General features: G+C 45.7%; 4 protein-coding genes and 2 pseudogenes across 4 annotated transcripts; 4 read left to right on the top strand and 2 right to left on the bottom strand.

Moving 5' to 3' along the window:
- Window positions 1-6,086: 6,086 nt before the first annotated feature.
- On the bottom strand, window positions 6,087-11,609 carry LOC121456087 (schlafen family member 12-like). Its single transcript, XM_041663905.1, has 2 exons — window positions 11,345-11,609; window positions 6,087-7,795 (listed from the first exon to the last, which is right to left on the bottom strand). Exons 1-2 carry the CDS (start codon window positions 11,392-11,394, stop codon window positions 6,715-6,717), a joined length of 1,131 nt encoding a protein of 376 aa, XP_041519839.1. The 5' UTR covers window positions 11,395-11,609; the 3' UTR covers window positions 6,087-6,714.
- Window positions 11,610-25,480: 13,871 nt separating this feature from the next.
- LOC121456943 lies at window positions 25,481-30,034 on the top strand (annotated as a pseudogene).
- LOC121456944 lies at window positions 28,416-29,451 on the bottom strand (annotated as a pseudogene).
- Window positions 30,035-36,561: 6,527 nt separating the features above from the next.
- On the top strand, window positions 36,562-42,613 carry LOC121456842 (schlafen family member 12-like). Its single transcript, XM_041665327.1, has 3 exons — window positions 36,562-36,599; window positions 38,409-39,463; window positions 41,516-42,613. The coding sequence occupies exons 2-3, from the start codon at window positions 38,449-38,451 to the stop codon at window positions 42,073-42,075; spliced, it is 1,575 nt and encodes a 524-aa protein (XP_041521261.1). The 5' UTR covers window positions 36,562-36,599; window positions 38,409-38,448; the 3' UTR covers window positions 42,076-42,613.
- Window positions 42,614-49,162: 6,549 nt separating this feature from the next.
- LOC121457067 (schlafen family member 12-like) lies at window positions 49,163-54,750 on the top strand. Its single transcript, XM_041665707.1, has 2 exons — window positions 49,163-49,340; window positions 53,357-54,750. The coding sequence occupies exons 1-2, from the start codon at window positions 49,291-49,293 to the stop codon at window positions 54,435-54,437; spliced, it is 1,131 nt and encodes a 376-aa protein (XP_041521641.1). The 5' UTR covers window positions 49,163-49,290; the 3' UTR covers window positions 54,438-54,750.
- A 6,626-nt stretch (window positions 54,751-61,376) lies between these two features.
- LOC121456211 (schlafen family member 12-like) lies at window positions 61,377-67,189 on the top strand. The gene is made up of 2 exons (XM_041664100.1): window positions 61,377-61,500; window positions 66,061-67,189. Exon 2 carries the CDS (start codon window positions 66,086-66,088, stop codon window positions 67,187-67,189), a length of 1,104 nt encoding a protein of 367 aa, XP_041520034.1. The 5' UTR covers window positions 61,377-61,500; window positions 66,061-66,085.
- Window positions 67,190-70,754: the final 3,565 nt, after the last annotated feature.

The raw sequence follows: 70,754 nt of genomic DNA, 5'->3' as shown, positions 1-70,754 counted from the left end.
CCTTTGGGAGAACAGGCAACACTCTTAACCACCGAGCCATCTCTCCAGCCCCTTACTCTATTACTTTTTAATATTTATTTTATTATCTTTACTCCTTTAACCTATGACTGTACTCTGTCTCTTTAAAGACTTTGTTTTATGTTTTTTATAAGCCATTTCCTTTCTTTTATAACTCTATACCCTTTTTCTTCTCCCTTGCAAGCCTACGTACATTTTTTAAACATTGTGCCACATTTAGAAGTCTTGTATGTCTGAATCTGTGCTACTGTGCATCTGAAATCTTTTTCTGTGCAGGAATAATTCTTTTTTGTTTTTTTTTTTCTATATGGCCACAGCTAGGGCCAACACAACCCTGCCTGCTTGCTCCACCAAGTCCAACATGTCTGAAGCATGATCACTGCCTCTGTGAGCCGCTTACACTGCTCCAGTTCTAAGTATGCAGTGGGTCTATATTGAGCCATTAAGGAGTTTGTAACACACTGCTCACAAATCCCACTTAAATACTTGGCATCCGGAAAGAGCCAGAGTTCAAGCTGGCAGCACAGCCCAGGAATCTGCTGTTTTGAAACCTCATAGGGTTTTTTGGTTTTGTTTTGTTTTCTACTACCACTGAGTCAGGAAGACTTCTCTTAAAGGAGGTGCAGCCTGCCGCCAGCAAGCAGAGCCCATCTGAAAGGAAAATGTGGCTAAACTTTGTTTTTTAGTGTCTATAATTTCTTTTCAAGGCCTCTCAGGTTTTATGTGGATTTAGCTAGCACATATTGGAGCCCAAATTTGTAGTTGGAGGTTGCTTGTTCTTTCCTGACTGCCTAGACTCAAAATAACCACTCGGAAACTGTATTATTTAAATCACTGATTGGCCTATTAACTTATGCATATTTATAGCTCACTCTTAACTCTTAAATTAACCTGACTGCTATTTACCCCTCTGCAATCACACTATGCCACTCACAAACCAATCAGGATATTTGGTCCCAGTGAATAATACGTGGTGGGCATGTTCCTCTGGCCTAACACCCTGCACCCATGTGACTGTGCTGAATCCAACCAGGGGTTTGTGTCCTTGTACCTCTGGTTCCCAAGGTAACCTACCATGCCACTGAGGAGTTGTTAAGCCTTAGTGAGCTACCCAATCTGCTCTTACACAAAAGAGAGAGCCAGTCACAGCTCTTACCATCCTGGCCATCCTGATGAGAACCAGCTTAGCAGGATTGGGAACAGGGCAGCTTCCCTAGTCACCCAACAGCATTATTATGCAGATCTCTGCATATCAATAGATGAGGACATTCAGAGAATAGAAATATCCATCTCCCACCTGCAAGAATCTCTGTCTTCACTAGCAGAGATGGTACTACAGAACAGAAGGGACTAGATTTACTATTCCTAAAAGAAAAGGGGCTATGTGCAGCTTTGGGAGAAGAATGCTGCTTCGATACAGACTACTCAGGAATTGTAAAAGATTCCATGGCAAAAGTCCATGAAGGACTAGCCAAAAAGAGAGAGAGAGAAAGAGAGAGAGAGAGAGAGAGAGAGAGAGAGAGAGAGAGAACATGAAGCCAACCAAAGTTATTTTGAGGCCAGGTATTCCAAATCCTCTTGGTTCACCACCCTCATCTCATCCCTGATAGGACCTCTGTTACTCTTCCTTTGGACCCTATATTATTAATAGAATACTCAAATATATAGAACAAAAATTGGGATGTATACAACTTATGGTGCAACGGGGTATACTCCAATCAGGCCTTATATAAGTGAGATGTATGATGACATCAGTAGGGCCAACGAAGAGCTATAGCAAACAGGCTCATTATTGAGCATCTTTAGGACCAAAAGGAGTGGGGAATGTGGGACCCTTGCCCCTATTCTCAAAGGGACGAGAAGACATTTCCTAGCAGAATGTTTTAAAATTAGAAACCCAGAGTAGCCTCAAGTTCCCAGAAAGATAGTGACCTTTCCTCCCCCCCTCCCACCCAAGAAATTCCAAAGCACAAGGACATCCAGCCACCTGGTGATAAAGATGGCAGGGTAGCCTTGCTGTGGAAACAAAGAACAAGCTGACATAGCAGGATGGGAAAGAGCAAAGACCTTGCACCTGGGCCAAAGCAGCCCTGAAAGGCTTGCTTGTAGCTTTACCTTTAAAAACTAACCCCGCAGAGGAACTCTCAATCTCTCTCTACCTCGCTGTGATGGGTATTGGAGACAGAAATTCCAGGCTAGCTTGTACTTGCAATAAAAAGAAGCCTTGCTTTTTGCAGTCTGATCTTCTCTGGTTCCTGGAGGTTTCTCTGAGGGTCGTTATCTGAGCACAACAGTTGTTGATACGGTACTGACACAGCAAGCCTTTGTGTGCTTGCAGTGGGGTTAGCAACACACTTACTTTCAGATTTTCTACTCCAAGGCAGCTGAGAGGGTTTATATATCTAGAATTATTATTTTTCCTTCAAATGATATAAGGGAGGTAATATTATTTTTTTTACTTTTATCTAGAAAGGTGTTTTTAACCAAAAAAAAAATTCAGACAATTTTTGTAGCATGATTTTCTATGATGTGGAAATCTTAAACAGACCCTAACACAACCCAACAATGTGCAACATGCTGACGGGAATTCTAGAGTCTGTTTTGAAGGAAAGCCACACATATACACATACACATTCTTTCACACACAAATACAAACATTTAATTTAAGAATCTTAATAATTTCTGTGTTTTTTTTTTAGTTGTAGAGGTTACTAAACTTGGGGCTAGCACATGCTAACATGCTTTTTGCATCTGATATATACCTTGAACCTAGATTGACATAGCAAAGTGTCTGTCAGTGTTTAGTTAGAAGAATACTCCTAGTGTTGTATCCTGTGTTAGGGCTCATGTATTGCAGGAGGGAGATACCACAGACTGAGTGATTTAACAGAAATTCATTTCCCACAGTTCCTGTGGTTTTGGAGTCCAAGACCAAGACTGAGGCAGAGCAGGGTTCACTGGGGGGGGGGGGGGGGGGGCGCTCTACTCAGCTGCCAGTCAATCTGTGTTTCCATGGCCACAGGGACATAAGGAATAGGAAGAAAGCACCCTGCCATGTCACCTCCTAAGGACATGGTCCTTGTGCTATCTCACCCTGAGGACTTTGTTTAACCTTGCTCACCTCCTTAGTGGCACCACGTCCACTTTAGGGTGGGTGAAGACGACACACTCAGATTATAACACTGTCCCTGAGACTATAACCAAAGGAAGGGAATTCCAGTTCAAGAGGAACTTAACTTGAAATTGATATGCTGATGACTAACCTCCAGTGTCAACCTGAGCACACTTAGATGTTTCTAGGAAACTTGTCTCTGCTCTGTTGGTGGGAAACTCTCTACAAAGGTTTAGCTAGGAGGGAAGACACCTGACATGAGGTCTGTATCCCATGGCCTGGTGTCCTGGGCTGAATAAACCCGGGAAGACACCAGGAAACCAGCATTCACTCCTCTCTGCTGCCTCAGTTTGCACACAGTGGACCTGTTACCTCACACTCCATCCCTCATAGCTAGAGGCCCTCCAGCCACCCCTCCATCCCTGCTGCCATGATGGACTCTGCCCTCGGGATGCTGTCATGGCAACCAGCAATGTAAACAGTGCACACTTCAGAGGGAAGCAGCAGAACTAAGCTGTAGACACGTCATGGATGCTGATTGGCTTTGGTGGGGCTGGAGTGATTCATGGGTTCACAGGAATAAACCTAGGTCATCTAAGTTACACCCTCAGCAAACACTTCTATACAATGTTTAATTATTTAAGACGAAGTGTTGGATGTATCTTAGCCTGACTTGGGCACCTTATATAGCTTCTTATCAAGCTCTTAATTCTACTGCCTTGTCCTCATAGTGTTATACCCACATGCTACCCAACCATGCTGAACTAGATTTAAGAATATTTTTATGTGTCTGAGTGTTTTCCTTGCTTGCATGGCTGTTTGCTGCTTGTGTGGATGGTGCCTGCAGAGATCAGAAGAGGACAGCATATCCCAAGTAACTGAAATTACAGATAGTTATGAAACCCCACAAGAGGCTTGGACCTGACCTAGAATTTCAGTAAAAACAAAGTACTCTTAACCACTGAACCATCTCCCTAGCCCCACAAGACTCACTGATTTCGAGACTTACCTCCCCATTTCTGTGCCTCTTGGAGTTTGTATACACTGTTAGTCTCTGACTTTGTTCTCTATGAAAGCCTACATAGTAATTTTAAGATTGCCTTGTTATTTCTTTCTTTGGAAAATATTAGATTTTATTATCGCAAAGCTAAGCCTCATGGCACACAACTGTAATCTCAACACTTGTAAAGTTGAGGCAAAATGATCTCGAGTTCCATCTCATCCTCTGTGACCTACTGATTTAAGACCAGCCTGGACCACACAAACAAAACACCATGGCTTTTTTTCTTCCACCACAGTGAAGGCATAGTCTGAGTCATTCTAATTCAAACTTTGAGGATAAGTTTTGTTTTTCCCACCTCTTTTGTGCTGTGCTCCCAAAGCCTTGGGGCAGGTTGCTCTGAGCCTGCTCAGTGTCTGCAGGGTTTGCCTGAGCACCGGCCTCTCAGCTGTCACAGTGTCACTTATCCTCAGGACGTGAGCAGGTGTGCGTCTCTGCAGTGCCCACCGCCCACTGTAAGGGCACACAATGTCCTTATGAGGCTGACAGGAGCGGCCATCCGTGAAGACCAATATTTACAAGGCCGTGTGAGAGGCAAGGCACATCTGTTTCACAACTGGCATAGGTGCTTTGCCATTGGTCCCTGGGACTTCTGCAGCCATGGCCTTTGCCTTGACTTTCAGTATCAGACATAAGTTCCCTGCAGAGGTGCGTGTGTGTGTGTGTGTGTGTGTGTGTGTTTGTGTGTGGCAGGGGGTGATATGACCTTAAATCCAATTGGAAAATGATTGAACCCATTCTACTCATGCTATTATCACACCATAGAGCACACGATCATTTCTACGGTAACTGGAAATATATAGGTGGCATCGATTTTTAATTCCATATATGATTCTACATTTAATGTTGCTTCAACTATTCTGAGTGATAGGGGGATTGACCCCATGAAGTGTTCTCACTAAGAAGACCCACAGACACAATAGAGATAAAATATGCCTTCCTTAGGCCAGTGGTGGCGGTTCACACCTTCAATCCCTGCACTCAAGTGGCAGAGGCAGGCAGATTTCTGAGTCTGAGGCCAGCCTGGACTATAAGTGAGTTCCAGGACAAACAGGACTACACAGAGAAACCCTGTCTTAACGAACAAACAAGAAACCTGCTCTTGCCAGTCTGTCCCATACCCCCACACATGTGGACTCACCAACCCTATATTACCACCTTCCTCACCCCCAACACTGAGAGCACAGCCAGTGGCTACAGGAAGAATTTCTCACAGACTTTACACTAAGCAGGTGTCTTAGTTAGGGTTGCTATTTCTGCACTGACACCATGACCATAAAGCAGGAGTTGGAGGGAACAGTTTATTTAGCTTACACTTCCACAGTGTCATCGGCCTTGAAGGAAGCCTGAACAAGAACTCAAACAGAGCAGGAACCTGGAGGCAGGAGCCTATGCAGAGGTTGGGCTGTCCCACATCAATCACTAGTTTAGAAAATGTCCTATACAGCTCTCCTGGGCAGTAGAGTCTAAAAGCTAGCCCTGCCCCTTACTAGCTGTGGCACTCAGGTGAGCTGGCCCTACCACTCACAGGGGCAATGTGAAGAGCAGATCCAGGTGGCACAGGTGCAGAAGAGTGGGCAGATAGACCAACAAGGCCAAGACCCAGGGTTTTGAATTGGCTCACTCCAGCATCTAACCTATTCATGAACAGCTAGAACATGGGAAGGGGCTGGTCCTGTAGAAGCATAGCTGCAGGATCTCCATGACATCGACAACAACAGTATATCTGAACGGGGTCCAGGGGAAGGTCCAGTACTGATACGATAGCAAAACCAGAATCCTGGACCAGACAAATAACTCATTGCAAAAAAAAATTTTTTTTTTCAAGTAAAGATGTTTGAGAAAAAGGGTACACTGTGTGATACACTGTGACACACCACACCTTCCATGGTGAGCTTGTTGTTTTAAATCTTTATTTAGTTTTTGCTTTTCTTCTGCAAGTGAGGTTGAAACACCAGATGGTGGTTATGGAGGGAAAAAAGAGGTGAGTGGAATTGGGGTGCAATTCTCAAAGAATCAACAAAAAGTTAAACAAAAGATGAAAGAATGAAAGAAAAGAAGAAAGGAAGAAAAGAAAGAAGGAAGGAAGGAAAGGAGTTAGAAAAAGAGGAAGGAAGAAAGGGAAGGAGGGAGGGAGGGAGGGAGGGAGGGAGGAAGAAAGAAAGGGAGGGAGGGAGAGAGGAAACAAGGGAGGGAAGGAGGGAGGGAGGGAGGGAGGGAGAAAAATGTCTGCACTGCAGGCTTGGCTGAAGCCTGATCTTATGAAGAAGGCATTTCCTTTGGTCTACTGAACTCCATCCACAGCTAGCAGGGAATAGTTGGTTGGCAGCAGAACTCTGCTGAGAAATCCTCTCCAGTTATATAGCTTCAGGGATTTGCAGGCTTGGCCCTCTTGTAGCCATGAAGTCCTTCAGCTGTGACAGGCCTAAAGGATATCATTGTCACAGGCTCTAGGTGTTCCTTGAGAGCCTCAGCTAACACATAACCAGTGGGCATGCGTGAAGTCACCAGTGGTGCCAGAGGCTTACTTGCCATCCATCAGGCTCTTGACCCATTGCTCAGTGGTAAACTTCTTCACACAGCTGTCTTCCACGCGCCAGGACTCGGGCTCTGCAGCGAACACAGCACAGCAGAATCTCTCCACTCTGAGCGCACACACATATGAGCACACGGCTCCCTGTCTGAGGACTGGGATGAATTTGCATGTGTACTTTACCTTCTCCTGCTCCTCACAGAAGTGAGTGACAGGCAGCTGTCGAATGGACTTCTCTATTTCACTCTCTAGATGAACAAGATCGCTCTTCTCTGCTTCAAAACCAATTATTTGCTGTTTTTTTCCATCCAAACCAATGAACAAATATCCCCCGTCAGTGTTTGCAAACGCAGATACAGTTCGAGGGATGAGTTCTTGGATGCATTTTCGCAGCTGTTTCACAGAAAGCAATGTAACTTCAGCATGGGTGGATCTGGTGAAGGGGAAGTCTTCCTGGTGCTGAAATTGTGTCTTATTAAAAACCGCAGCAGCCAGGTCCTCCAGGTCGCTCTCTTCTTCTACTCCAGGGCAGGCACTGCTTGCAGGCAGCTCTGGTCTGACACAGGATCTCCCTCCCACTTCCTCCAGGTCTTGGAGGAACTCGAGAGCAGCAGCGGCATTCATTTCACTTGAAGATGAAAAGCTTCTAAAATACAAATTGGTTCTCAGGGTGCAGATCGGCAGACCGAAGACATCAAGACTCCATGGTTTCACAAAGATATTCAAGTAGCCTCCACGCGTCATGAAGTCCAGATGCCTTCCCACAAACGGCAGACATTTACAAAGAGAGGCTTCCAAATCCAGTCCCAATCCATCCCTGGGAAGGCTAAAATTTTCATTTTCAATTTTAGCCTTAATCACCCCACCTCCAGAGTTCAGGAGGGCACACACAGCTCGAGAGATGTTTTCATTCTCCCGTTTTCTGAGGGGTTGGTTCTTCAACTTCTTTCTATTCTTCTCCCCAAGTGTGATTGCTTCCACATTTAGAACCAGGTTAGCATAGTCTGTTTCCAGATCCTCGGTGATGGCCATGTCCCCAGCAGCGTTTTCATTTTCAACCTGAATTTCCTTCCTGTAAAACAGACAGAGCCTTTAGAATGAGACCTAACAGGAGAAAGCAAATTCTATACTGTGAAGCCAACAGCACAATCCCTGGGTACGTATTTTCCAAGATCAGGTCACTTACAGGAGGAGAAATGGTTATTTTTCACAGCTTTTGCATTCATTGGCCAAGCTTATTTGCCTACTAAGGTTTCAGATGTGATGTTCCAAGTATAGTTAAGTCCTTTGAATTTTCAATTCTAGTTTAATTTTCACTATCTCTTTTCCAGTCATTAATACTGTCTTCAGTCTCCTCCAAGCAAGCCCTCAGTGGAATCTGTGTGGTTTTTGTCTTTTATGTAACAAAGGCTTTAGTTACACTTTTTTTAGACTTTTTTTTATGGCTGCTGGTATTTTGACTGCATGCTTGTCTTATGTGCCATGTGCATGGAGACCAGAATAGAGTATCAGATCACTTGGAACTGGAGTTACAGGTGGTTGTAAGCCCAATGTCGGTGCTGGGTATTGAATTCTGGTGTTCTGGAAGAGCAGCCAGTGCTCCTAACCACACAGCCATCTCTGTAACCCGGCTTTCAAATCATTTATGATTAGTATCCATTCTGTCCATTTTGCAATTAGGCTATTTCTTTACCTTTGGCCAAGTGCATAATCTCCCTGGATATTAAACCTTTATCAGACTGTGTGTTACAAACCTTTTCTCCCTCTATGGATTGCCTGTTTGTTCATTGCTCCTTTTCCTGTGCAGTGACATTCCAGTTTGATGGAATCACAGGTCTACTTTGGGAATTTTTTTATTGTGCTTTAGGAAACATCTGCATTGATTTTCTCTCTGTTCCTGTGACAATTATCCGGACAAAAAAGCAACTTTGGGATAGAACAGGTTCACTTGCAAATAATTCCACATCACCACCCACCACTGAGGGAAGCAGAGCAGGAACTTGAAGGAGACCTGCTTGCTGTTCCACACAACATTACCTTGACCAAAGAACCCACTTCACAGTCTAGGAAATATACCAGGAACCATGGGGGATGGAGTTGGCTGGCTAGCTTTCTTATGCTGTTGTAGTCTCCCTGGCTAGGGAATGGGGCTGCCCAAAGTGGTCTGGACCCTCCTACATCAATTATCAACACAATCTTACACACATGCCCACAGCCAATCAGATAGTGGCGATCCCTTTATTAATAAACTCTTCCCAGATAATTCTAGGTTCTGTCCAGTTGACAGTAGAGCCAATCAAGGCAACATCCAAATGACCTTTGCCAAAACCAATGTCATAGAACTTTTCTTCTGTGTCTTCTTCTAGTAGTTTTCCTATTTCTTACCTTTCTTTTCTGATCTTACATTGGTATGTTTAATTCATTTTGTATTCGGCTTTGTAACATGGTGTGAGAAAAGTTCTAATCTCATTCGCTACAACTCGACATCACCTCAAGTCTCTGAACGACTTTGTCTACACTCTAGGGTCTTGCCTCTCTCAGAAGGCAATTCTGCCCATTAACTTCCTGCTTTTGCATTAGCCATAATTTCCTGTTTTTCACAAACCTTGTGAGCTTTGACTGAAAATGGGTCAGTTAGGAAAGCAGCTAGCGCTGCTAATCTTCCAGGGCACCTCCATATGTGTCTACTGATTAGCTGGGCAGGCCCTCATCCTCTGTCTCAGTATGAAGTCACATTAAGGTCTCCGTGGCTGGGCAGGTGACTCTGTAGGTAAAGTGCTTGTTTTACAAGCTTGAGGACCTGAGTTTGGATTGCCAGCACCCACATGGAAAGCTGAGAGAGACTGCATGTGCCTAGAATCCCAGTGTTGGCAGACAAAGAGGGGACCCCTGGGTCTAATTAACCAGGCAGTTCCTTCTCAAATTATAACACTGACTCCGGAGGAAATTCTCTCAGAAGGGAACTTGGGGTTCAGGGTGTCTAGTCAGCTACCTTTGGAAGCAAAGAGAATGACATTCAGATACCTTACTCTGTCACAATTGCAGGTTGGTAATAAAATCACAGAAAGATGGGACAGGTGTGACTTAGCTGGCCAAATGTGAGCACATTTTCCCTAACACCTTGTAAAAGTTCTTCATCTCCACCCAAAAGGCTGCAAGGAGCCTAGCATGGTGCTGACCCTGTGAGGTTGATGTGGGCACTGCGAGCTTGAGACATGGAAAAAATGAACAGTGAATCACAGGCCAGCCTGGGCTACACACCCAGACCCCGTGGGCCTCCCTCCCCTCTAAAATACTAAAGCAAAACAACAACCATCATAAACAGGAACTAAAGCAGCCTGTACTGCTGAGAAGGGAACAATTTCATTTCTGAGAAGGGAACAGTTTCGTTTTCTGAAAAGGGAGAAGTTTCGTTTCTGCCCAGTCGGTAGTTGGGACTCCACCCTGTTCTTTGCACTGCTGAGCAGTCAGTTCCTCATTCCTTCCCAGCCCCTCCTGTTCAGCTTCACCTTTTCAGGCCCAGTCCTAAGCCAGCACCCATGATTCACTCTCCATATGGAAAGGAGACAGAGTCTCATCTCACTCCCAAATCCCAAAGCACAATACTCATGTCCCCAGGAGTTTTGAACCTCAAGGGGGATACAATACAATCATATTTAAAGGTGCTGTGGGCTAGCCTGGGACACAGACCATCTCATTCCTAAACCTGTGACTATGGTAAATTTTCAATGGTTCAAAATTCACTTTTTTCTACATGTATCTGGGACTCAATCCTTCAGAAAGAAACAGGACAGATGAACCACAAATCCAGGCATGTAAATTCATTAACCTCCCACGAGCTTTAGCTGTGGTTTACAAATCAGATTCTCCAACCCTAAATCCACTCCCAAATTGTGTTGTGCCCTGGAGGAAATTCCCTGAGACTTTGACATGGGATTTAAGGCGTCTTTGTTAACTGTCTCCAGCAGGGAAGAACATGGCATTCTGATGTCAGCACTGCAGACTGGCAGGAAAACCCCCTAGGACAGGAGCAGGAGCTGCCTCTGGAGAACAGTGAGACCTGGGGCCCTCTTTGGGCTCCTCTAAGGTGCTCTGCTTTGGTTTAGGAGCGCAGTGTCAGCTTCTCTGGACTCTAGTGTACTTCTTTCTTCATCTAGACTGCAGTTCCTGCCTGCCTGCTGGACATAGTTACCCAACTTCCCACTGGGTCAGATCTCCAAGAGAACAGGGAAGGCTGCAGAGGCGCTGGAGACCAGCAGGAGCCTGATCCACCCACACCCTCTGCTGCCTGCCTCACTAGTTCTGGCTCAGACAAGGCAGAGCCTGAGCTTAAACCCTCCCTCCACCCTAAGCAGACAAAGGCATTTGACTCACCCACAGCTTGCCCAAGTCCTCCACAGCCTGTACTTAGTCAAAATGAGCTACGAAGACTCCAAAAGCCAATGGTCCAAGTAGGAACAGAAACAAACAAGGGTCCCCTGATAGAAAATAATTGTATTGACGACCCCCTATATGATCCCAGAGCCACTAGACTGTACCGGGACTGGAAGGGAGAAACCGAAAGGGCAAAACCCCTTTAGGGTTTGGGGCTTGAGCAGGCTCTAACGAAGTGATCACTTACCCCTGAGTTCTGCGGTTGCCTAGCTGAGTTGTTTGAAGTCTGGGGCTCATATCTTCTCCCAGTCAGCCCCCTGGGGTGATGAGGCAGTCTACAGTCACCTGAGGAATACCCTCCCCACTGCGAGGTCTTCCAGGGTGGGCTATGTCACTTGTCCAGTCCTAGCTACAGCTCCGGTTGTGTCCCCTCCTCCAATCCTAACCTAGTCCTTTGTTCTTTGCTCCCCTGATCTTTGCGGAGCTTGCTGCCTCCTCAGCACTGGTGACTGGTGTCTGATTGGAAACTTACAACTGCGAGTACTTATCCGCTGTAGTTCCACCCTCTTCGTCTGGGGCGACGCTGGCTAAAAGCCAGCTGGCAGGCGCCCAAGACGTTTTTTCTATTGGTCAGAACGTAACAGGCGGAGTAAACCGACTATTTCGTAATCAACTGCACCTGGATTCCCCAGATCATCAGGGCTGTCCCTTTGTTCAAAAGGGCAAGTGTCCCTGTTAATACCCCTGAAGCCACTTCAGCCCAGGGCTTAAGACTTTCAATACACTGCTCCACCAGAAATGCAAATGGGTGAGACCCGTCTTCTTTCCCTGGGATCCTAGAGCCCTCTGGGGAGATGAGTTTTTTGGGATTCCCAGGACTACCCTAAAGTGATCACCCCTCCTGTCACTTGGTATAATAAAACTTCCCAAAGTTGTTGCATGGAAAACTGGCCCAAGGAAATTGATTCTGGTTTTGAGCGCATATGAACTGTGCAGAATATTCGGGATCCTGGACATTTTCATAACGTGCATTGCCCATGCTCTGTCCACTGTCATCCTCGCTCACCTGCTTTTCCCTAAGAAACAGCAATCTTAGAAAGACTGGGGCCCTGGAAATGTTCAGTTCATGGGGGGGCGCGGGGGACTGGGTCTCTGCTTGAATTGCTTTGTCTGGGGAGCGCCATCCAAACCCCATTCCTGACTCTACTGCCAGTTAGAAGCTGTGCAGTCCAGAATCCCACTGTCCCTCCACCCTAGTGGTCCAGAACCAGGGATCATCCATGTGGACTAAGCTTCATCTCCTGTCATCACCAGGCCAGATCTGAGGAAACCGCTTCACAGACTTAAGAATCTTTTCTTTAATCTTTAATTTAAGAAATAACAGGATGCTGGGGGTTTCCCAGGCTGGCAGGAAGCAATGAAGAAGAAACCATATACTAAGTGTGAGGAAGGAGTGGGCAGAGACTGAAACCCCCTCTGTGCTGGGGGTGTCAGGAGGTGGGGGAGGAAGTAGCTAAGGAGAACTAGTTAGTGAATTCAGTCCAGTGAGCCACCCTCCTCCTCCACACCAAGTCAGAGCCCCGAGAGCACACATCCACCCTCCCGCTTCCTAGGGAAGTCCTACAGCATGAGTGTGGGGCAAGTCAAAGGTCAGGTGCTTTAGGGGGGCACTGAGAGGAAGGGAAGAGGGGGTAAAAACTGGCAGCCCAGGCAGAAGCAGCATCTAGAGGAGGCAGCTGGTAAAAGGGATGCCAGTGCCTGTGGTCCCTGCGCCTGCAGACTCTCCAATGAAGCCTTCTCCTTCTCTCCTTTCCTCTACTCTCTCCTCCTTCCTTCTAGCTTCTCCTCCAGGAGCCCAGGTTCAGTTCCAAAGTCAGCAAAAAGAAATTCAACTCCAAAGTTCAGGGTGTGAAAGACTTCAGATTAGGACGGCAGCAAACTGAAGAATACAGAATGTCCTGATGAAGACCATGTCTGGGTTCGTGGTCCTACCATAGCCAGGGTCTGTGTTAATGTCACAGGCCCATGATGCCTCCAAAGGCCACACAGCTGTCCAGATTCTAGGGTGAGAGAGCTAGCCCTGCCCCTCACCAGCTACAGCACACAGGAGACTGGGCCCTGCAGCCTGCCTGGATGGCACACTAGAGCCAACCCTGTTGTGGGGGCGGGGTCCAGGCTAGTTGGCACTGAGGGCATGAGAGTAGGAGAGCTGACTCTGCCCCCACCTCATATGTCCCTACAGCAACCAGGATACTGAAGCCTGCTTCTCTCCTGGGAGAAACAATAGGGCTGTTGCTGATGGTGTGAGTGTGGGTGACCCGGGTCCGAGGACCTGGGAAAAGGTGAGCTGGCTCCACCCCTGCTGCAGGCTGAGTGAGCCTGCCAAGACACTAGAGACCATACTGGAAAGCTGGCAGGCTGGCCCACCCAGCTACCACCCAGGCCCATATCCAGGGATATGAGTTGACCCAGCCCAACATCTGTTGGACCTGGAATCACACAATGGTGGCAGGACCAATCTCCAAATTCTATTAAACCACATGCAAGCTTCATCCCAGAAAAAGAAAAAAAAAAATCACCATGGGACATAGAAAGCTATAGCTGTGACCACAGCCAGAGATCAGGCTTCTGGAACTGTGGCAATGGGGGCTGGTTTTGGCCTCCTCTTAAGGTAAAATCAAGCACCAGGTGTGGATCAAAGAACTTTTACAGCCTTGAGGTCAGGCTTAAAGTCACATTACCTATTAAGTTTTACAACTTTTGGTTAAAGGACATTAGAATGTTAGCTTGGGATGGTTGCGAAAGCCTATGGCTGTCACAGCTGCTTTTCACTGTCCCTGAAAGAATGCAAGGCAGAGAGTAGAGTCGCATAGGGGAGTGTTAAAAATTAAGGGAACACAGCAGAGGGTCCCATAGAGGCATGAGGTAGAAGCTAAACTTTGTCCTCAGTACCTGCCTAGCTGGGAAGCTGGGAGGCAGGAGACAATTGTTAAAGTTTACCTCTGTGCACAGTGGCTGCCAGGATGTCTGCCCTTAAAAGAGGAAGTGTTTGCTAAAGGTTAACAGTGGCTGCCATCTTTATTGTTTTTATTATATAGGAATTATTTTATTATAGGAAATTATTTTATTATATAGGAATTATATTATTATAGGAAAACCTTCCAAAATGTGTTTGGGCTTCCAACTTTATATGTCTATATTCCTGGACCCTTTGTTTCTATATTCTATTACTGGACTCTTCACATCCCCCTCATCTAGGAAGTGTTGGAGCATGTGAAGGAATGAGCCTACAGATCAACACAGCAGGATCTCCATGACACAGGGTAGTAACAGGATATCCAAGAGGAGGCCCAGTGAGAGTCCTTTACCATTGGGGTAGCACAAGCCAGAGGCCTTGAGCCAGATTCATAGTAATGAACTCTTAAATGTAAAGACGAATGGAGTAATGGGTAAACTGTGGGACCCAATGGGCCATACTACAGCTTCCATTACAAGAGTCTCAGTCTCTCTCTCTCTCTCTCTCTCTCTCTCTCTCTCTCTCTCTCTCTCTCTCTCTCTCTCATTGGTTATTTTGTGTTAAGTTGGAGCATAACCCCAACCCCTGGCATCCATCCCAGCCCCCTGGCCTGGACTCCAAATGCCAGCATTCCAGGTCCTGACTTCTCCCCGGGGGAGGGTCAGGACCACTCCCACAGGGTATTTAAGCTCCCAGCGGTCCCAGGCTTGCCTGTGCTTCTCACTTTTCTGTCACCTCTGCCGTGCTCTTGGCCTTCCGAGAGCGCTGCACTTAATAAAACATGGGCGTTTTAAGTTGGTTTAATCTGTTTTAATTGGATTTTTGTGTGCGGGCGGAGCACAAAAATCTTGGGATTTTTTTTCCGTAACAGTTCGGTTTATGTTTTACATTTGGTTTGGTTTGGGCGGAAGTTGCAACAGCAGAGGGAGGATGCAATAGAATGAAGAGATAAGTGGGATCAGATTGCGTGACGAAAAATCCACGAAGAAATAATAAAAGAAAAAAAAAGATTGCTGTCTTTAAGGTATCAGCGCAGACACAGAAAGTGTCGCAGCTGCTTTGCTAAAAGGAATCTGTGCACAGAAGAAAACATTTCCTCCCTTTCTCTTCTCCCTTCCGCCTTTCCCCCTTCTCCTCCCTCCCCCTCTCTGCCGGCACCTGGGGACCTTGACCCAGTGTGTAAGAAGTGAGGGGGCAGGGCAGAGACAGCTACAGCAGAGGTGAGGGGCAGAGGAGAGCAGAGACAGCTATAGCAGAGGTCCAGAGAGAAGAGACTGAGGGTGCAGTAGGAGAGCAGAGGCTGGAGAGGGAGGGAGGGAGGGAGGGAGGGAGGGGCCGGGGAGGGGCCCTCAGGACCCGGATGTAGGTCTCTCTCCACCACCAACTTCAGGAAGAGAGTCATATCACAGAGCTTTGGGTTCTGTCTCATTTGCCTCACTCCTGGATTCACTGAAGCGATGCCCCATACATCCTGCTGTCTTCTAGTGTTTTCCATCACTGCCATGCTCCTGAGCCGCTCAGTCCTCAGTAGGAGATGGTGCCTGAGGTGTTGAACCTTGCTTGATCCAGCAAACCCAAACTTGTGTCCGGGTGCACAGGTCCACAGGTGCACCTGCTGACTCATTTCACAACGCTGCACATTTTCAGCTTTTTAAGTTTTTAAAAAACATTTAAGGCTAGGTTTATATCTCCTGGATTGCTAATCATTTCTTGGAGTTTCCGCAATTATGTTGCAAATACATGTAGATTTACCCAAAGCAAACTGATCTCTTGATGAGTTTTTCCAGTGAACATAATGTAACACGATACATTATCACTTTCTACTGTCTATAATAAAGTTCCATATGGAAAGAGGGTTGTGGGTTAGCACTTTACTTCACGAAGGCCTTAAAAGCCTGTCTCGAAAAACAAAAACAAACAAACAAACAAACAAAAAAGCCATAGGAAAGGAAAAGGACTCAGCCACAGAACAACACAACACAGGAAGGGAGGGAGGGAGGGAGGGAGGGAGGGAGGGAGGGAGGGAGGGAGGGAATGGAAGGACAGAAGGAAAGAAAAAAGGGAAAGAGGAAAATAAAGAATTAAAGCAGGTTTCCACTATGCTGAATATCTTGGCCAACCTCATTGGAGAGAAGTCTACAGTTAAACAAGTCTTTTATATGAATTTTGCTTCTTTTAACTTTAAAGTTTGATTTTAAATGTAGCTTGGTTTTGGAGGAATGGAGAACCACTCAAGTGATATAGCAAGAACTCACGTGAGCATTTTGTCAGACTATTAAACCACATGGTGGCCTCCTTTTCTTTCCCAACAGCTGGCAGGAAAGGTTACTAAGTACAGGAGGGGATGCAGGAAGGATGTGGTGAAGATCACACACATCCCAGGACCAGGACATTGCACAGCCCTCATGGTTATTTTCTGTTTTCCTTCCTCTTGCTTGCAGGGACGCCTGGTATGTTTTTCTTCTCCCACTGGTCAGTTCCTTCCACCTAAATAGGTCCCCTTCTGGTATCAGTTTGAAGAGTTTCTCTTTGCAGTTTAGAGCAAGATCATTAGTACTGATTGAACTCAGTTAGTAATCCCCAGTGAACTCAAACAAGAATTTGTGACCTCTTGTCTTCTCCCCACTCAGAAGATGCCACATAGCAAGGATGTGAGCTCCTCACAATAACCTGTGTGTGATCTTCAGTGCTCTGACACGGTGGCAAGTCTCTGAGATTGTAAATGTTGGGTCCACACAGGTGCGCAAAGATGGAGACAGACCACCAAAGTCTAATAATCCAGAAGCAAACTTGATTCCAGGAAAAAGAATAAAAATTAAAATAAAAACCTCCATGGGGCACAAAAAGTTTATCAGCCAGCTGAGACCATGCCAGAGATGGATTTTGTAAGGCTGTGCCAAAGGCTGTTCTGAATCTACCTTCTTATAGTAGGGGCATCAAGCACTAGGTCTGAACAAAGGAATTTTTACAATCTCAAGGTAAAACTCAGATACAGATTGCCTTACTTTACAGTCTTCACTTTTCAGTTAAACTAGTGTTTGTACTTAGTCTATTATCTTCCTTGGTACTTCCAGGTAGTGTTTCCTGAAGCCCTGTGATCTCCCCCTTTGATGCTGCCAGTTTCACATAGCAGGGATAATGTGCAATGCAGAGGTCATGTGTATCTGTCAGGAGCCATTTTCCCAAAGAGTATAGCAGGGACCATTGTCCTGGGGATGTTTGTGGAGAGCCCCACACTCCAACTGTATTGAGAACTGTTTGTTGGCAGAGCCCACCCCACACCCAACTATCTTGAGAACTATCTGTTAGCAGAACCTGCCCCACATTCCAACTATCTAGAGAACTGTTTGTGGTTGGAATCACAAAAGGAACGATTCTGCTTGCATAGAGAACTAGGTGTGTCGACTCATGATCTCCTGACTGATGATGACTCATGACCTCGTGACCAATGACTCGTGACCTTGTGACCGACTCGTGACCTCGTGACCTCCTCGTGACCAAGTGTCCACTAGTGACCATTGCTGCCCCGGCAAGATCCCATGCCCCTGTCCCCTGCCCCCATCCCAAGCCAAATTCCTCATCCAAGGGCTATATAAGCTGCTGCCATTACGCTAATAAACGGAGGCTTTGACAACAGATCTTGCTTGGCCTCATTCCTCTTTTCTGCCCATGTCTTTTCAGATAGTGCCTCTTCAGGACCCTGGAATAACTGACCTGCCAGGCGGGTTACAACCCTAGTCTAACTGACCTGCTGGGCGTGAAAGACCCCCACAGTATAGACAAACAGCTAAGCAGCAGCAATGCCAGGCTTAAACTTTGGAGCAACGCAAGTAACATTAGAGCAGGGAAGTTCGACTTGAGAACAAGGGCGGAGAAGCCAGGCAAGATATCTGCGGTCAGCCGGTCAGCCATCTGGCCCCAAGCGATAAGGAACCCGCAGCTGGCCTGCTCTAATGAGAACCTCCCGTTTGCTTAGGGAAACAGGATGCCTATAGTCAGCACATGTGCCCAACTTAGAATATCAGTAATTCACAGAAGAGACAACTCCCCCTATGAAAGATCCCAGCTTGGCTGCTGTAACGTCATTTCACAAAGCTTTTGATGAATGACTGTAAGTGCAGAGTAAGGTCAGGGTCCCTGGCTGCAAAACAGGATATTTATATCCATAGATTCAGGCAGGACATCAATTAACAGGATATCTGTTCCCATACATCTGTGCTGGGAGAGGAAAAACCACCTGTGCCCCTTGCCCCATTCCAACTGACCACTAACGATGCATTTGCTTCTGTAATCTGCTTCTGCTGCCCTCTTTCCTATAAAAAGACCTTCCCCCAGTCTGCAGGCGCGCTTGTCTCCCGAGAGACTAAGTCGCCCCAGGTACCTGTGTACTGAATAAAGCCTCTTGCTATTTGCATCCGAAGAGTGACTCGCTGTTCCTTGGGAGGGTCTCCTCAGCCTGAAAGACTGCCCACCACTGGGGTCTTTCATTTGGAGGTCCCACCGAGATTTGGAGACCCCTGCCCAGGGACCACCTACTCACCACCGGGAGGTAAGCTGGCCAGCACAATTGTTTTCTGTCTGTCTTCTGTCTTTTATGTTTGCGCCTGCGTTTGTACTGGTTAGCTAATCAGATTTGTATTTGGCGGACCCGGGGAGGAGCTGACGAGCTCGTACTCCCCACCGCAGCCCTGGGAGACGTCCCAGTGGCGTTTGGGGGCCCGATTCGTGGCCCATTTGCAGTTTGTGAGTCGCGTGGAACTGGGACTGTTGGGGGCTGCCCCACTGTCTGAGGGATTCGTGACTCTTTTGGGAGACGAGGAGCCCGGGTCCTCAAAGTCTCCGTTTGAATTCTTGCTTTCGGTTTTATGCCAAAGCCGCGCTGCGAGTTTCTGTGTCTGTCTAAGTTGTATTTTGTTTGTCTGTCTAATTGTTACTGTCACCGCGGTTGAGAGAATGGGCCAATCTGTAACCACCCCTCTAAGTCTGACTTTACAGCACTGGCGAGACGTCCAAGACATTGCAAATTACCAGTCAGTGGACGTTCGGAAGAGATGCTGGGTAACTTTCTGTTCCTCGGAATGGCCCACGTTCAATGTGGGCTGGCCAAGGGATGGTACTTTTGACATCAATGTTATCTTACAGGTAAAGGCTAAAGTGATGGATCCTGGCCCTCACGGGCATCCAGACCAGGTCGCGTATATCGTGATCTGGGAGGCGATGGCTTATGACCCACCGCCCTGGGTCAAGCTTTTCGTCACCCTGAAACCCCCTCTGCACCTACTTTACCCCCTCCACTCCTTCCCACCCCAACGGGACCTCCGCCCCACTCCTCCCTGTACCCAACCCTCACCAAGTCCCCGGTGCCCAAGCCCCCTCCTCCAAAAGTCTTGCCCCCAGATGATGACCTACTGATGGACCTCCTCACGGAGGGCCCTCCCCCATATCAGGAGCCAGCTCCACGGACTCCGAATGAGGCTGATTCAACTGAAAGAAAAGAAGAACAAGCAGCGCCGGCCTCTGCTGGTCCTTCTCCGATGGCCACACGCCTGAGGGGACGAAGAGACCAGCTGCATGCAGCGGATACAACCTCCTCACAGGCATTCCCTCTTCGCACGGGAATGAACGGCCAACTGCAGTACTGGCCATTCTCCTCCTCAGACCTCTACAACTGGAAAAATAATAACCCTCCTTTTTCTGAGGACCCCTCTAGGTTGACTGCTCTGATTGAATCTATTTTGATTACCCATCAGCCTACATGGGACGACTGCCAACAGCTGCTGCAGGCCCTGCTGACTTCGGAGGAACGGCAGAGGGTCCTCCTGGAAGCCCGGAAGGAAGTCCGGGGACCTGATGGCCGCTCCACCCAATTGCCTAATGAAATAGATTCTGCCTTTCCCCTTGAATGCCCCTCTTGGGATTTCACCACGGTGGAAGGTAGGAATCACCTAGCCCTCTATCGCCAGTTGCTCATAGCGGGTCTCCACAGGGCGGCTCGACGCCCAACGAATTTGGCTCAGGTAAAGCAGGTTATACAGGGGTCAGAGGAAACTCCCTCTGCGTTCCTTGAGAGGCTCAAAGAGGCTTACCGCAGATATACTCCCTATGACCCTGACGACCCCGGACAGGAGACCAATATCTCCATGTCTTTTATTTGGCAGTCAGCTCCAGATATCAGACGCAAGCTGGAGCGTCTAGAGAACCTCAGGGAAAGCTCACTCAGGGATCTGCTAAAGGAGGCAGAAAAGATTTTCAATAAGAGGGAGACTCAGGAGGAGAGGGAGGACCGCCTAAGAAAAGAAGCTGAGGAGAGGGAAAAGGAAAGGGAAAAAGAGAGGGACCGCAAGAGACATAAGGAAATGAGTAAAATTTTTGGCCACCGTAGTGTCAGGGCAAAGACAGGATAGACAGGGGGGGAGACAGAAGAGGGCTACCCCTCGACAAGGACCAATGTGCCTACTGGAAAGAAAAGGGGTCTTGACCCAAAGGCTGGGGCCCTGGCGGCGGCCAATAGCCTATCCTTGCGGAAATGCCTGGGACCAGACCGGACCTGACGGATCAACCCCTCCGGGATGCGGATGTCACCTGGTACACTGACGGCAGCAGCTTTCTGCGGGAAGGTGAGCGAAAGGCGGGTGCAGCGGTAACCATGGAGACCGAGGTGATCTGGGCACAGCCTCTGCCTGCGGGGACTTCTGCGCAGCGAGCAGAGCTTGTCGCCTTGACACAAGCTTTGAGGATGGCAGAAGGTAAGAAGCTCAATGTCTATACTGACAGCCGATACGCTTTTGCCACTGCTCATGTTCATGGGGAAATATACAGAAGAAGAGGGCTACTGACTTCAGAAGGAAAGGAAATTAAAAATAAAACAGAGATCTTAGCCTTGTTAAAAGCTTTATTTCTGCCTCGGAAACTGAGCATTATACATTGCCCAGGACACCAGAAAGGAGACAGCCCTGAGGCTCGAGGAAACCGGCTGGCTGATGAAGCCGCCAAACAGGTGGCCCTGCAGGCTCCGCTAGCCATACTGCCCATGCACCAAGATAAGAGAGACCCCCTCAAATATGATGAGGAGGATCTAAAGCTCCTGGCAGACATGGGAGCGGAGCAGGACCAGAAAACGGGCGAACGGACATGGAAGGGAAAAACAGTGATGCCGATGGCATACACTTATAAGATGCTTGATTACTTACATAAATTGACCCATCTAAGCCCCCGAAAGATGAAAACTTTGTTAGACCGGCAGGAAACTTTTTGCTATTTACTAGGGCGAGACAGCATCCTCCAAAAAGTTATGGACAAATGTAGAGCATGTGCACAGGTAAATGCAGGAAAAACCAAGGTGGGACAGGGGGTGCGAATCCGCGGACATCGACCAGGAGTACAATGGGAAGTTGACTTTACTGAAATAAAACCAGGCATGTATGGATACCAGTACTTATTGGTATTTGTGGACACCTTTTCCTTCCCGACCAAGCATGAGACCGCAAAAATTGTGACCAAAAAGCTGCTGGAAGAAATCTTCCCCAGGTATGGCATGCCCCAAATGTTGGGCACTGATAATGGGCCCGCCTTTGTCTCCCAGGTAAGTCAGTTGGTGGCCAAACTATTGGGGATTGTTTGGAAATTACATTGTGCATACAGACCCCAGAGCTCAGGACAGGTAGAAAGAATAAACAGAACTATTAAGGAGACTTTAACCAAATTAACGCTTGCAACTGGCTCTAGAGACTGGGTACTCCTACTACCCTTGGCTCTATATAGGGCCAGAAACACTCCAGGACCCCATGGACTCACTCCTTTCGAAATACTATATGGGGCGCCCCCGCCCTTCATTAATTTCTTTAACTCCAACATTTCAAACTTTGCTAATAGCCCTTCTCTGGAAGTTCATTTGCAGGCACTCCAGATCGTGCAACAAGAGGTCTGGAAACCCCTGGCTGCGGCTTATCGGGAGCAATTGGATAAACCAGTGGTGCCCCACAACTACCAGATTGATGACACGGTGTGGGTTCGCAGACACCAGACTAAGAACTTGGAACCCCGCTGAAAGGGACTATTGTCAAGCGGGGATGGGACAGGCCCCCAGGGGACTATAGAGCAAAATGTGGAGAGACAGCAGGCACCTCGGGGTGGGGCAACTTCCGATGTTCCAATGCGACCTGTCTACCCCTTCAGATATCATTCACTGAGGCGGGGAAACAGGCTGCTGGCTGGCAGTCCGGATATCAATGGGGCCTGAGATGGTACCTATTGGGCGTGCAGCACGGGACTAACCCCCTGTGTGTCCTCCTCTGTCTTAAACATGTCCTCTGATTACTGTGTGCTACTTGAATTGTGGCCAAAAGTAACTTACCATGAACCAGAGTATATATACACTCAGTTTGAAGGAAGATTTAGATTCAGGAGAGAACCAGTGTCTCTCACCCTAGCCCTCCTACTTGGGGGATTGACCGTCGGAGGCATCACGGCGGGGGTGGGGACCGGGGCAACGGCCCTTGCCGCCACCCATCAGTTTGAGCAGCTACAGGCGGCCATGCACACTGATATGAAAGCCTTAGAGGAATCGGTCAGTGCACTAGAGAAGTCCTTGACCTCACTATCTGAGGTAGTCCTACAAAACAGACGGGGACTAGACATATTGTTCCTGCAGGAAGGAGGGCTTTGTGCAGCCCTAAAGGAAGAATGCTGCTTCTATGTAGACCACACTGGATTAGTCAGAGACAACATGGCAAAGCTAAGGGAGAGACTCAAGCAGAGACAGCAGCTCTTTGAATCTGGGCAAGGCTGGTTTGAGGGAATGTTCAACCGATCGCCATGGTTCACTACCCTGATTTCCTCCATCATGGGACCCTTAATCATACTATTACTGATCTTATACCACAGCTAAATGAATAAAGGGTTTTATTCAGTTGATAGAAAAAGGGGGGGGGGTGAAAGACCCCCACAGTATAGACAAACAGCTAAGCAGCAGCAATGCCAGGCTTAAACTTTGGAGCAACGCAAGTAACATTAGAGCAGGGAAGTTCGACTTGAGAACAAGGGCGGAGAAGCCAGGCAAGATATCTGCGGTCAGCCGGTCAGCCATCTGGCCCCAAGCGATAAGGAACCCGCAGCTGGCCTGCTCTAATGAGAACCTCCCGTTTGCTTAGGGAAACAGGATGCCTATAGTCAGCACATGTGCCCAACTTAGAATATCAGTAATTCACAGAAGAGACAACTCCCCCTATGAAAGATCCCAGCTTGGCTGCTGTAACGTCATTTCACAAAGCTTTTGATGAACGACTGTAAGTGCAGAGTAAGGTCAGGGTCCCTGGCTGCAAAACAGGATATTTATATCCATAGATTCGGGCAGGACATCAATTAACAGGATATCTGTTCCCATACATCTGTGCTGGGAGAGGAAAAACCACCTGTGCCCCTTGCCCCATTCCAACTGACCACTAACGATGCATTTGCTTCTGTAATCTGCTTCTGCTGCCCTCTTTCCTATAAAAAGACCTTCCCCCAGTCTGCAGGCGCGCTTGTCTCCCGAGAGACTAAGTCGCCCCAGGTACCTGTGTACTGAATAAAGCCTCTTGCTATTTGCATCCGAAGAGTGACTCGCTGTTCCTTGGGAGGGTCTCCTCAGCCTGAAAGACTGCCCACCACTGGGGTCTTTCAGGGCGGTTACATGTATCTATCTCCTAAAAGTTAACTCAGCTCATATCCCTTGTTAATCAAAGATGGATGGGGGTTTTGGGGTGGGGGGTGTTAGGCTCTCAGTTTGCAGAGAGATGCTTCGGCCTTGTATATAGAGCTATGGGATGTAAAGCACAGTAATCCACTGTTAACAGTTAAAATCCTTAAGCTGCTTAGAGAGCTGCTGACAGTCTGCTCTCAGTCTCCTAGGCTTTATATTTCTTATTTATACATTCTTATTTCTGGAATCTCAACTGCTTCTGTCTCCTACCTGGGGCACAAGCCCCTCTCCCCCTGGCCAGTTCACCCTGAGCACCTCTACTTGTATTGCAGGTGAGGGGCCTTCTGGAATTCTGCTTATGCCAGTTAAAGGCAGAACTAAAGGCAGGAAAACTATGGAGCACAGCAGGGAGGGTGGTGGGGTGAGATCTCAGACACAGCAGACCTCAGCAACAGAGTCAGCCTGTCGAAGGCTTTTATTAGGGGAGAGGAATCACAATACAGAGCAAGACAGACAGACAGGAAAGACCCTGAGCAGAGGAGAGGGGGCCTCAGGAAGCTGAGGTTCTGTCTCTCCTTGATGTCTGGGGGCTCTTAAGGTCTTCCACCCCCATTTTATGACTGTCCAGATTGAACGAAGACAGTGCAGCTGACAGATCCATAAGTCTGGGAAAAACACATTCTGGTCTGGCTTTGGTCTTGTTGGACTGGTCCATAGGTGGTGGTGGGGTCCTACTGGCAGGAGGAAAAGCCCATCAGACCTTTTTTGAAGCTGCCAGGCTTTTGTCTTAGGTCAGGAGGATGAGGAAGAAGTCACCATCTTGTAATTTCACAAACTTAATGATCTAGTCATGACCTCTCTACTTGCACCTTCTCCATGTGTAGGAAAAGCCCTTCCATCCTCTCTTCCCTCTTGAGTTCCTTTTTGCTCTCTGACCATTTCTTCCAGGGTCCTTGCCTGTGCTGTTTGCTCTTTCATTTTTTCCTCCCCATTTCTCATTTATCTCTTTCCCTTTAGCTGCTTTCCCTTTAGCCATACTGATTAGACAGTACACAGCCCTGTAGTCTGAGGGGAAAGGGAGGTGGGTGCTGGTGTGTCAGGTTTTGCAATAGGAAAGCCTTGGGTGAGGCCAGGGCAGCACCAGCCAACCAGAGACTGAAGACACCAGGGTCTGCTTCCATTGTCTCCCCAGCTCAGCTTGCTTCACCAGCCTCCTGTCTCCTGATTGGAAGTGCTCTTCCAACAAACGCACGATCAATACATGAATATTCTATCAGTGTGCTTACTGCTATTTGTTTGCTTTCATTGTAAGTATAGAGCATTGCAGGCAACTCAAAAGTTAATTTTATCATTTGTGTTAGACTTAGGCATCTAACAACAATAATTAACCCCTGATTTCTTTTAGGAAAACAGATTTAAGAAGATTTTATACATTATGTACCAGTTATTTAGAGGTGTTCCTTATAATCAACTGAAAATGGATGTTTTTTGTTTGTTTGTTTGATAGATTGATTTTTTTAAAGAAACAATATTGCAGGACTGGAGATATAAATTTAAAATCAACTCAAATTTACATTATACCCTTTTTTAACAGGTCCAGGAGCAGCCTGCTCCTCTGGCGGCCTGGGTAGGCTATAAGGCCATGGCGGTGTCACTCGAGGTCCTCAGTAGGATTATCCTGCTACCATATGTCTTGGTTTGCTGTTCTTGCTGGAAGGGCAGAAGATCTTTTAAACTGAGTTGATCAAGGGGCTGCAACAGCTCTCAGAAAGGAAAATACCAGCTGTTATGCCCAAATTCACGAAGTCCCCACAAAAGCCAACAAGGAAACCGAGTACCATATGTAAAAGCAAAGAGCCTTTATTTTAATCCAGTTTGCAAGCTCAGTCTCTCTGCATGTCCAGTGTATTGGAATAACTAGAGCACCCTGAGCTCAATTAGAACAGCGTTTTTATAGTAGTAAAGGTGGGGGTGAGGGGTTTCTGAGGTTTTAAGACACCTGACTGGCTGACATTTGTCTAGGGTGTCCTGGTGAAAGAACACTGGCAGGTGATCCATCTACATGCTTGGAATGCCAGGCATTTCCTTTGAATGATCTGTTCTTGGGTAAGAGACAGGTAACTCAGCTTGTGGTTCCTCTTGCAGCCAGGCATTGCTTCAGGGTAAACTACTGAGACTCGGGCCTCTTATTAAATTTATCGAGGGCCGGCTACTCTGGCAGGTGATAATGGTTGGAAATAAAGAACTTCCTTTGGGTGACCTGTCCATACATAGCTTATCATGGCTGGCCCCCACACCAGTAACATCTTTTATAGCAAAAATACTGACTATCCGGAACTTTGCCAGCAAAACACAGATTCAACATACCAGACTGGACCTAAAGCTGACGATATTTCCCCAGCTGCTGGGAAGATCCAGCATCCAAAAGCCACCGTCACAGCTGTCACAGCAAATGTGAAAGAAGGATCCAGGCCATCCGGAGAGGCCTCCCATCCCACTGAACATGCATCTGTCCCTAGGCCTTCATCACAGTTTGTTCGAAGGAAAATGTCAGAGCCTGATGAGGAGCTGCTGTTTGATTTTCTTAACAGTTCCCAGAAGGAGCCGACTGGGAGAGTGGAGATTAAGAAAGAGAAGGGCAAAGTGCCCGTCTTTCTAAGCTCTCAGTCCTCAAGCATCGGTTCTGTGGACACAAGTGTAACCACCACCAAGGCCACTGAAGAGAATCCTGGGAGCCAAAGTCCTGAAGGGAACAGTTCTGATTCTGTGCCTGCAGGCCACCAGGGATCCTCGAAGGAAAGCACGGAACACAGCCCGGCACCTACCGATGGGAACAGATTGCATGAATTGTCTCATCTCCACCTGGAGAATCAGTTGCTCAGGAATGAAGTCCAGCCTTTAAACCAGGAAATGGCCTCAGTACTTCATTGGTCCAAAGAAACTCAAGAAGAATTAAATAAGATAAGGGCAAGAGTTGAAAAATGTAATGTTGACCATTCAAAAAGTGATCAAATATCTCGGGAACTAGGAGCCCAAGTTGATGACCTTACTGAAGCAGTGGCTGCAAAGGACTCCAGCTGGCTGTGCTCAAGGTGCTGCTGCAGAAGGCTGGCAGGTGCTGAGTTCCCGCAGGGTAGCACTGGAAACCTTGCAGAGTGAAAAGCCACCAATAATGGAGGATCACAATGAAGGCAGTAGCCTACAGAACCACGCTCTGCAAACTCTTCAGGAGAGGCTGCATGAAGCCGATGCCACTCTGAAGAAAGCAGGAGAGCTACAACCAGATGCAGAGTGAATTCACTGCATGCCTTAATAAAATGGAAGCAGAACGTCAGAATTTGGCAGAAGCCGTTACTCTGGCAGGAAGAAAGTACTCTGAGGAGAAGAAGAAGGTTGATGAGCTCCAGCAGCAAGTCAGGCTACATAGGTCGGGCTTGGAGTCTTCTAGGCAGGAATTAGTTGACTACAAGCAGAAAGCTACACAAATACTGCAGACTAAAGAAAAATTGATAACCAGTTTAAAGGAAGGCTCCAGTTTTGAAGGCCTGGATAGCAGTACTGCTGGCAGCATGGAGCTAGAACTTGGACGTGAGAAGGAGATGCAAAAGGAGGAGACCCAGAAGCGGATGGGCCAGATACATCAGTTGAGATCTGAGTTGCAGGATATAGAGGCTCAGCAAGTGAAGATCTACAAGACCAGATAGCTAGGCAGAAAGCCTCTAAACAAGAGTTGGAGACCGAGCTGGACCGGATGAAACAGGGATTCCATTAGGTGGAAGAAGATCTGCATAGAACAAAGAACACCATACAACGCAGAATTAAAGATCGAGAGGAAGAAATTCAAAAACTAAGAAACCAGCTTACCATTCATTTACAATGTAATAAAGGTTACAGGTAAAAAGCTACACTTGGAGCAGAAAAGGCCCTATTACACAGATGTACAAATCTGTACAAAGCTCATACAATGGTTCCTACCTTGTCTCCTGTTAGCCAGGTCTAGCCTGGAGCTCTGAATTACCAGACAGCACTACTGGGTGGTGGTGGGGGTATATGGGGGTAGGGGGAGCCTCCAAACCGACAGCTTGGCAATGTCCTCCTGATACGAACCTGGTCCTTGCAAAGTAGAGTCTTTTCCTGTTCAACGTGAGCCACCCTAACTGGTCATATTTTTAAGAAACTGCCTCGTGGCACACACAAAAGTTGATGCCACAAGAGGGCAGCACAAGATTCTATAGCTCTGGATTCCTCCTGAATGTGTGTGACTTCACATGAAAACAGCCCGAGGCAATGGAGGCAGAGAGAGAGAGAGAGAGAGAGAGAGAGAGAGAGAGAGAGGGAGGGAGGGAGGGAGGGAGGGAGGGAGGGAGGGAGGGAGGGAGAGAGAGACAACGAACGAACCAGGGCAGTCTGCTTAGGGCCTGGGGAGCCTTTTTCTCCACACTTAGGGGTTCTAACTCAGGTCTCTAACTGGTACTTTAGCCCCACCCCTAGTCTCAATATTACATATTAGAGGCCCAGGAGACTTTCTGAAAGACGATACTGCACACACAGAAAGTTTCCTCCCGAGTTCATTAGCCCCTTTGCCAGCCTCCACCCATCCCACCCACTCCATAGCCAAAAATATCAAATCAATAAGGAAGCTGTGGGCTTCTTGCCTGGCCAAGCCTCCTTTGCGTATTTCTTCTTCCTGGGTTCATTGACAGCTTCAGGGCTATAGACTGCAGGGTTTGGTGTGGGGTTTATGGTCATTGCCGACGGCACAACAGGAGTCAAGTCCATATCAGGAGCAAGGTTCGGGCATGGCATGGGCAAGCCACCGCTGAGTGCTGTCCCATGGATGCCATGCGGTTGGGAGCCTGTTTCACTATGTGTGGGGGGCACATCCCCCCCCCCCCATAGTCCTCCGCTGAAGGCAAAGTTCTGTATGCGCCTGCTTCCTGTCTCCTTCAGGAAGACAGAGCCAGAGCCCTCCATGCGTTTCTTCTTGACTGGAACCACTGCAGTCTGCACCATGTTCTGGAAGCCTCCGACAGAGGGATCCACATCTTCTGAGTTGATAATTTCATCGTCCTCACTGAAAGTCACCTGTGAGTTCTTCCTCTTCCTCTTTGGTCTCTGAATGTCCAGATTTCCCTCCTCAGTAGTGAGAGCTGAAATCCGTTTGCTGTGGGCAGTGTTGAACTCTGTCAGGTTATCAAGCTCAGTCTCCTTTTCTGGGAATTCCCGCAAGCCCTTGAGTTCATCATCCCCTCCACCCATCTTCTCGTCTCCCTTAACAGCTGATGGAAATGTCTGAGGCTTCTCTCGCAGAGTGTATGCCTTGTGGATGTGTCGAATGAGACCGCGGAATCAATGGGAATCTCTTGAGGCTTGTGAGGTTCCACCCGAATGTGACCCAAGAAAGTGCCACGAGTGCTATTGAGATCTACCAAGAAAATTCTCGTCATGTGCCCCGTGGACTCCAGAGTGAGACTGGTGATCGATGGTGAAGTCAGACAAATCAGGATTTCTCCCAAATAAGTAATACTTCTCATCAATAATCAGTTTCTCAATTAGCTTGTCTCCTTTCACTACATCCAGATGCAAGCCAGGCGGGGGCTTGCCTGCCAAGTCGGGCCATCGGACAGAGACCCGAGCCGGAGTTCGCTGCTGCCTCCATCTTGCATCTCCCTCTCCCGTTTGGCGGCCCGAAGCACGCCCGGAAATTGGGGGGCCGAGAGGGAAGAGGCGGCCTCCCAGCAGCCTGTGCGCGCACGCAGACACGCACGCACAAAGCAAGAACCTTACCAACAAAACTTTAAGCAACCGCAGTCCGTCAGAGCTAGAAAGATGACTCCATCAGCTGACAGAGACACTCATCCAGAAGCCGACCATAGACGCCTCAGCACTGAAGAGAGCTCCTTAGCCTTCCAGCTAGAGCGCCTGGAGCTGCAGGTGCACTCTGCCTTCCCCGGGCCCAGCAGCGGATCCTCCATTAACGTGTCTGGAATTGTCAGTGGTGAAGGGACACGCCTGCAAAATGATCCTGTTCTTTTTAATGACACAGAAACTAATCTGGCAGGAATGTATGGAAAGGTACGCAAAGGTACCAGTTTAGTATCCGCCTGGGAATTTTTCTCCGAAGATGCCCCATTGCACGAGAGTTTGTAATTACCTATATGGCTTTGCTTCACCTCTGGGTCATGATTGTCCTGTTGGCTTAATCACCGGAAATGCACCATGACCAACCTTATGGCAAGTGAACGGAGCCATTGGTTCCCAAGGGTGCCTGCCATTGTCCAGAGCTGGGATCTGCAGAAAGACCAACACCTAAGACTGCTCGGAATAGTGCACAAGATGGTTTCGCGGTTGAATGCTTTTAATTTTAAGTTATTACTCTGGTTTCTGACTCTCCCTTATTTCCATGAGAATCTCTAAATGTAGGCAGTAATTTGACAAATTCGGCTCTGCTTTTTCTGAGTACAATTGCCCTAGATATGCAGAGAGAGAGAGAGAGAGAGAGAGAGAGAGAGAGAGAGAGAGAGAGAGAGAGAGAGGGAGAAAGGGGAGAGAGAGAAAGGGGAGAGAGAGAAAGGGGAGAGAGACCTGGAGTGGTTGTTCTGTAGAGACCTTTCTATATTTTAGGTGACACTGATTATAGGTTGTAATCAGGGAAACTAATTGTATTTAAGAATAAAAATAAAAAAAGATTTCTTTTAATAAAAAATCCTTAATAACACAAAAAATTGTTTACTTATTTTAATACTATGTGTATGATTGTTTGCTGCATGAATGCAGATGACCACACCCAGGCCTCAGGCTCTCTCAGACAGAGAGTGCAATGGAACCCCTGGAACTGGAGTTACTGATGGTTGGTTGTGAGCTACCATGTGGGTGCTGGGACTAGAACTCAGTTTCTCTGAAAGAGAAGCCAGTGCTTTTAACTGCTAAGACATCACTTCAGACAATGGACCCTTTAAAAATTAACAGTGCATAAATGTATTTGTGTGTAGATGTGGGGTGGGTGACCATGCACCACAGCCCATGTGGGGATCAGACAACAGCTTACAGCAGTCAGTCTTCTCTTTCCAGCACTGATCCCTGGGATTGGAGCTCAGGTCCTCAGGCGACATAGCAGAAACCTTTGCCCACTGGGCCATCTCACCGTCCCCCACACTTCATTCATTTGTTGATGGTTTTCTAATTTGCCTGACATCCTGACCCTTCAGTCAAGCATGTCAGCACAGCTACTCCACTGCCCTTTCCAGTCCACCTCTCCTCCCCACACCATGACAGCCTCCTCTACGCGGTTTCCTGCTTCCTGGTTTCCTAGATTAACCAGCTCCCATCCAGTCTTTCAAAGAGGCTGTCATTAAATAGATAGCTGATTCTCTCCTAATGAACCTCCCATAAGTTCCCACAACGTTGACTACTGTACATCAGTTTCCAGGGTCAACCATGTTGTCTCGTGATCTACTCTAATGAACTGACCCTTGGTTTTGCCTCCATCTCCAATGTCTTTAATGCACGTTAAACCCATGGCAGTTTGTGGGTGGTGGCTGAGTGGAAGGGTGTCATCTAGACCAGTTACTTGAACAGGCTGTCTCAAGGGCAGTCAGTGCTCAGGCTGTTGTGCTAGCATGTCCTCTTAATTCCTTGGTCTTCAATAGCTCAGCCACAATTCTGAGAACCGCAGCCCCAAGTAATCAAAACATCTAAAACATCGGGTTAGAAATATTATTCTGGAAAAAACATAAATTATTAAAAAGGCATTGGTGATGTTTTGAAATGATGGCTTATTTAAGAAACATAAAAATGGGAGAACATTTTCCTGGCATCCAAATTTTGGTAAATATAGATCCCTAGATATACCAATGAAGTGCCCTCAAAGAAAGATGTATCAAGGAAAGATGCACACAAAAGAACTGTATTCAGAAAGACACAGATCTAAAAAAAAAAAAATTAGATGAAAAATGAAGTGGATTTTAAAAATAAATTAAATTGATTAAGAAATAGATGAAAACAGAAAACATGGCTTAGGATGACTGGCATTTGTGTATTGTGGAATAATAGCTAAAGGCGTGTTACATTTGTTTATGCTGTGGAACATTTTTTAATGATGCAAAGATGTTGTATTTGTTTAACTCTGTGGAACTATGTTGCTTTGCCTATGTAAGACACCGGATTGTAGAGCAATGAGCTGAAAGGCCAATAGCCAGGCAGGAGAGAGGATGGGAGGGAGGCTGGCAGGCAGGGAGAATAACCAGGAGGGGAAATCTCTGAGAGAAGATCTAGGAGCAAGAGAAAGAGAAGGGGGAGACTCCGGGTGCCAGTCACCCAGGTATACCAACACCACAGAGTAAGAGGCAAAGAAAGATAATACAAAAATAGAAAAAGAAAAGATCTCCAAAGCAAAAGATAGATGGAATAAGTTAAAAATTGGCAAGAAATAAGCCAAGTTAAGTCTGGGCATTTGTAAGAAAGAATAAAACTCTGTGTTATTTATTTAGGACTGGGTGGAGCCGCCCCCCCCCCCCGCAAAGAGCCCTATGGAGTCCAAAGGGTCAAAGAGTAAAGACAAACAAAGAAACAGAACTATATAATATGTGAGCACCCAACCCATAGCTCTGTCATAGGAGTTCTCAAGGTGGTCAACCTATTTTTTGATGAGTTTCTTCTCCATCAAAAGTCACAACAGGTTACCACTGCACCCCTAGGGTCCAAATGTTGAGAAATTTTATCCTTCACAAATGAAAATGTACAATGAGGACATCACTTCCTTTATGAAGGAAAAACCAACCTTCCAAATTAATGCGTAATACTCCCATGTAATCTCAATGCTGTAACACTTTTACAGGTGTTAATTTATAGCACAAACAACACGACAACAGGAATGTAAAACATACAACACATCAACCAGTAAAGAGCAATATTGACTTCTAAAACCATACTATCAAGACTTCAAAAGGGAACAATGACACAAAGAGAAACTGAGGCACATGCTATAGTCCCATAGGGAGTACTAGCATGTCCTAATTCCTGACACCTGTTGACCTTTTGAAGTCTTTTTTTTAATTTTTAATTTTTTAATGATTTAATGATTTATTTAACTTTATTTTATGTGCATTGGTGTGAAGGTGTCAGATCTCATGGAACTTCATTTTCAGACAGCTGTGAGCTGCCATGTGGGTGCTGGGAATTGAACCCAGGTCCTCTGGAAGAGCAGTCAGTGCTCTTAACCACTGAGCCCTCTCTCCAGCCCCCGATCTTTTGAAGTCTTACATCAACAGATCCATTGTTTTTCTTTAAGACACAATGAACAAATGTATTCCTTTCCTATGGGTATTATGGGTCTTGGACCTTTTTGGAAACCTGCCATATATTACTATATGCTACTATGTGCTGTCTCCATTTATTTTATGTATATCCCTGTAACCACCCAGCGGGTCAGTTAGTCTAGGGTTGTAACCTGCCTGGCAGGTCAGTTATTCCAGGCTCCCGAAGAGGCACTATCTGAAAAGACATGGACGGGAAAGAGGAACGAAGCCAAGCAAGATTTGTTGTCAAAGCCTCCATTTATTAGCGTAATGGCAGCAGCTTATATAGCCCTTGGATGAGGAATTTGGCTTGGGATTGGGGCAGGGGGCAGGGGCATGGGATCTTGCCGGGCAGCAATGGTCACTAGTGGACACTTGGTCACGAGTAGGTCACGAGGTCATGAGTCGACACACCTAGTGTTCTCTATGCAAGCGGAATCGTTCCTTTTGTGATTCCAACCACAAACAGTTCTCTAGATAGTTGGAATGTGGGGCAGGTTCTGCTAACAGATAGCTCTCAAGATAGTTGGGTGTGGGGTGGGCTCTGCCAACAAACAGTTCTCAATACAGTTGGGGTGTGGGGCTCTCTGCAAACATCCCCAGGACAATGGTCCCCACTATACTCTTTGGGAAAATGGCTCCTGACATATCCCATGCCTTGCCTCTGTGATTTGGGATGTGGAAAGTCCTTCCTGGGTTGTCACATACAATCACAGATTTAACAGCAATAGCACACACAGCTGAGCAGCAACACTGTGACCAAATGTTGCTTTCTACTACATCCATCATTATTGTCTTCACTAACTTCTCTAGGGAGAGTGTCTTCCATGATTAGAGTCCCCATGCATTTCCTCAGCAAGAAGGATGGCTATGCAGATTGGGACAGGCTTTTGGTTCTTTATTATTTACCTATTTGTGTTGCTGCATGATCTCTCTTCAAAGCCCTGGCTGTCCTGAAATTCTCTATGTATATTAAGATGATGTGCCATCCTCCAAACTCTGAAATTAAAGGCACAGGCCTCATCCCCGACCCAGGGAGGCATTTTTAAAGCACTGGTTTATTGTTGCATTCTTTATCAGACAATCTCTTTCCCAGAATTTGGTCACTACTCTGTGAGGTTATTCAAAGATGCATTTTCCATATTTTTATAGAATCAGAGAACACTATCACCCGTATACTGTGAAATATCTTTGCACCATAGTTCACTTTCCATGTCAGGCCAGTCTCGAACATCATTTAAGACATTCCACAAAAGTAAAGTGTCTAATTCTATGTGTTTAAAATTTTAGAGGCACTATTACAGAGCTACAATATGGAAAACAGCCTGGCATTTGGCATAAAAAATAGACAGGAGGATGAATGGAACAGATATTAGTTAATAATAATAACAGATATAATTAATATCAAAGACCCAGATATTAATCCATATACCTTGAACACCTGATTTTTGACAGAGAAGCAAAAAATATCAAATGGAAATAAGAAAGCATATTTGACAAATGGTGATGGCATAACTGGATCAACATGTAGAAGAATGAAAATAGACCCACATCTATCACCATGCACAAAACTCAAGTCCAAATGGATCAAAGACTTCAACATAAAGCCAGCCACATTGAACCTTATAGAAGAGAAAGTGGGAAGTAAACTTGAACACATTGGCACAGGAGACCACTTCCTAAATATAACCCCAGCAGCACAGACATTGAGAGAAACAATTAATAAATGGGACCTCCTGAAACTGAAAAGCTTCTGTAAGCAAAGGACATGGTCAACAAGACAAAATGACAGCCTACAGAATGGGAAAAGATCTTTACTAACCCCACATCAGACAGAGGTCTGATCTCCAATATATACAAAGAACTCAAGAAATCGGTCATCAAAAGAACCAATAATCAAATCATCTCTGCAGGACCCATAGACATATTCTGTGTGGGCAGTGCTGGCAGGAGAGACTGCATATTTTGATTAGAGTCTGCTATTGTAGCAAGGTATACCAGGTTGTATGCAAGATCTACTGATACTAAGAACACTCTGATGCCTTCCCTTTAATCTGATAGTCCATTTTACACTAAATAAGAGAGTTATTTTCATCCAGCATCTTCTGGATGGTGGCGGGCATGATCTCCCCCTTGTCCCGCTGCTTTGGGGCTGCGAACGCCACAGACATGTTGCCACCAAGCCCGCCATCGGCGAGTCCTGGTATAGATTCTTGTATATTGATACAAATTCCAATTATATTGAATATGCTTCTATTTCTGTTTGCAATATTTGTATACCTATGCAAAGATATTTTGTCATCTTGTATGCATGTATGTTTCTACCTCTGTTTAAGACATTTCATATACTAATAAAATTTTAGGATATATTTATCATATTGCACTATACATTTCTACCTCTAATCAAGATACTTATACATTGTTTCCATTTTGAGGTCATTGTCCTCATTTTCTGCACAATTGTCTAAAGATTGTATAATAATCTAATATGAAGTCTTAGTCTTTAAGTTATATAGGTATTAAGAATTATAGGTCTATAGTCATTTGTGTTTGTCATACTTATAGTTAGACTAATCAGGTTCTTTAGATATGTAGAGATTGTATTCCACATATATAGGTAATCTTCAACCATTTTAAAGAACTGTAGGATATAGCATTTAAATAACTTAGGGTTCTGTTGATATGAGATGCAATTGCTCCTGGCAGCACCAATCTATCCCCAAGAGAGTGTTGAGCACCAAAGACACTCCACTTGGAGCTTGTTTTCTTTCTCCACTTGGCAAAACTGGCCTTTGAACAAGGAACTGTCCATGCCTCTACCACTGACAAAATGCATGGTGACCGGACAGGACAAACAGGATACAAGAACAAAGACTGTCAAACATGGTAAGACATATCAAACATTGCCAAGACATGGTAAGATAGTCATGAAAATTTTCTTGCCTCTAAAAATGGTCTGTCAATTACTCTAGGCCTTAGCCAAAGTTGGTTGCTCCACCATTGCAAATGAGACTTTGGGTGATTGCCCAGGTAGCCAGTTGTCTCTGTCATTTATTGCACATTTCAGAAGGTGCTTGATTGCACTCAAGTAATATTTTCTCCCTTCTCAGGTCTTCGATAGGGTTGAAGACTAGATAGCCATAACTACTTTTCTCTTATGACTTAGCCAAGCCATTTTTAATACAAGACTTAGACTCCTTAGGATAGAATAATTTTGAAACATTTAGCATATGTTTCTTGCTTGATATTGTTTATGCTGGTTGTAATTCTAATTTTTATACCTGATGTTTGTTCTTATTGTATATAGTTTTGGCTTAGGCTTAAAACCGTTTTATTTAAACAAAAGGGGAAAGTACTGTAGGAACTCTTTCTGTCAGCAGCCTTCAAGCTACCAGCCTGCTTGGGTGTGGCCTCTCATACCATAAATGCCCTTGTAAAGAGCTCACTTGCTCACTCAGTCCCGGCTGCTGCATTCGGTTCCTGTTCTCGTTTGTGGAGAGGACTGTGATCTGTGAGTCTACCCCTAAATAAATAACCCTTTATTATACTCGATTCTGAGCTAGTATTAGCATTATTTTATAGTGTCCATCTTCAGAGTGAGAGCAAATGCTTTCCTCTCTTTGTGATGGAGGGAGGGCTTTAAATTGCTGGGAGAGAACCCATTATGCTTGTTCTGAGGCTGGCTAGTGAGGCGAGAAGACGGAGGTCATGAGGGCTATGTATGGCAGACTTGTGTGACTCTCCAGAATCTCTTGAGGGTTCCCTATCCTCTTAGAGACCAGAGGGGAGGAGCTGCACTCTAGAGCCAGAAAGAAATCAGCCCCTATGGAACTTTGTAATTTAGAAGATGGGAACTTTGCTTTTCGACGGGAAATGCACAGTGCCAACCCAGAAGTGAAAGAGAAAGTGTGGTCTAGTCTTGGGGTGTTTGCTTCTGTTCCACAGAAAGCAGGTCCTTCCTCTCCTGGCCACTCTTTCTCTGCTTTCCTACCAACCTGCAATTATGGCAGAAGAAGGATATCTGAATATCATCCTTTTTTCCACCAAAAATAGCTGATTGGACACCCTGAGAAAATAACTCCAAACTCAAGGCTATAATTTAAGAAGGAAAGTTGGGGGCTGGAGAGAGGCTCAGTGGTTAAGAGTATTGCCTGCTCTTCCAAAGGTTCTGAGTTCAATTCCCAGCAACCACATGGTGGCTCACAACCATCTGTAATGAGGTCTGGTGCCCTTTTCTGGTCTATCTATACATACAGATAGACTATTGTATACATAAAAAAAATAAATATTTAAAAAAAAAAAGAAGGAAAGTTGGTAAATTAGACCCAGGGTTCCAGAACTTCAGTGAACTTTGCTTCTGTCATGGAATTTGGTGAGCTCTGCCTTGGTTTTTAAGGACTGTGTCCCAGATGTGTGCCTGAAAGTAGTGGGTGTAAACCATAGTCAGTTTTCAAAGCTGTGGTCTCAAACTGAATGGCCAGGGTTCCATGCTAGCACTTAGCTCCTCTGAAAGTTTACACAGGCTTTTTCTTTTGGACCACCAACTGTTGCCATTCATGTAGGCACCACCCCTACAGGTTCCATGGTGGACGGGAGACTGTGGTGGGTGTGAGACAGGTACATGCAGAGAGAACTTGGATATAGAGTTTATTTACTGGGGGTGGGGGGAGAAGAAGAGAGAGATAAAGAGAAGAAAGAAGGGGAGAAGAGGGGAAGGGAGAGAGGCAGAAGATGCCTCTCCAGAAGAAGGGCGGGGGAGGAGGGGCCAGAGATACACTCCTCTCAGCAGAAAGGGGAGAATGGGAGTGGGTGGGGCTTGCCTCTTAAAGGGATAGGGTACCCAGGTGACAGGCCAGGCCAGCAATTTACTTTTACAACATTCCCACCTTTCACTTAAAAATAAAAAATAAAAAAAAAGGTGGGGAGTTAGGCATGACAGGTTGAGGGGATTGGGTGTCCCTGGTGTCCTGAAACTGACTTTGTAAACCAAGCTGGCCTCGAATTCAGAAATCCTCCTGCCTCTGCCTTCCAAATGCTGGGGATAAAGGAATGTAACACCACTGCCCAGGACAATGGAGTTTCTTAATTTTAAACACTTTTTAAAAATTATATACAATCATGATAACAAATTTGAAATTTTACTAAGCATACAAGTTACTGTAGTCTGTTCAAAATGGTCCAATAGTCCCTAAACAAAACATCGGGTCCGACCTTCACACTGACGCACCCAGAGCAGCTCAGGCGGCTGTGCTGTGCTCTGTAAAGCAGAGCCGGCTCTCACTGGTTGGCTCCGGCTCTAATGGCTCCGTCTGTTTTACAGGAAAGGATTTCATCCGGGAAAGAGAGCAAGCGCTCCGAAAATGAGCATCAGCGTTGACCAGGAGACGGACTATGCCGAACTGGTTCTGTCTGTAGGAGAAATCACACTGGGAGAGGAGAATAGGAAGACAATGAAAGATCCACAGCTGAGAAGGAGAGAGGCCCACAGCATCTCACAGGCTGTGTGCACTCTGCTGAATTCTGGAGGGGGCGTGGTCAAGGCTCACATTAAGAATTCAAATTACAGCTTCAAAAGAGATGGAGTAGGACTGGATTTGGAAAATTCTTTTCGTGAACTTCTTCCATTTCCTCAGAAATACCTAGACTGCGTGCAGAACAAAGGGTACTTTTTAATTTTTGTGAAACCATGGATCCCGAATATCTCTGGTCAGCATGTCCTCACCTTGAAAACCAATTTGTATGTGAGAAATTTGTCAACTTCATATGAACTGAAAGGTGCTGATGCAGTGCAGTTCCTCAAAGCCAAGAAGGACTCTGAAGGGAGATCACGTTCAAGACAGAGCTTGCCTGGATCATGTGACTCTGATGAGTTACAGCACGGAAGTCTACACACATTTTTTAACAGAGAAGAGTTGACCCTGGAGGAGACATCCTGTTTTACTAAATCCAAACATACAGAAGTTAAAATGACCCCTAAAGAAAAGATTTTAGAGATTCTCCCTAAAACTGTGTCTGCATTCGCAAACACTGATGGGGGATATTTGTTCATTGATTTAAATGGAGGAAACCAGCAAATGGTTGGTATTGAAGGAGAGAAGAGCAATCTTGAGAATCTAGAGAGTGAAATAGAGAAGTGCATCCGAGAGCTGCCTCTTGGTCACTTCTGTGAGAAACAAGAGAAGATAAAGTACACATGCAAATTCATCCGAGCCCACAGACCAGGAGATGTGAGCTCATATGTGTGTGCACTCAGAGTGGAGAGATTCTGCTGTGCTGTGTTCGCTGAAGAACCCGAGTCCTGGCGCGTGGAAGACAGCTGTGTGAAGAGATTTACCTCAGAGGAATGGGTCAAGCTCCAGATGGACACAACACGAGGTTGAGGAAGGGAGATTAACAATCATTTTACATTTGGCTTAGGGGGGTTGGAAGATTGCTTTCTCGATCTTGGGCAAATCAAACTCCTCAGGTATCAATAACTCATTTACTGTTCTCTTCTAGATACTATCCAGAGCTCACAACCTCCTGTTTCCTTCTGCCCACTTAGATTCCTTATGGAAAGTATGTTAGCTGCTTTTAGTAAGACTATGAGCTATTTCCTTCACAATGACCAAGTGTGACATGGCCTGCTTCTCCAGTGGTCAGGACTGAAGCAGGAAAAGGAAGGGGTCCAGCCTCATAATGCCCTTGAAGGGTCTTGTCAACTCTCTCAGGGAGTTAAGATGAGATTCCTGCCAAGAAACAGGCCAGGGCCAATTTGTAGCCCTACAATTTACAGTGGAATCCTGAAAGTTTCTCCAGTCCTAGCCACACTGTCACGTCCGTTTCCATCAGAAAGCTGATCAGCAGAGCCTCTCAGGGACCCTGTCCTGTGTACTTCCTGAATTTCTGCCCCAGAGTTGCCTATCGAGTTCTCCCTGCCTCTTCCAGACTATATCTAGCTTCTTTGTCCAAATCCCTCCTACTGTGAAGGCTTCTGGAACCCACCCCAGGCTCCCACTGCACTGATCCCATTTCTCAGGGTCAACTTTCTGTGTCCCTCATCCTTCACTAACAGCGACAAATGCATTAGAAAACCAAGCAATGAAAAGGGAATGTCTCTTTGTTTGGGAATTTCAGTGTGCTAGCCCAGCATGTGGTGTCTCCATTGCTTTCGGACCTGTGGTAACCTGTGCTCCTTTTCAGAACATCAGAACCCCGCCATCTAATCTTCTCCTTAGTCTTTGTTTAACTCTTTTATTCCGTTCACCCTTTTCTTAGAAGTTCCTCCTTTGTCTCACATTTGCATGTGGAATAAAATTCAGAACGTTTTCTGAAGGAGAGAAACATTCTGGCGTTCATCTCACTTGGAATGAAAGGCCTCACTTGAAACTCACACCAGAAATTCTGCAGTCTCTGAAAATGCGGGCGTCCTCAGCTTCTTCCGAAGCTCACTGCTTTACCACCCTTCATTCCTTCAGGATTGAATAGCTCTTAAAAGAAGCCACATTTGGGGACATTTCATAGGTGATAGGGTGGTTGCCTAGCATCCAGGAAATCCTGGTTTCTATCTCTAGTGTTACATAGAATCATGACCTGCTCACGGTGGTGCACTTGTGGCCCAAGCTCCACAGAGTGGGTTGTGACCAGCATGGTCTAAATGAATCCTTCTCTCAATTTTAAAAAGCACAAAATGAAACAGACCCGCTTTATTATTAATACATTCAATTACTCTTAGTGCGCTTTTTGCTGTTATGTTTTCTGTAGTGTAGAGAACTTCACTATCACCAAAACTTAATTTTGCAAATTGAATTTGACCTCAAAATCTAACCTCGCTATCTAGCCCCATTTTCTCTGAGGAAAACACAGTTCAGCTGAGACTTTTAATACATGTTGTACTAGTTGATAAACAGCATGGCATATGGGAAATTTAAAATTACCTTTAATGCCTTCTCAGAATTTTCCAAGCTCACCAGGGAAGCCTGGCTACCTTGTGTTCTCCTCTGATGCATTCTTTCCCCATCCGTGGAACTCTGGGAATGTGCTCTGCTCCCTCCTTTGCTCTGTGGAGCCGTCCTGTGTCTCCTCGCTTTCCTCCTGTCTCATCACCTCTTTGGTGTTTCCTGATGCCTGACTTTCCTGTCTTCAGCACTAGGTCTGTCCTTTGCTCCCCTGACTCTTCTCAATAATGGAGTTGCCCAGAGCAGGGTCCTGATGCACCATGTAATAGAAAAGGTGGGAATGTGAGTGTATATCTGTTTTCATGATTCTCTCTTGTCAGAACCTGAGTCTATAAGTCTGCCTTGCACCTGCCCCTTCTGCTCTTGAATTATTCTTTGGTGTCTTGTGTGTTCACCTACTGGTGATATGAAGAGGGGGACTCACAATGGCTCACATAGGACATTCTGGGCATTTTTATTTTTAATTTGGTATGTTTATTTATTTTTCTAGTGCTGTCTAGAGAGGTGACATGCTCTCCAGAAGACCTCCGCATGGAGCTGTGCTCAGAACATAAACGATTTGAGCAATTACTTCGTACAGAGCTGGGCTCACTTCGTCAAGGGACGCTGATCATCTCTGAGAGCTTGGCGTTAAGTCTGGGCTTACAGAAGAAGCAGGAAGTCATGTTGGATGTGCTTCATATTTCCCAGGACAGTCTCCTGACGCTGCACAGCTTTGTCCGGGGAGAGGGGGAACTGGAAGGCGACAGCTCCGTTCTGAGGGACCTGGGCACTAAGTTAAAGAACGATTATAAACAAACTGCACTAACTTTAAAGCAGAAGCTGGTAAATCTTGGCGGTTACACTGGGAAAATAGGTGTTGCGATAAAGATAACGTACTTGGGTCATAGGGCAGTGTCTCTATATGATTCAAGCTCGAGAATAAGTTACCCCAGAGAATATTATCTGACAACCAAGAGAGTAAGGGACTTAGAGAAGGCCCTTATTGAAGTATTAGGGACAGTGTACCGATGTAAAACTGTAGTGATCAGTTTACCTCTGAATTTTTAAACACATAGAAATAGATATTTTACTTTTCGAGGATTGTCCTAAATCGTGTTTGAGACTGCTTGACATGGAAAGAGGACTATGGTGCAATGATATCTCATATTATGAGGTGAAAATATTCTCTGATTGTCAGGAGCCATTTCCCCCTAAAAGTATTGCAGGGACTATTGTCCTGGGGATGTTTGCAGAGAGCCCCACACCCCAACTATATTGGGAACTGTTTGTTGTCAGAGCCCACCCCACACCCAACTATCTTGAGAGCTATCTGTTAGCAGAACCTGCCCCACATTCCAACTATCTAGAGAACTGTTTGTGGTTGGAATCACAAAAGGAACGATTCTGCTTGCACAGAGAACACTAGGTGTGTGGACTCGTGACCTCCTGACCAAAGACTCATGACCTCGTGACCAAGTGTCGACTCGTGACCATTGCTGCCCCAGCAAGATCCCATGCCCCTGCCCCCTGCCCCCATCCCAAGCCAAATTCCTCATCCAAGGGCTATATAAGCCACAACCATTACGCTAATAAACGGAGACCTTGACAACAGATCTTGCTTGGCCTCGTTCCTCTTTCCCACCCATGTCTTTTAAGATAGCGCCTCTTCGGGAGCCTGGAATAACTGACCTGCCAGGCAGGTTACAACCCTAGACTAACTGACCCGCTGGGCGGTTACATCTGATTCTGTAAAAAAATGGAAATTGTATCCTTTAATAACTTCACAAAGTAGAAACCAAATTCTAGGAAAGGGATTGGCTGATAAAGAACACAACAATAAAACAGTGCTTTAAGAATGCGTCCCTCAAATGGGGATGGGGTCTGTGACTTTAATTTTAGAGTTTGGAGAATGGCCCATCCTTTTAATATTCATAGAGAAGTCCAGGATAGCCAGGGCTATAAAAAGAGACCATGACTCAAAATAAATAAATAAAGACATACATAAATAATCAAAACACAAAAACATGTCCAATCTGCATAGTCATATATCTTGCTGAGGAAATGGATGGGGACTCAAATCATGGAAGACACTCTCCCTAGAGAAGTTAGTGAAGAAAATGATGAAGAAGGCAGTGTAAAGCAACATTTGGTCACAGTGTTGCTGCTCAGCTGTGTGTGCTATTGCTGTTAAATCTGTGATTTGTATGTGACAACCCAAGGAGGACTTTCCACATATTCTAAATCACAGAGGCAAGGCTCAGGATATGCATAAAATAAATGGAGATGGCTTACAGCAGCAGGTAGTAAATATGGAGGTCTCCAAGAAAGTCAAAGTCACGAGAAAAGGAATACAATTGTTCATTGTGTATTAAAGAAAAGCAATGTATCTGTTGATGTAAGGCTTCAAAAGGTCAACAGGTGTCAGGCATTAGGCCATGCACGTTCTCTCTATGGGGCTATCGCATGAGCTACAGTAACATCTTTGTAATATTGTTCCCTTTTGAAGTCTTTTTTTTTTTTTTAAAGATTTATTTATTATGTATACAACATTCTGCCTCCATGTACGCCTGCTGGCCAGAAGAGGGCACCAGATCTCATTACAGATGGCTGTGAGCCACCATGTGGTTGCTGGGAATTGAACTCAGGACCTCTGGAAGAGCAGTCAGTGCTCTTAACCTCTGAGCCATCTCTCCAGCCCCCCTTTTGAAGTCTTGATAGTATAAGTCGATATTGTTCTTTACTGGTTGATGTGTTGTATGTTTTCCATTCCTGTTGTCATGTTGTTTGTGCTATAAATTAACACCTGTAAAAGTGTTACAGCATTGAGATTACATGGGAGTATTACATATTCATTTGGAAGGTTGGGGTTTCTTCATAAAGGAAGCAATGTCCTCGTTGTACATATTCATTTGTGAAGTGGTACCTGCTGAAACTTTTGATGGAGGTCATCAAAAGACGGGTTGACCATGACGAGAATTCCTGACAGGGCAGATGAACTGGGTGCACACATATGCAGTTGTTTGTTTGTTTGTGTTTTACTCTTTGATTCTTTGGACTCCGTGGGGCTCTTTTTGGGGCCTGACACCCAACTCCCAAATAAATCACATGAAGCCAGCTGACAGCACTGACCACTCAAAAAGACTTGGCCCAGGTGACAGCCCAACACAGACACCAACATGGTGTGGCCTTTAGTGGCATCATGGGCCAGTGACATCAACAGACACTAGTTGTGGTAGGACAAAGGACCCAGACATGGACATCTGCAGCTGCTGGGGCCAGGATGTCTCTATGGCCTCAGGTGGCAGTGTGGGCCACTAAGATTGGCATGGCCCCCATGGCACCATGGTCCTCAGATAACAACATGGCCCAAGGTGGCAGCTCAGACTACAGGTCTCTATATGGTGGCAATAGGCTCCACAGACATCAACACAGCCGCCTTAGGGCTTCGAACTGCTGTTTCCCTGTTGGCTTATCGTCTGCACCAGACTCTACTGACATTGTCACTACCACCTGCAACCCCTCTGCCACTAAGGCCATAGCCTGGTGGGACTTCCCATCCACCAACACTGGCTCTGCTGCTGCCACCAAAAGTAGTTTTTAACCAAGTCTCTATCATTCTATCTACCAGTAAAGACTCAGGAGTCTGATGTTGGGGTGAAAATCTGCTAACTCAGAGATGTAGGGGAAGCCCAGCCAATCACCTTGCTTGCAGGGCAGGATCCCCTTAGACTAATATTTACCTATAAATCTTGCGGGTGTGCTCCCAGCGCCCTCTTTGTTTTTCCTGTGCTTCACGGGAGCTCTGGCTTCGTAAGTCCTCCCTTTCCTTATCCTATTCAAGCTGAATATTTTATAATAAATTCTATCTGACATTCTTTTACGCCATATCACAGAGAGGCCAAGAAGAAACTTGCTGAACTTCCTTTTTGGCTGAAGACCCAGCAAGAAAGAGAGCATCTCTCCAGCCATCACAAACCAAGAAAGACCACAAGAACTCCAAGTCCCTCCCTATTCCTTCCTGTTCATCGGTATCCATCTTTTTGGATTCTCCATACACTATGGCTAAGTCCTTTCAAATAATTGTTGGTGTGGTGTGAAAGGGGGGTTGTTGGTTGATTGTAACTACCCAAATCAAGAAGTCTGGGGGAGGAGACATCTGTGTTCTCCACCAGCTCAGGTCTAAAAAGGGCCGTGCCACCCCTGGTTGATTGTGACCACCCACTGCTTGCCTTGCACAGAGGAGGACCTGAATCTGATACCTAAACCCCACATAAAATGCCATGATTGCAATTCCAGTGTTGGGGAAGTGGAGACAGGAAGACCCCTCAATGGCCAGCTTAGTCTGATTGGTGATTCTAAGCCAATGACATCTGCTATTGTCCTCTGGTCTCTACAAGCGCAGGCACATGTGCACAAGCATGTGCACACACGTGTGCACCTCCTCGTTGTGCACACACACACTTAAACATACCACATTAAATTGTAAGGGTGCGCTTTGCAGAGTGCAATTAAATGTGTAAAAGGGGAAAGTGTGTTGTAGAAGGGCGTATTCTCTGTCCTGCTGGTACCCTGGATTAGTTTCTCTCCCACTCGGTAGTTCCCCCAGCTGCTTATTAAATAATCACTCAGAGGCTAATATAGTAAATATAATTGTTTGGCCAATGGCTTAGACCTCTTACTGGCTAGCCCTAACTATAAATTAGCCCATGTCGAGTAGTTTATATGAACATGAGGCTCATGGCTTGCCGGTAATATTCAGACCTTTTTCTCCTTTGACAGCGGCATGGCATCATTTGCCTCCCCTTTCTCTCTGCATCATTGTTTGGACTTTCTGTCTAGCTTTTTGGTGCTAAGCCATTGGCCAAAGCAGCTTTACTCATCAACCAATAAAGACAACACATATACAGAAGGACATCCTACATCAATGTTTTTAAAATAACCCTCAAACATCTTGAATCCACTCAAAGTGATGTGTTCTAGCTCCATCCATTTGCCTGCAAAATTCATTATGTCATTTTTTTTTAAATATTTATTTATTTATTATGTATACAATATTCTGTCTGTGTGTATGCTTGCAGGCCAGAAGAGGGCACCAGACCTCATTACAGATGGCTGTGAGCCACCATGTGGTTGCTGGGAATTGAACTCAGGACCTTTGGAAGGGCAGGCAGTGCTCTTAACCACTGAGCCATCTCTCCAGCCCCATTATGTCATTTTTATCTGCTGTGTAGTACTCCATTGTGTAAATGTACCACATTTTTCTTATCCATTCTTCTGTAACCCGCCCAGTGGGTCAGTTATTCCAAGGTTCCGAAGAGGCGCTATCTGAAAAGACATGGGCGGGAGGGAGAAATGGAGACCAAGCAAAGCCAGACAAGATTCTGTTCTCAATTTGTCAAGGTCTCTCTTTATCAGTGAAATGGTTGTGGCTTATATAGCCCTTGAATGAGGAATTTGGCTTGGGATGGGGGCAGGAGCATAGCAAGGGCAAGAAGGGACCTTGCCCAGGCAGCAAAGGTCACAAGTTGACACACCTAGTGTTCTTTTGTGAAAGCGGAATCTTTCTTTTGTGATTCCAACCACAAACAATTCTCTAGATAGTTGGATGTGGGGCGGGTTCTGCTAACAAATAGTTCTCAAGATAGTTGGATGTGGGGCTCCCCACAAACATCCTTAGGACAATAGTCCCTGCTATAATCTTTGGGAAAATGGCTCCTGTCCTGGTATAATCTTTGGGAAAATGGCTCCTGACATTCTTTGGTTGAGGGATACTTAGGTTGTTTCCAGGTTCTGCTACGACAAACAATGCTGCTATGAACATAGTTGAGCACATGTCCTTGTGGCACGATTGAGCATCCTTTGGATATATACCCCAAAGTGGTATTACTGGGTCTTGAGGAAGGTTGTTTCCTAACTATCTGAGAAATCGCCACACTGACATTCAAAGGGGTTGTACCAGCTTGCATTCCCACCAGCAATGAAAAAGTGTTTCCTTTCTTTACAACCTCTCCAGCATAAGTTGTCATCACTGTTTTTGATCTTGGCCATTCTTACAGGTGTAAGATGGAATCTCAGAGTTGTTTTGATTTGCATATCTCTGCTGACTAAGGATGTTGAGCATTTCCTTCAGTGGCTTGTAGTCATTTGAGATTCCTCTGTTGAGAGTTCTCTATTTAGGTCTGTACTTCATTTTTTTATTGGATTATTTGTGCTTCTGATGGCCAATTTCTTGAGTTCTTTGTATATTTTGGAGATCAGACCTCTGTCTGATGTGGGGTTAGTGAAGATCTTTTCCCATTCTGTAGGCTGTCATTTTGTCTTGTTGACCATGTCCTTTGCTTTACAGAAGCTTTTCAGTTTCAGGAGGAGATAATTGTTTATCTCAGTGTCTGTGCTACTGGGGTTATATTTAGGAAGTGGTCTCCTATGCCAATGTGTTCAAGTTTACTTCCCACTTTCTCTTCTATGAGATTCAGTGTGGCTGGCTTTATGTTGAAGTCTTTGAGTTTTGTGCATGGTGATAGATATGGATCTATTTTCATTCTCCTACATGTTAATATCCAGTTATGCCAGCACCATTTTTTAAATATGCTTTCTTTTTTTCCATTTGATTATTTTTTTGGTTCTTCGTCAAAAATCAAGTGTTTGAAGGTGTGTGGATTAATATCCAGGTCTTTGATTCGATTCCATTGGTTCTCCTGTCTGTTTTTATGCCAATACCAGGCTGTTTTCAGTACTATAGCTCTGTAGTAGAGTTTGAAGTCAGGGATTGTGATGCCTCCAGAAGTTCTTTTATTGTACAGAATTGTTTTGGATATCCTGGGTTTTTTACTTTTCCATATGAAGTTGAGTACTGTAACCGCCCAGTGGGTCAGTTAGTCTAGGGTTGTAACCCGCCTGGCAGGTCAGTTATTCCAGGCTCCCGAAGAGGTACTATCTGAAAAGACATGGGCAGGAAAGAGGAACTAGGCCAAGCAAGATCTGTTGTCAAAGCCTCCGTTTATTAGTGTAATGGCAGCAGCTTATATAGCCCTTGGATGAGGAATTTGACTTGGGATGGGGGCAGGGTCATGGCAAGGGCAGGAAGGGATCTTGCTGCAATGATCACGAGTCATCATCTGTCAGGAGGTCACAAGTCCACACACCTAGTGTTCTCTGTGCAAGCAGAATCGTTCCTTTTGTGATTCCAACCACAAACAGTTCTCTAGATAGTTGGAATGTGGGGCAGGTTCTGCTAACAGATAGCTCTCAAGATAGTTGGGTGTGGGGTGGGCTCTGACAACAAACAATTCTCAATATAGTTGGGGTGTGGGACTCTCTGAATACATCCCCAGGACAACGGTCCCCACTATACTTTTTGGGAAAATGGCTCCTGACAGAGTACCATTCTTTCGAGGTCTGTAAAGAATTTTACTGGGATTTTGATGGGCATTGCATTGAATCTGTAGATTGTTTTTGGTAAAATTGCCATTTTTACTATGTTAATTCTTCCTACCCAAGAGTATGGTAGATCTTTCCACTTTCTGGAGTCTTCTTCAATTTCTTTCTTCAAAGATTTAAAGTTCTTGTCGTACAGGTCTTCCACTTGTTTGGTTAGAGTTACTCTGAGATATTTTATGCTATTTGTGGCTTTTGTGAAGGGTGTTGATTCTCTGATTTCTTTCTCAGCTTTTTATCATCTGTGTACAGAAGGGCTACTGATTTTTATGAGTTAATCTTTTTTTTTTGTTTTTGTTTTTTTTTTTTGTTTTTTCGAGACAGGGTTTCTCTGTGGCTTTGGAGCCTGTCCTGGAACTAGCTCTTGTAGACCGGGCTGGTCTCAAACTCAAAGAGATCCGCCTGCCTCTGCCTCTCAAGTGCTGGGATTAAAGGCTTGTGCCACCACTGCCTGGCTATGAGTTAATCTTGTATCCTGCTACATTACTGCTCATTACATTTATGCGTTGTAGAAGTTCCTTGGTAAAATTTTTGGAGTCATTTATGTGAACTATCATATCATCAGCAAACAGTGAGAGTTTGGTACAGAGAGGGTGGTATGGTTAACTACAGCAATTCTCAAATTTCCAATATGGCACCAGCACTGAGGCAGCAGCAAGCTCTGCAATGATCAGGGGAGCAAAGAACAAAGGACTAGGTTAAGCTTGGAGGAGGGGACACAACCGGAGCTGTAGCTAGGACTGGACAAGTGACATAGCCCACCCTGGAAGACCTCGCAGTGGGGAGGGTCTTCCTCAGGTGACTGTAGACTGCCTCAAAACACCAGGGGGCTGACTGGGAGAAGATATGAGCCCCAGACTTCAAACAACTCAGCTAGGCAACCGCAGAACTCAGGGGTAAGTGATCACTTCGTTAGAGCCTGCTCAAGCCCCAACCATAAAGGGGTTTTGCCCTTTCTGTTTCTCCCTTCCAGTCCCGGTACAGTCTAGTGGCTCTGGGATCATATAGGGGGTCATCAATACAATTATTTTCTATCAGGGGACCCTTGTTTGTTTCTGTTTCGACTTGGACCATTGGCTTTTGGAGTCTTCATAGCTCATTTTGACTAAGTACAGGCTGTGGAGGACTTGGGCAAGCTGTGGGTGAGTCAAATGCCTTTGTCTGCTTAGGGTGGAGGGAGGGTTTAAGCTCAGGCTCTGCCTTGTCTGAGCCAGAACTAGTGAGGCAGGCAGCAGAGGGTGTGGGTGGATCAGGCTCCTGCTGGTCTCCAGCGCCTCTGCAGCCTTCCCTGTTCTCTTGGAGATCTGACCCAGTGGGAAGTTGGGTAACTATGTCCAGCAGGCAGGCAGGAACTGCAGTCTAGATGAAGAAAGAAGTACACTAGAGTCCAGAGAAGCTGACACTGCTCTCCTAAACCAAAGCAGAGCACCTTAGAGGAGCCCAAAGAGGGCTCCAGGTCTCACTGTTCTCCAGAGGCAGCTCCTGCTCCTGTCCTAGGGGGTTTTCCTGCCAGTCTGCAGTGCTGACATCAGAATGCCATGTTCTTCCCCGCTGGAGACAGCTAACAAGACACCTTAAATCCCATGTCAAAGTCTCAGGGAATTTTCTCCAGGGCACAACACAATTTGGGAGTGGAATTAGGGTTGGAAAATCTGATTTGTAAACCACAGCTAAAGCTCGTGGGAGTTTAATGAATTTACATGCCTGGATTTGTGGTTCACCTGTCCTGTTTCTTTCTGAAGGATTGAGTCCCAGATACATGTAGAAAAAAAGTGAATTTTGAACCATTGAAAATTTACCATAGTCACAGGTTTAGGAGTGAGATGGTCTGTGTCCCAGGCTAGCCCACAGCACCTTTAAATATGACTGTATTGTATTCCCCTTGAGGTTCAAAACTCCTGGGGACATGAGTATTGTGCTTTGGGATTTGGGTGTGAGATGCGACTGTCTCCTTTCCATATGGAGAGTGAATCATGGGTTCTGGCTTAGGACTGTGCCTGAGAATGAGGCGCTGGACAGGAGGGGCTGGGAAGGAATGAGGAACTGACTGCTCAGCAGTGCAAAGAACAGGGTGGAGTTGTAACTACCAACATTGGCAGAAACGAAACTTCTCCCTTTTCAGAAAACGAAACTGTTCCCTTCTCAGAAATGAAATTGTTCGGTCGGGCGGTGGTAGCGCACGCCTTTAATCCCAGCACTCAGGAGGCAGAGGCAGGCGGATCTCTGGGAGTTCGAGACCAGCCTGGTCTACAGAGCTAGTTCCAGCACAGGCACCAAAGCCACAGAGAAACCCTAACTCGAAAAAAACCAAAAAAAAAAAAAAAAAAAAAAAAAAGAAAGAAAGAAAAAGAAATGAAATTGTTCCCTTCTCAGCAGTACAGGCTGCTTTAGTTCCTGTTTATGATGGTTGTTGTTTTGCTTTAGTATTTTAGAGGGGAAGGAGGCCCACAGGGTCTGGGTGTGTAGCCCATGCTGGCCTGTGATTCATTGTTCATTTTTTCCATGTCTCAAGCTCACAGTGCCCACATCAACCTCACAGGGTCAGCACCATGCTAGGCTCCTTGCAGCCTTTTGGGTGGAGATGAAGATCATTTGCAGGGCATTAGGGAAAATGTGCTCACATCTGGGCAGCTCAGTCACACCTGTCCCCTTTTTCTTTGATTTTATTATCAGCCTGCCATTGTGGCAGAGTAAGCTATCCAAATGTCATTCTCTTTGCTTCCAAAGGTAGCTGACTAGACACCCTGAGTTGTGCTTTCCTGTAGCTTTAAGGGACAAGCCACGCCCACTCCCATTAACTCTGACTTGCCCGCCAAAGATGGCGTGTGCACGTGTTTTCTCCCTTTTCCTTTTATTTCTTTTCTCTCCTTTTATCTCTTCTCTCTTTCTTTCTCTCTCTCCTTCTTCCTTAATAAATACTTATGGCTATTTCCTGTTATTATGTGTTCGTTACCTGCCGCCACCACGCGCGTGGAGCGTGCCCTCCCGCTCCCCGCCCGGGGATCGTTTTTAAGAATAACATCCTGAACCCCAAGTTCCCTTCTGAGAAAATTTCCTCCGGAGTCAGTGTTATAATTTGAGAAGGAGCTACCTGGTTAATTAGACCCAGGGGTTCCCCCTTTGTCTGCCAACACTGGGATGCTAGGCACATGCAGTCTCTCTCAGTTTTCCATGTGGGTGCTGGCAATCCAAACTCAGGTCCTCAAGCTTGTAAAACAAGCACTTTACCTACAGAGTCACCTGCCCAGCCACGGAGACCTTAATGTGACCTCATACTGAGACAGAGGATGAGGGCCTGCCCAGCTAATCAGTAGACAGGTATGGAGGTGCCCTGGAAGATTAGCAGTGCTAGCTGCTTTCCTAACTGACCCATTTTCAGTCAAAGCTCACAAGGTTTGTGAAAAACAGGAAATTATGACTAATGCAAAAGCAGGAAGTTAATGGCCAGAATCGCCTTCTGAGAGAGGCAAGACCCTAGACAGTAGATAAAGTCATTGAAACACTTGAAGAAAATGAGATTAGAACTTTTCTGATACCACATTACACAAGCTGAATAGAAAATGATAAACATATCAATATAAAACAATAAAAAATGTAAGAAACTGAAAAACTGAAAAAAAAAGAAGACTTAGAAGAAAAGTTCTATGACATTGGTTTTGGCAAAGGTCATTTGGATGTTGCCTTGATTGGCTCTACTGTCAACTGGACAGAACCTAGAATTATGTGGGAAGAGTTCATCAATTGAGCCAGTATCTGATTGGCTGTGGGCATGTATGTAAGATTGTGTTGATAATTGATGTAGGAGGGCCTAGACGACTTTGGAGAGCTCCATTCCCTAGGCAGGGAGACTACAGCAGCATAAGAAAGCTAGCGGGTCAGCTCCATCCCCCATGGTTTCTGGTATATTTCCTAGGCTGTGTAGTGGGTTCTTTGGTCAAAGGTAATATTGTGTGGAACAGCAAGCAGGCCTCCTTCAAGTTCCTGCTCTGCATCCCTCTTTGGTGGGTGGTGATGTTGAATTATTTGCAAATAAACCATTTTCTATCACAAAGTTGCTTTTTGTCTGGATAATTGTCACAGGAACAGAGAGAAAAATCAATGCAGATGTTTCCTAAAGCACAATAAAAAAAATTCCCAAATTGATCTGAGATTTCATCAAAGTGGGATATTCTTGCAAAACAAAGGAATCAATGACAAACACAGACAATTCACAGAGGGAGAAAAGGTTTGCAACACACAGTCTGCTAAGGGGTTGATATCCAAGGAGATAATAAACTTAGTCAAACATAATGAAATAGCCTAATTGCAAAATGGACAGAACGGATACTAATCATAAATTTGAAAGCTGGGATTGAGAGAGGGCTCGGTGCTGAGGAGTGCTGGCTGCTCTTCCAGAACACCAGAATTCAATACCCATATGGGGCTTACAACCATCTGAAACTCCAGTTCCAAGGGATCTGGTGCCCTCTTCTGGCCTCAGAGCTACTGCATGCACATGGTTCCCAGACATAATTTCAGGCTAAACACCAATAGGCATAAAATAAATAAGTCTAAAAAAATTGTGTAACTAAAGCCTTTGCTACATAAAAGACAAAAATCACGGAGATTCCAATGGGGGGTTGCTTGGAGGAGACTGAAGACAGTATTAATGACTGGAAAAGAGATAGTGAATATTAAACTAGAATTGAAAATTCAAAGGACTTAACTATACTTGGAACATCACATCTGAAAACTTAGTAGGCAAATAAGCTTGGCCAATGAATGCAAAAGCTGTGAAAAATAACCGTTTCTCCTCCTGTAAGTAACCTGATCTTGGAAAATACGTACCCAGGGATTGTGCTGTTGGCTTCACAGTACAGAATTTGCTTTCTCCTGTTAGGTCTCATTCTAAAAGGCTCTGTCTGTTTTACAGGAAGGAAATTCAGGTTGAAAATGAAAACGCTGCTGGGGACATGGCCATCACCGAGGATCTGGAAACAGACTATGCTAAGCTGGTTCTAAAGGTGGAAGCAATCACACTTGGGGAGAAGAATAGAAAGAAGATGAAGAACCAATCCTTCAGAAAATGGGAGAATGAAAACATCTCTCGAGCTGTGTGTGCCCTCCTGAACTCTGGAGGTGGGATGATCAAGGCTAAAAATGAAAATGAAAATTTTAGCCTTCCCAGGGATGGATTGGGACTGGATTTGGAAGCCTCTCTTTGTAAATGTCTGTCGTTTGTGGGGAGGCATCTGGACTTCATGACGCGTGGAGGCTACTTGAATATCTATATGAAAGCATGGAGTATGGATGTCTTCGGTCTGCCGTTCTACACCCTGAGACCCAATTTGTACATTAGAAGCTTTTCATTTTCAATAGAAGTGAATGCCGCTGCTGCTCTCAAGTTCCTCCAAGACCTGGTGGAAGTGGGAGGGAGATCCTGTGTCAGACCAGAGCTGCCTGCAAGCAGAGCCTGCCCTGGAGTAGAAGAAGAGAGCGACCTGGAGGACCTGGCTGCTGCGGTTTTTAATAAGACACAATTTCAGCACCAGGAAGACTTCCCCTTCACCAGATCCACCCATGTTGAAGTTACATTGCTTTCTGTGAAACAGCTGCGAAAATGCATCAAAGAACTCATCCCTCGAAATGTATCTGCGCTTGCAAACACTAACGGGGGATATTTGTTCATTGGTTTGGATAGAAACAATCAGCAAATAATTGGTTTTGAAGCAGAGAAGAGCGATCTTGTGCATCTAGAAAGTGAAATAGAGAAGTGCATTCGACAGCTGCCTGTCACTCACTTCTGTGAGGAGCAGGAGAAGATAAAGTACACATGCAAATTCATCCCAGTCTTCAGACAGGGAGCCGTGTGCTCATATGTGTGTGCACTCAGAGTGGAGAAATTCTGCTGTGCTGTGTTCGCTGCAGAGCCCGAGTCCTGGCATGTGGAAGACAGCTGTGTGAAGAAGTTTACCACTGAGGAATGGGTCAAGAGCCTGATGGATGGCAAGTAAGCCTCTGGTACCATTGGTGACTTCACGCATGCCCACTGGTTATGTGTTACCTGAGGCTCTCAAGGAACACCTAGAGCCTGTGACAATGATATCCTTTAGGCCTGTCACAGCTGAAGGACTTCATGGCTACAAGTGGGCCAAGCCTGCAAATCCCTGAAGCTGTGTTACTGGAGAGGATTTCTCAGCAGAGTTCTGCTGCCAACCAACTATTCCCTGCTAGCTGTGGATGGACTTCAGTAGACCAAAGGAAATGCCTTCTTCATAAGATCGGGCTTCAGCCAAGCCTGCAGTGCAGACATTTTTCTCCCTCCCTCCCTCCTTCCCTCCCTTGTTTCCTCCCTCCCTCCCTCCTTCCCTCCCTCCCTACCTCCCTCCCTCCCTTTCTTCCTTCCTCTTTTTCTAACTCCTTTCCTTCCTTCCTTCTTTCTTTCCTTCCTTTCTTCTTTTCTTTCATTCTTTCATCTTTTGTTTAACTTTTTGTTGATTCTTTGTGAATTGCACCCCAATTCCACTCACCTCTTTTTTCCCTCCATAACCTCCATCTGGTGTTTCAACCTCACTTGCAGAAGAAAAGCAAAAACTAAATAAAGATTTAAAATAACAAGCTCACCATGGAAAGTGTACCCTTTTATTCAAACATCTTTACTTGAAAATGGTTTCTTGGTTTGCAATGAGTTATTTGTCTGATTCCAGGATTCTGGTTTTGCTACCCTAACAGTACTGGACCTTCCCCTGTACCCCGTTCAGATATACTGTTGTTGTCGATGTCATGGAGATCCTGCAGCTATGCTTCTACAGGACCAGCCCCTTCCCATGTTCTAGCTGTTCATGAATAGGTTAGATGCTGGGGTGAGCCAATTCAAAACCCTGGGTCTTGTCCTTGTTGGTCTATCTGCCCACTCTTCTGCACCTGTGCCACCTGGATCTGCTCTTCACATTGCCCCTGTGAGTGGTAGGGCCAGCTCACCTGTGTGCCACAGCTAATAAGGGGTAGGGCTAGCTTTTAGACTCTACTGCCCAGGAGAGCTGTATAGGACATTTTCTAAACTAGTGATTGATGTGGGACAGCCCAACCTCTGCATAGGCTCCTGCCTCCAGGTTCCTGCTCTGTTTGAGTTCTTGTTCAGGCTTCCTTCAAGGCCGATGACACTGTGGAAGTGTAAGCTAAATAAACTGTTCCCTCCAACTCCTGCTTTATGGTCATGGTGTCAGTGCAGAAATAGCAACCCTAACCAAGACACCTGCTTAGTGTAAAGTCTGTGAGAAATTCTTCCTGTAGCCACTGGCTGTGCTCTCAGTGTTGGGGGTGAGGAAGGTGGTAATATAGGGTTGGTGAGTCCACATGTGTGGGGGTGTGGGACAGACTGGCAAGAGCAGGTTTCTTGTTTGTTCGTTGAGACAGGGTTTCTCTGTGTAGTCCTGTTTGTCCTGGAACTCACTTATAGTCCAGGCTGGCCTCAGACTCAGAGATCTGCCTGCCTCTGCCACTTGAGTGCAGGGATTGAAGGTGTGAACCGCCACCACTGGACTAAGGAAGGCATATTTTATCCCTATTGTATCTGTGGGTCTTCTTAGTGAGAACACTTCATGGGGTCAATTCCCCTATCACTCAGAATAGCTGAATCAACGTTAAATGTAAAACCAGATATAGAAATAAAAATCAAAGCCACCTATTACATTTTCTGTTCCTATAGCAAAGACAATGGGCCCTCTGTTGTGATACTGGCATGAGGAGAAAGGGTTCAATCATTTTCCAATTGGATTTAAGGTCATATTCCCCCCCAAACGATGGAGAGAACTTATGTCTGATACTGAAAGTCAAGGCAAAGGCCATGGCTGCAGAAGTCCCAGGGACCAATGGCAAAGCACCTATACCAGTTGTGAAACAGATGTGCCTTGCCTCTCACACGGCCTTGTAAATATTGGTCTTCACGGATGGCCGCTCCTATCAGTCTCATAAGGACATTGTGTGCCCTTACAGTGGGCGGTGGGCACTGCAGAGACTCACACCTGCTCACGTCCTGAGGATAAGTGACACTGTGACAGCTCAGAGGCCAGTGCTCAGGCAAACCCTGCAGACACTGAGCAGGCTCAGAGCAACCCACCCCAAGGCTTTGGGAGCACAGCACGAAAGAGGTGGGAAAAACAAAACTTATCTTCAAAGTTTGATTTAGAATGACTCAGACTAAGACTACATTATGATAAAAGAAGAAACACGGTTTGGTTTGGTTTGGTTTGGTTTGGTTTGGTTTGGTTTTGCGTCTTGTGTGGCCCAAGCTGGTCTTGAACTCAGTAAGTCACAGAGGAGAAGATAGAACTTAGGATCCTTTTCTCACAACTTCACAAGTGTTGAGCTTACAGTTGTGTGCCAAGAGGCTTAGCTTTGTGATAATACAACCTAATTGTCATTTTTAACGAAAGAAATAACAGGGCACTCATAAAATTACTGTCTCAGGCTATCATAGAGAAAAACAATCTGACACTAACAGGGTATATGAGCCCTAAGAGGAACAGAAATGGGGAGGGACATCTTTAGAATTCAGTGAGTCTAGTGGGGCTAGAGAGATGGTTCAGGGGTTAAGAGCACTTGTTGCTCTTATTAAAAGCCCAGGTCAGGTCCCAGACTCACATGGAGCTCCAAAACTATCTGTAATTTCAGTTCCTTGAGATGTGATGTTCTCTCCTGAACTCTACAGGCACTGTGCACATAGCAGGACAGATATGCCTGCAATGAAAACACTCGAGACACATGAAATAAAACCAATGAATCTGAATATTCTTGAACCTAGTTCAGCCTGGTTTGATAGCACATGGGTATAGCACTAAGAAGACAAGGCAGTAGAATTAAAAGTTTGATAAGAGGCTATAAGGCTAAATAAGGTGCCCAAGTCAGGCTAAGATATATCCAACACCTTGTCTTAAATAATTAAACATTGTATAGAAGTGTTTGCTGAGGGTGTAACTTAGATGACCTAGGTTTATTCCCGTGAACCCATGAATCACTCCAGCCCCACCAAAGCCAATCAGCGTCTATGACGTCTATGACGTGTCTACAGTTTAGTTCTGCTGCTTCCCTCTGAAGTGTGCACTGTTTACATTGCTGGTTGCCATGACAGCATCCCGAGGGCAGAGTCCATCATGGCAGCAGGGATGGAGGGGTGGCTGGAGGGCCTCTAGCTATGAGGGATGGAGTGTGAGGTAACAGGTCCACTGTGTGCAAACTGAGGCAGCAGAGAGGAGTGAATGCTGGTTTCCTGGTGTCTTCCCGGGTTTATTCAGCCCAGGACACCAGGCCATGGGATACAGACCCCATGTCGGGTACATCTTCCCTCCGAGCTAAACCTCTGTAGAGAGTTTCCCACCAACAGAGCAGAGACAAGTTTCCTAGAAACATCTAAGTGTGCTCAGGTTGACACTGGAGATTAGTCATCAGCATATCAATTTCAAGTTAAGTTCCTCTTGAACTGGAATTCCCTTCCTTTGGTTATAGTCTCAGGGACAGTGTTATAAACTGAGTGTGTCATCTTCACTCACCCTAAAGTGGACGTGGTGCCACTAAGGAGGTGAGCAAGGCTAAACAAAGTCCTCAGGGTGAAACAGCACATGGACCATGTCCTTAGGAGGTGACTTGGCAGGGTGCTTTCTTCCTATTCCTTATGTCCCTGTGGCCATGGGAGCATAGATTGACTGGCAGCTGAGTAGAGCGCCCCCCCCCCCACAGTGAACCCTGCTCTGCCTCAGTCTTGGTCTTGGACTCCAAAACCACAGGAACTGTGGGAAATGAATTTCCGTTAAGCCACTCAGTCTGTGGTATCTCCTTCCTGCGACACATAAACCCTAACACATGATACAACACTAGGAGTATTCTTCTAACTAAACACTGACAGACATTTTGCTATGTCAATCTAGGTTCAAGGTATATACCAGATGCAAAAAGCATGTTAGCATGTGCTAGCCCCAAGTTTAGTAACCTCTACAACTAAAAAAAACACAGAAATTATTAAGATTCTTAAATTAAATGTTTGTATTTGTGTGTGAAAGAATGTGTATGTGCATATGTGTGGCTTTCCTTCAAAACAGACTCTAGAATTCCCTTTAGCATGTTGCAAGTTGTTGGGTTGTGTTAGGGTCTGTTTAAGATTTCCACACCATGGAAAATCATGCTACAAAAATTGTCTGAATTTTTTTTGTTAAAAACACCTTTATAGATAAAAGTAAAAAAAAAATAATATTACCTCCCTTATATCATTTGAAGGAAAGATGATAATCCTAGATATAAACCCTCTCAGCTGCCTTGGAGTAGAAAATCTGAAAGTAAGTGTGTTGCTAACCGCACTGCAAGCACACAAAGGCTTGCTGTGTCAGTACCGTATCGACAACGAGAACCAGATCGTGGGGCTGAAGCGAGCCACGCAGGGCTTCCAGAGAACAGCAGGGATAGCCACAAGGAGCAGAGTTCTGAGCATCCTGTCATGGGTCTGCATGAGTGGTTCCTTGCCATTGGCTACCAAGGCCACAGGGACAAGAGGATGATGGGAAGGCCGAAGAATGTTGATGAATTATTAGCCTGGCACATTCTGGGCAGTGCAGTTCGTCAGCCCTTCCAGAGACACTTTCTGCTGCTGTTCCATCTGGAGGCACAGGACTGACTTGACTCCATGTCTCCTGGATGCTTCAGCCCATGCTTAACATCCATGTGTGATCATCTCCTCCATGCCGGCCAATTTCTACATAACTTCTAAGATTGCATTCATGTAAAATTTTGTGGGGTCAAGCAGATTTTCTCCTAACCTTCAGACCTGTATCACCCTCTGGTAAGGGGTGCATTAGTAAATTATAGTCCCTCTGGTAATGTCCCTCGGGGTCTCCCACGATTCTCCTGTCTGGCCCTGTGTTCTCAGATCTCTTGGATCTCATGAGGTAGCACATCAGACCATAATTCACGCATGATTAGATGCTGACTTTGGAGCCGGTTGCTCCTGCAGAGAAGCCCAATGACCACAGTGGTGCTGTAGGCTCCCAACAAGCCTATTGTGGCCCTGGAGCCAACATCCTGACTGACGCATGTGGGGTGTGACAATCACCCCAATGCTTTCCAGTTGTTATCCAAAGGTTTTCAGGATGGGGCTTTTGTCTGCTCTGGCAGATGTTTTCCAAGGTAATGAGGAGATCCTTCTGAGCTCCGAGACATGCCTCCTGCTGTTGAACAGACAGAGGATCTGTTTGTGTTTAAATTATTTTTAGCCAACAAATATAACAATGTGCCTCGTTATATCTTCACACACACCTGCCCTTGTAATTCACCCACATCCATATCCTGTTACCCTCCCCGCTTCCTCCTCTTCCCTCCTGATGGCCACCTTGCCAATCCCACAGTCCCCTAGGGTGTCCATATATGTGTGTATACACAGAAATGGGTTCTGCGATAAGAGAAAGCATGTAACCTTTGTCATTCTTTGGCCTCTTCATCTTCTCTTGTTCCCTTCCTCCCACCTTGAGACATGGTTCTCACTCAGCATAAAGTGAAGTTCCATATAGATGAGAAAAGAAGCAATATTTGCAGCTCTGGGTCTGAAATATTTTATTCACCAAAAAGATTTTTTTCTAATATTTTCTGTTTTCCTTCCTGCAAATAACATAATTTCATTTTTATTTAATCTGAATGACATTTCATAATGTACATAGGAGTATACATATCTTACATATATATAACATATATTAATAAATATTTGGCAACATGTGAGATGCAAACTGACATTTTAATGATTCAGGAAAATAATTAATTCTGAAATGTCAAGTGTTGGAAAACTGTCCATCAGGTTCACATGGTCATCTGGACACAAGTTTGCGTTGGTAGATCAAGCTTAGATTCAAGGCCTTGGGCACCATTTCCTTGAGGTTCCAGCATCGCAGGATAATCCCGGTGATGGAAAGTCCAGAAGACGACAGGATCCAGGCAGCATTGCTGCGGTCACTACAGGTGTGTGGCAAGTGATCCAACCGCAGTCTATGAAATGAACAGTTTCTCTGCCTACAGGTGTCAAGGTCGGAGAGGAGCACAGGGCAGGATGCAGAAGTCTCAATTCTGCTCCCTTCACCTTCAACTGGGGTGTCCTGAGCAAGGGTGCTAGAGTCACCCACGGGCTCTTTTACCTGCCTGAGGTTCCTGGTGGAGAGGCACCCACAGCTGGGGTGTCTGAAGACCCGTTCTGCTGCCCCCGGCCTCCCCTCTTCTCTCTCCTTTGCCTAAGCTCTTGCCTCTTCCTCACTCCCTCTATTTTCTTTCTCACCTCTCCTCTCTACCCTAAAGTCTCTCCTTTCTCCCCACACCTGGTTGGTGGTTCTTAAATGTTGTGAGTCAGAGACTTGTATTGCCATAATTATCATAAGTCAGGGCACAAAGAAAAAGTGGTGGATGATTCTTGTCTGCTTAGGGTAGTACATGGAGACTCCCACAGATCCCCCATCTTCCCAAAGACCTAGGAGATACAGCTTGCATCTTATGAGCCAGCATCCCACACTTCCTCCCCTGGCTCAGTCTCCCTCCCCGTGCTCCTTCCCTGCAAGGCTCTGACAGGTGTTCCTGCCTGTCCCTAGTGTCACCTTCTCTGTCTGAGGGCAGAGACAGCACCTTTGCTCTGAGGATTCTGGTGAAGTTGTGAAGGCTGAGTTACCAAGTTCTAGGAGCCCAGTTCTTCACTTTTGACAGGCTGAGTGACAATCACAGAAAGGGATCAAAGAGCTTAGAGAGAGTTCTCACACTTCCTGGTTTGACGCTAACTGATGAATCACAGGTTCTCCAAAACTGAACTCCGTATTGAGAGTGGAGGAATCCGCTCACACCGCAAAGATCCACAAAGAGGAAAGTTTAGTGCGACCACAAGTACTGAAATTTGGCACTTTCAAATCCACTTGCGAAGGAAATCTGGTGACAGCCATCAAGCCCCTGCTGTGGGAGTCTGTCCCAGGCTCGAACTTCCCTGCTTCGTCCAGCAGGTGTCCACAGCACAGCCAGCTCACAGGAGGCATCAAGCCGGAGAGATTCATTGGAGCAGCTTTATAGGTAAGTGAGCTACACTCTGTGGTAGCATTCACCATCTCAACATTTTTATCCCTCTCTTTCCCCATGCCCACCCAGAATTCACTCTGCTGGCTCTGGGATGAGGAGGGAGCACTTCCAGAGCAACACCCAGCCCTGGAGAGGAGCCTGGTTGCTTTGACTTCTTTCTCGAAACTTTGGCTCCTGTGCATCTTCATAGATTCCTTCACAGGTGCTGAGGGCTTGGAAGTTTAGGGAGAATGGGATCAAAACAAAGTCCCTCGTGCTGCTTGGGTTGCGGTACTTACAGATCCCTGAGAGAGGAAACCTGGGTTCTGAGAGGGTCAAGCAGGGGAAGTGAGGCAGGGAGAAGAGGTTATGCACAGGCCAGGTTTGTGCAGGACTCCAAGACCCTCTGCGGGGCGGGGGGGGGGGGGGGGGGGGCTCCATCTTCTCAGAGACAAGACTCTGTAGAATGTTAGGGGAAATTTGCCATTAGGCAGGGAGGAACTGCATCCCAGAACTAAAGAGATCTAAGAACCCGAGAGTCCTGAGAATTTTTTTTTATCTAGAATGAGAACATGATCTTCCAAGAGGCAATGCATCATCCTAACAGGGAATGCGCCAGGGTTATTTGTTTCCCAAGAGGCATCGTCTCCCACTCTTGTGTCCCCACCCCATTTTATTCCCTCCTGCCGAAAGGCACTGCCTGCAGAACTAGGGACATCTGTCTGAATGCCATCATTTCCTGCTAAAGGTAACAACAGCCAAAGTTGTGAGTTGAGCTCTGAAAGAATTTTCTCCAGTGAACACTCTAGAGAATTTTACAAGGAAAAACTAGTGTTTAAACCAGACTCAAAGGTTGTGGAAGATCAGTGAGTTTCATTCAGGGACCAGAATTCATGCACTCCAGACTCCAGCTTACTAGTTGAGGACTGCTTTCCAGGTAGATGCCCACGGGAATTTAAGTCATAAAATTTTTCATAGTTCAGGCATGAAATTAGAGAGCCTGGGTCCCAGGTTAGCCCTCAGATTTCCTATAAGATGATTCCACACCAGTTTCCTTGAGTTTCACTTTGGGGTGAGATATGGTTCCTTCCCCTTTTGATGTTGGGGAGTGGACTAGGGATGCTGGCTTAAAACAAGGTGCTGAATGGGAGGTGCTGAGAGGAAATGAACAGATACTGCTCAGCAATGAATAGAACAGGGTGGGGCTGCAGCTTCTAACTGGGCAGAAATGAAACTGCATTTCCCGTAATCTTACAAGACTTTCGGTTTTGTTTTTCTTTGGTCTCCCTGTCTCCTCTCTACTCATAGCTCTCTACCCAATGCCTACCCTGCAAACAGACTATGGCAGACAGAATCTTGCTAAAAATATAGCCCAGGTTGTCTTCAGACTCAGTTTTGCAAGTGCTGAGATGACAGGCATGCAACCCCAACCCCCCGACTCCCCATTTCCCCTTGCTTTGGAGTGAAGATATCATCTGGAAAGCCCTCAGGGAAACTGGTCCCAAGTTTGGGGCAGCATCCCATGGAGGAAATAGGATCTACCAACATTAACTTGTTGTGATAAGGAGAAGAAAGATCAGCACGGCAGAAGCAGACATCTCTCTCTGCTGTCTAGGCACAGCGCTGTTACACTGAGACTATTGTGGAGCTCTGAACTTAAGCACAGATGGCTGTGTCCCATTGGTGTTCCTCTGCCAGGAGTCAGGACTTCTGCCTCAGCATCTCTTCCTCTAGAATGTCTTGAGTTCAAGTCAAAAGCTTTCTCCCCTGAGGGCTTCTCTGAATGAAATTCTCTCAGGAAGGCATCTTCGCGTTCCTAGGCAACCCTAAGGTATGCTGTGCATGGTGCAGTTGGTTCTAGGTCTGCAGTCACAGTGTGATCTCCTAGAGGCACTAGATGCAGCTCTATAGGCTTGCCCAAGATAAACCTGGTAGAGCAAAGACTGATGCCATCCTCTAGGGCATCATTTTCTAGTTCATTTCCAAATTCTTAGGTGTTCATCACTTGACCCAGTAGTTCTGATTTCCAAAGCTTCTCTCTCCATACACATAGCTGTATGTACTCAGATGATTCTTTGCTAGTTTACAGACCTGAGACAGAAGGCCCAGTATGGCCTCATGATGTAGACTAAATCTTCATTTCCAGAAATTCCAACTCCTTCTTCACATGGTTTTGCTCCTTCGGAGTTCCACTTCATACTTTCTGGATCTATCTCTGTTTTGTCTACTTGTTCTGGCCTCCCACCCATTCCAGCAGATCTTGATAGATGCCTGAACTATGATGTGTATAGGACTAGGGACTCCATGAGAGAACTCTTGGGCTTAAAGAAAACCAGATGTGATTAGCATACCCAAACCTCAGTCACACTGAGCCACGACGCTAGTATAGTTGGAGTAACAGGGGATTCCTTACTCTCACATTAATGTTGCATGTGGGATTGGGCAGCGGGTTAGAGTCTTTTTAAGAAGAGTTCGTGAGCTGGGCGGTGGTGGCGCACGCCTTTAATTTCAGCACTTGGGAGGCAGAGGCAGGTGGATCTCTGTGAGTTCAAGCCCAGCCTGGTCTACAAGAGCTAGTTCCAGGACAGGAACCAAAAAGCTACGGAGAAATCCTGTCTCAAAAAAATCCAAAAAAAAACAAAAAAAAAAAAAACAAAAAAAAAACCCGTTCATTATAATTATACAAACTTGATTGTGAATAATATGTGACGCCATGGAAAAGCAAGATTCCAAATTCTCTTCTTCGCTTTCATATAGGATGGCAACACAATGAGTTCATGTCTGTAAAATATTGAAGCCATTTAATATAATTTAATTTTATGTATAGGTTGGGCACAGTGCATATCAGGCAAGTGTCCTTTCACTGAGGTTCCCCCACATCCTTGGGACTCATTTTATGATGCTGTTACACTTGACATGATCATCCACCCACAACAATAGCGGAAAGAACCTCATAGATGCAAACTTAAAACAATTGCCAGTAAATTAACTTTAGTGCTAAGGTAACAAAGTAATAGGACGTTTCTATGGTCACAGTTATTCAGGAGACTGAGGCAGGAGGATTGCTTAGGAGTTAAAGCCCACACTGGGCAGGAAAAAAACAAGGAAAACCATCCTGAGTACTCTTTCTCCCACAGAAACATTAAAAACCAGAGACCCACTGAATTACAAGTCAGAGGTTGACGGCAACAACATGTATGCCCAATCAAAAAGAAGTCAGTTTCAAAACTGGGAGAGCTCAGGCTAGAAAGATGGCTCAGTGGTTAAGAGCACTGGCTGCTCTTGCAGAGGACCAGGGATCTGTTTCCAGCACCCACCTACAGACAAGCATCCAGTCCCAGAGGATTCAGTGCTGTCTTATGACCTCTATGAACACCACACACACACACACACACACACACACACACACGCACGCACGCACACACACACGGTAATAGACACACATGTATGCAAAATACCCATAAGCACAAAATAAAAAAAAAGATCTTAAGGCAACAACAACAACAAAAGTAGTTAACAGGTGTCATATCATTTTATTCTCCATTTGCAGAACAATGGACCCTGCTGGCTCTTAAGAGGAAACCCCGGCGGGTGAGAGGCACAGAGACCCAGCCTGTGTCATTCTGACACTGATCTGACAGAGTGGCACAGTTTGGTGGAATACGAATATAGACATTTTTCCTTGCAGTGTAGGTGGCAAAAGGTCAAAATGAAGATGCTGTCGCCGTTGTGGTCAGGATCTAGTGACAATCCTCTTTTGTTTGAAGACCACCAGCATCTCACTGTGACATGACATACAGCGTGAGCTTAGCTATCTGGAGTTCCTTTTATCAAAACACTGGGACCATTTAGATGGTTCCACCTTGTTGACCTGGTAACCCCCCAGAGGCTTCATGACCACAGGAGTAGTAATTACAGCATCAGCTTTGAAAGGAAAGAAGCCTAGTGATTCTGTTTAAACTGTAAGAACCACACCTCCCTGGAAATATGTGGCGGTCTAACAAGAAGAGAGGACCACAACTCAGGTCGTCCTCCCTAAGATCAATGGCCAAAGTTTGTGAGTGAAATTTATTCCTAGAAAGAAAGAAAACAAATTCCCTTCTCTATTGTTCTGTGTCCCTTAGGTCCCAAGGGACAATTTTGCTAAGGGACTCTCCATGAAGAGAGATCATCACACTTGATGAATGAACATCTGAAATTGTTCAAGAAAAAGTATCAGTGGCTTTATAGAAAACCTACATCTTTAAGAAAAAAATTAGGTAAATTGCCCTTGTAGTTTATGGAAAGACACAAAATTCACGTTGTATCATGTTAAATATGAAGAAGGAAATAAATTACTGATAAGATGAAGCTAAAATACAGATGGATCATAATGAAGGATAGCAACAGACCTGAGAGTCACTACATATGTGCGCTATCATGGCCTAATATCTATCTCCAAATGGCTTATTCCCCCACCTGCACACTGCGCAGTGCCATGGAACTCACCCAGTGTACAATTTTGCTGTTAGCTTCTCAGTATAGAATTTGCTCTACCTCTTCAGCCTTATTCTAATGGTTCTGCCTGTCTTCCAGGAAAGAATTTCTGTCTGGGAACAGAATGGCTGGGGTGGAACAGAACATCACCATCGATCCTGAAAGCACCTCCGCTGAGCTGGTTCTAAATGTAGAAGTCACTCTTGGAATGAAAAGTGGGCAGGATGGTCTTGGGAAACAGAAGACAAACATTTTACCTGCTGTGTGTGCTCTGCTGAATTCCCAAGGAGGCAAGGTCAGGGCTCATATTAAAAATCAAGACTGTAATTACAACAAACACAGAATAAGAGAAGATTTGGAGACCTCTTTCAAGGCTATTATGCCACTTGCTCAGAACCAACTAGACTTCAAACAGGAAGGACGCTGCTTTGTCATCTCTGTGAAACCATGCAGTCTGGATAACTCTGGTTTGAAGCCTGCCACCATTGCAACCAACTTGTACGAGAGAAATGGGGCCTCCTGTCCTCCAATGGACTTGCGTACTGCTCTGCAATTTTTCAAAGACCTGGAGAACCCTGGATTAAGATCTCCAATAAAAAAAATGTCGTCTGACAAAAGGCCTGGGGAAGATGTGCGAGAAGAACTCCGCATCCCCGGACAAGAAGAGCTCCACGTGCAAGAAGAACGGGATGTGCAAGAGCTGGCTGCGGCTTTTTTTAACCAGGCAGAACTCACAGAAGAAAAATTCTCCTTTAGCGAATCCAAAAATGTTGAATATAAATCGTTCGAAACAAAAAAGTTGTTACAACGAGTTAAAGATATTCTCCCTAAAACTCTGTCTGCATTTGCCAACACTGACGGGGGATATTTGTTCATTGGCTTAGATGAAAAAGAAAAGCAAATAGTTGGTTTTGAAGCGGAGAAGAGCTATCTTGTGTATCTAGAGAGTGAAATAGAGAAGTGCATCCGACAGCTGCCTGTCATTCACTTCTGTAAGAAGCAGGATAAGATAAAGTACACATGCAAATTCATCCCAGTCCTCAGACAGGAAGCTGTGCGCTCATATGTGTGTGCACTCAGAGTGGAGAGGTTCTGCTGTGCTGTGTTCGCTGAAGAGCCTGAGTCCTGGCACGTGGAAGACAGCTGTGTGAAGAGGTTTACCTCAGAGGAATGGGTCAAGATCTTAATGTCTAGCAGGCCAGGGTCAGGAAGGGGGATTAACAATTAGAATACATTTAGCTTTGGAAGTTGGAAGACTTTCTCTTGGGAATTTGAGACAAGATCATTAGTTCTGACTCTACTCAGTTAGTGATCAACAGCGGAGCTGAAGTCTCCACTGCTCCTGCCAACTACCTGGGACAGAGATTCCTCTCACCCTGGATATCACATCAACCACCTCTACTCCCTTGTAAAGAAAGCTCCAGCATCTCCCACCTGAGCTCCATTTCTGGCAGTAGGCATTTCTTTCAGCAGTCTGTGCCTTGGTTGTTAGCTGTTTCTCTCCCCACCTTTTTCCCATTGACTCTTCTCCCTGAACCGTCCTCCCTTCCAGTCACATTATTAGACATCACACAGCCCTAGAGTTTGTGATGAAAAAAGTACCTTGCGGTGTGTCAGGTTTGCAAAAGAAAAACCTCCAATGAGGCCAGAGCAGCACCAGCAGCCCCGAGTCTGCACAGTTCCCAGCAGCTGCTGCCGTCTCCACCCAAGCTCACCATTGCTTCACCAGCCTCCCACCTTCTTTTCCACAGCTTTTCAATAAATACACAGATAAACAAATAAAAACCTCAGCAATGTGCTCACAGGAAACAATCTTCTTCATGAGAAACCGTCCATTGATTTGGGCCCAATTAGATCTAGTTTAGAGATGAGAGAGTTTTGATTTAAATTTTAAAATCCCCACAGAAAATCATGGGACTGATAAATTTCAACTCCAGGATCCAAAGCCAAGGCTGCCCGACCCCAAAGTCAGTGTCAGCCTCCATGCCTCTCTGCCTCCCTGGACAGCACGATCAGTGACGGGCAGTGATGTGGGATTCCCCTCTGTATGCTGGGATTACCATTGATTAATAAAGAACTGTTTTGAGTCTATAGCAGAGCAGGAAAGAAGAGAGCTAGGTGGAGAAACTAAACTGAATGCTGGGAGAAAGGAGGCAGAGTGAGAGAGAAGCCATGTAGCCCTGCTGGAGACAGACAGTGGAATTTTACCCGGTAAGCCACAGCCACGTGGCGAAACACAGATAATTAAGATGTAAGAGTTAGCCAATAAGAAGCTAGAGCTAATGGGACAAGCAGTGATTTAATTAATACAGTTTCTATGTGGTTATTTCGGAGCTGAACAGCCAGGAAGAAACAAGCAGCCTCTTACTGCAGTGCAGCTCCGTGTTGACAGTAGTGGTCTGATTTATGCTGAGAAGAAGGAATACACTTATAGTATTTCATGTCAGCCAAATTGATTCCTCTTAAGTGCCACCACCTTTTCTCTAAAACCTAATATTTACCCAAGTGACTTACATAGAAGGAGATGTTCAGAGAAATGTATTATCTTCACTAAGAAATTTAAAAACATAATTGTCATCAAATTTTCTGTAGTGCCACACTACAGAAGAGTAGAAACAGAGAACCATAAAAGAGAACCCATTCTTGTTCTACCCTGATCCAACAACGGACCACAGCTGTTTTTCACTTTTTTTTGTCTCCATGCCCAGAAGCATCTTGGCTGAGTTGTCGTCGTGGGCACACTCCACCTGCTGCTTCTCAGGGCTGATGTTCCACAGCCCCTTCCCACTCTGCAGACAAAGCATCTTCCAGGTCACAGCCTAGGCACAGCAGGTCCTTGTTGCCTTTGAGCAATGGCAATGCGGGTTTTCTGTAGCCTGAGATGAGGCCTGTGGGAGAGGAAGAGGCTGGTGGATTAGCACTTTACTCCATTAAGTCTTAAAATCCAGGACATGGGAGGATTCCAACACTCCAGGGCACTCGACCACAAAACAATACAAGAGAGACACATTCCCCTCCCCACAGGTCACTGTGAGAAGCTGGCACCCGTGACAATTGTGTCCTCCGTGAAGAGTGGCAGTTGATAGGTACAGAATCCCGGAGGTCCGTAGGCAGATCCCTGCTTGCCCAAAGGTTACTAGACAGTGGTAGCAATTGCGACCCCACTACATACTGTTTGGCATTATTTGATTTAAAGCAACTGAAAAACTGCAGATGCAAGAGAGACAATCTAATTCTTTCTCCTCCTAGAAACAGGAGATGAAAACTCCCCCAGGCAAGGTGCCCTCCCTGTAGGAAGAAACATGCTTCCGTGGGAATCTCAGAGAAGAGCATTCTATAGCAAACCTTTCTTATTTATAATCCCTTTCTCACTGCATTCTCCCTTTGCTCCTTTGCTATCCTTTCCCACGACATTTTCCCCCCTCTTATTCTCTGTTCCTTCTTCCCTTTTGTCCTGTTCTTCTTCCAAATAAATCCGAATTTTGCATGTAAAAGAAGATGATCTTGCTGGGTGGTGGTGGTGCACGCCTTTAATCCCAGCACTCGGGAGGCAGAGGCAGGCGGATCTCAGTGAGTTCGAGACCAGCCTGGTCTACAAGAGCTAGTTCCAGGACAGGCTCCAAAACTACAGAGAAGCCCTGTCTTGAAACGAGAGAGAGAGAGAGAGAGAGAGAGAGAGAGAGAGAGAGGATCCATATTTCTCATTCCAGGTCTGGCTTATTTTACTAAACAAAATAATCTCAAGCTGTAGCTCCTATCCTGGGAAAGAGAGCATCTCTTCATTTTCATCGTGGTTAAGTAAACCCTCGTTGTGAACAGATGTCAGAGTTTCTTTATCAAGTCCTCTGTTGATGCGCACTGTCCTAATTCCACATCTGGTCTATTGTGAGCATTCTCCAGGTGACCCGGATGTGCCTGTATCCCTGTCATCTATAGACTTAGATTCTTTCAGGCTTCGACGCAGGATTGGTGCAAATGCATCCTGTGGTGGGTTTTGTCCTCAGTAATCTCCACAGTTTTGTTTCATGATTGCTCTAAGTTACACACATATAAACTGTTATTATCCTCTAGGGGAAGAGATCTGTTGTTGCTATTCTAGTGTTTTCAAACACAAGTTTTCTATTTCTTGACAATTTCATACATATGAGCAATGTATCTTGATCAAATCAAGCTCCAGCCTCTCCTGAGATGCGCCCTCCCCATCTCCACCACATCTCATTAAAATATAATCTGCTGAGACCACTAAGTGCTGCCTGCTTAAGTGTGGGCAAGCTACAAGGAGTCACATCTCTGAGTAAAAATGATCACCCTGTGTGCTGGATAGTTTAAGTCAACCTGATACCAGCAAGTCATCTGAGAGGAGAGAACCTCAATTAAGAAAATGTCTCTATAAAATTGGGCTGTCAGTTATCCTGTAGGCATTTTCTTTTTGTGATGGATAGAGGAAGGCCAGTCCATTGTGGGTGGGGCCATTTCAAGTCTGGTGGCCCTGAGTTCCATAAGAAAGCAGACTGAGCAAGCCATAGGGAGCAAGTCAGTAAGCAGCACTCACCCTTGGCCTCTGTATCAGCTCCTGCCTCCAGGTTCCTGCCCTGTTTGAGTTTCTGTCTTAACTTCCTTCAGTTAAGGATTACAATGTGGAAGCGTAAGACAGATAAACCCTTTTCTCCCCAATTTGCTTTGGACATGGTGTTTTATCACAGCAATAGTAACCTCAACTAAGACTCCACCTCTCCAGCAGCCATCAGCTGCCAACAGCCTCTCTAGGATGGAGCTTCATAACTACCTCCCCA

Source organism: Microtus oregoni, unplaced genomic scaffold (assembly GCF_018167655.1).
Source record: "Microtus oregoni isolate MIOR12 unplaced genomic scaffold, Mior012 000015F_ref0000493, whole genome shotgun sequence".
Taxonomy (NCBI): domain Eukaryota; kingdom Metazoa; phylum Chordata; class Mammalia; order Rodentia; family Cricetidae; genus Microtus; species Microtus oregoni.
Note: the sequence above shows the minus strand (reverse complement) of the source record. Positions and strands in the feature narration are given on the sequence as shown.

Coding starts and splice junctions, on each gene's coding strand:
- LOC121456087 (XM_041663905.1), bottom strand. CDS start 11,394: ATGAGCCCCAGACTTCAAACAACTCAGCTAGGCAACCGCAGAACTCAG. Junction 7,796..11,344: donor GGCAACCGCAGAACTCAGGG/GTAAGTGATCAC, acceptor TCTGTTTTACAG/GAAGGAAATTCAGGTTGAAA.
- LOC121456842 (XM_041665327.1), top strand. CDS start 38,449: ATGAGCATCAGCGTTGACCAGGAGACGGACTATGCCGAACTGGTTCTG. Junction 39,464..41,515: donor CCAGATGGACACAACACGAG/GTTGAGGAAGGG, acceptor TTATTTTTCTAG/TGCTGTCTAGAGAGGTGACA.
- LOC121457067 (XM_041665707.1), top strand. CDS start 49,291: ATGAGCCCCAGACTTCAAACAACTCAGCTAGGCAACCGCAGAACTCAG. Junction 49,341..53,356: donor GGCAACCGCAGAACTCAGGG/GTAAGTGATCAC, acceptor TCTGTTTTACAG/GAAGGAAATTCAGGTTGAAA.
- LOC121456211 (XM_041664100.1), top strand. CDS start 66,086: ATGGCTGGGGTGGAACAGAACATCACCATCGATCCTGAAAGCACCTCC.